The 60,948-nt window shown below is 41.2% G+C and overlaps 1 protein-coding gene across 1 annotated transcript; it reads right to left on the reverse strand.

Moving 5' to 3' along the window:
* Window positions 1–23,139: 23,139 nt before the first annotated feature.
* Window positions 23,140–51,678, reverse strand: CAPN11 (calpain 11). The gene is given in 22 exon segments (XM_078155670.1): window positions 23,140–24,901; window positions 24,904–24,966; window positions 25,116–25,218; window positions 25,845–25,913; window positions 26,899–26,963; window positions 27,111–27,168; window positions 27,250–27,315; window positions 28,274–28,411; window positions 28,723–28,734; window positions 30,071–30,240; window positions 34,358–34,514; window positions 34,686–34,779; window positions 37,734–37,819; window positions 38,211–38,276; window positions 43,887–43,973; window positions 43,975–44,065; window positions 44,389–44,522; window positions 48,520–48,562; window positions 48,564–48,627; window positions 51,055–51,093; window positions 51,096–51,120; window positions 51,398–51,678. Coding segments are annotated over 22 exon segments (2,130 nt in total). The 5' UTR covers window positions 51,644–51,678; the 3' UTR covers window positions 23,140–24,647.
* Window positions 51,679–60,948: the final 9,270 nt, after the last annotated feature.

A 60,948-nucleotide genomic window follows, 5' to 3' on the forward strand; every position in this document is an offset into this window, starting at 1 on the left:
TGCCAAAAATATTTTGATGTTTGTGGGGACTTTCTTTTTATCAACGGCCCCCTTGGGATATAAGCATACTAGTGAAATCTCTGGATCAAAAGATAGAGACATTTCAATAACTTTATTTGCACGATTCCAAATTGCTTTCCTAAATGGTTGTACTAATTCACAGCTTTACTAACAGTGTACCAATTTGCCTATCTTCCACTAACCCTTCCAACATTGACCATTCCCTCTTTTGTCTTTTTTGCTAATTTTCAAGGTATGAGGTAAAACCTATTGTTGTTTTGATTTCCATTTATCTTATTATTAGTGATTAGGGACATTTATCCATGTGGTTGTTAATAATACAAAAATATATAGATATGCATATGTGTGTGTGTGTATATATATATATATACATATATATATATACATATATATATAATCTTAATTGTTTATATATCTTGAACACCAAAACCCTTATCAGAGAAATTTGATATAAGGATTTTTTCCAATTTGACCACTTCCCTTCTTATCTGAGATATATTAATTTTATCTGTGCAGAAGCTACTCAGTTTTGTGTCATCAAAGTTATCTGTTTTGTCTTTTTTAATTGCTTCTATTTCTTGTTTGGTTAAAAATCTATCTCCTATCCACAGCTATAGGAGGTAATTTGTTTCTCTCCTAATTTTTTTAATAGTATAATCTTTAATATTAATGTCACATGTCCATTTTTAATTTATTGTGGAATATGGTATAAGATGATGGTCTATGCTTAATTTCTGCCAATCTGCTTTCCAGTTTTCTCAAAATTCTTATCAAATAGAGAATTCTTTTCTAGGTAATTTTGTTTGAGAGTTTATTAAACATTGGGTTATTGAGTTCCATTTTTTTCTGATTCTACCTATTTAGTCTGCTCCATTGATTTACTTTCACATTTTTTTAAACCAATACCACAAATCGTTTTGGTGAATGCTACTTTATAATATAGTTTGAGGTTGGGAAGTACCCTTCAACCCTACATTTTTTTTTCATTATTATTTACCTTGATAATCTAGATCTTTGTTCCTCCAAATGGATGTTATTATTTCTAATGAGTTTTATAATTACTTTTATCAAGTTCTATAAATTATGCCTTTGTTGGTTTAATTGGAATAGCACTAAAATAGTAAATTAAATAGGTTGGTATTGTCTTTTTTATCATATTATCATGGCACTGCTGTGAGCACTGAAGATTCATCCAGCTGCTGATGGTGTTTTTTATTTGAGGGGCACTTTGTAATTGAATACACACAAGCATTTGTTTGCTTTGGTAGATTGATCCCCAGATATTTTATATATTTTCTAATTATTTGCAATGAAATTTTCTAGAATTTCATTTCTATTATTGTCTCTTGGATTTTGTCATAAATATATAGAAATGTTATTGAGTTTTGAAGGCTTATTTTGTAGTCTCCACCTTTTAATCATCTCAATTCATAACTTTGCTGATTCCCTAGGATTTCTTTCTAAGCAGACCATAATATCATCAGCAAATGAGGATAATTTTATCTCCTTTTTGCCTATCTTTATTCTTTTAATTTCCTTATTTAGTAATATTGCTATGTTAGCATTTCCAGAACTATATCAAAGAATGGTGAGGAGATTGGACATATTTGCTACACTTTCATATTTATTGGGAAAGCTTCTAGAGTGTCTTCATTATATATGATGCCTGGTGTTCTCTTAGTTACCAAATGGAAAAGATTTTTTTTTCTCCTCAATTCTCCTCTTTCTCTATAGCATTTGGCACTGCTGATCATATCACCTTCTCCTCTTGGGCATGCTCTCCTCCTAGGTTTTTGTGACATTATTCTCTCCTGGATCTCTTCCTACCTGTCTGACTGATCTTTCTCAGTCTCCTTTGCTAGTTTTTCATCCATGTCACATCCAATAACCATGGATATCCTTCCAATCTCTTTCCTGGGCATGCTTCTCTTTTCTCTCTGTCTTATCTCACTTGGTGATCTTATCAGCCCTTATGGGTTCAATCATCATCTCTACCCAGATGATTTCTATATCTGCATATCCCATGCCAGTCTCTCCCCTGAGCTCCCATCCCACATCTCCAAGTGCCTTTTGGACATCTCAAACTGGATATCCCTTAGGCATCTCCAACTTAGCATGTCCAAAACTGAATTCATTATTATTTCTTTCAAACTCTCCCCTCTTCCAAACTTCCCTGTTACTGTCAAGGGCACCACCATCCTCTCAGTCACCCAGGATGGAAACCTCAGTGTCCTTGACTCTTCACTCTCATTCACTTCTTATGGTAAGAGTCATTTCCCAAATCCTTTGTCCCTGCAAATTAGACAAGATTTTCCTTGAAAGGTATTGAAATCATCTTAGAGACTCAATTGCCTTAGGGGACTAAAGGCTCAGGCTATCATATTACTTTCTGGTTGCCTGTGGACAAAAGAGCCAGAAGGGGCTCTAGATGCTTTCAGATGCTTGATTGGTGGAAAATGATGGACAACTCAGGCAAGAGATGTTCTCTTGGTCGAATCAATGAATGATATCCTCAATACATATCCTTTTTGAATATCTTTCTTCTGTTATGGCTAAGTCAATCTTTTTTTGAATGACCTAGGCATATTTTATTTCATCCTAGTATCTGAATCAATTCAAGTCCAGTCCAGAACATTCCCATATCCAATCCAGTGCCAAATCTTGTCATTTCTACTTTCACAAATATATGTCTCCTTCTCTCTACTCACACATGTTGTATCTTCCATTAGAATGTAAACTCCTTGAGGGCAGGGACTGTGTTTTTACCTTTCTTCATACCTTCAGCCCTTGGGTGCCTGGCATGTAATGAGTGCTCAGAGTTCAAGATGGCTGTCTAAACAGGAGGCTAACTGAGAAGCTCTCATCTACCTATTCCAGCATCTACCTGAATTCACATCTGATTGAATAATGATCAGGAAATCCAATGACACTGACGCAGAGTGAAGTGAGCAGGACAAGAACAGTTTGTACAAAATCAACAATAATGCAAAGTCAAACAACTTTACAAGACTTAGGAACTCTGATGACTGATAATGAAACAGGCATAATCCACCGCCTGATAGAGAGGCGAAGGACTCGGGGCATAGAATAAAACATTTATTTTTTTGGACATAGCCAATGTGGAAATTTCTTCTGCTTGACTATACATGTTTGTGATAGGAGTTTTGTTTTTCATTATTTCTCAGTGGAAAGATGGAAAGATGGCATATTTTTATGGATTGAAATTTTTTAAAAATTAAAAACAAATATGTAAAATGAAGAGAAGAAATCCAGCGAGAAAGTACAATGACTTCTTCCATGCCAGAATTGTATAAGAGGTCAGCCAGAATGGGAGGGCAATGGGAGACCAACCTACAGCCCAGGGTAGCTTCCCAGCACCATGAGAGATGGTGGGGATGGGGGGGGGAGGGGAATAATCATTTATTAAACACCTACTGCATGCCAGGCCCTGTGTGAAGCCCTTTATAATATTATCTCACTTGATCCTCACAACAATGTTAGGAGGTATCGCTATCAATTTTTTCGTGTTCCAGTTGAGGAAATTGAGGCAGGCATAGGTTAAGTGACTTGGCAAAGGTTACACAGCTTAGTAAGTATCTGAGTCTGGAGCTGAACACTGGTCTTCCTGACTCCAGACCCAGTGCTCAATCCATTGTGCCATGTAGCTACTATTATGTGTGCTTGGGCCACATCTAGCCTTCAAGGCTCTGTATCCTGAGGCAGCAAGAGGGAAAGGCTCCTCTGGGAAAGCCTCAAAGTGACCCGAGTGGGGACCTTGAAGGTGCTAGGGGATGACAGCTTGCATTAGGCATCAAGAATTGTGCAGGGTAGTACTTTATTTGTTTGTTTGTTTGTTTTTTGTGAGACAATCAAGGTCTGCCCAGGGTCACACAGTGTCAAATGTCTGAGGCTGGATTTGAACTCAGGTCCTCCTGACTCCAAGGCTGGAACTTTATCCACTGCGCCACCTAGCTGTGCCTGTGGGGTATTATTTAGAATGGGACACCCGGGGCCCAGGGGTTCTTGAGATGCCAAAGAAGGGCCCTGAAAAGATCCAGGGAGCTTAAACCCAGTAAGTGGAGGTAAGAACAGAAACTCAGATGCCCAGGCAGGGCCAACCACCCCACCCAAAAGAACAACAGAGGGCTGAGTCTGGCCCTGGTGCAAAGCCTGAATTCAGGAACTAAATTTGGAGAGATCAGTAAAGTGAAGGAAATAGCAAATAGTGTCAATTATTATTGCACATTTAAATACCTCCCAAAAGAAAGAGATGGTAATTCTGAAGCAAGTACAAGCAGGAACTCAAAAGGAAAAAACAGACTTTCTGCAAGAACTGCGTGAATACCTAGAAAAAAAGTTTAAAAAATTAAATAAAATCTCTTGAGGAAAGAATTGAAAGGAGGCCAAATAGCTTAGAAGAGAAAGTGGTAGACCTTAGCCTAACAACAGATTCACTGGGAAAAAAATGGACCAAACAGAAATAAGAGACTCCAAGAGACCAGAAATATTAGAACAAAATCAAAAGATTGAAAAATATAGAAGTAAATACAAGATTTATACATATACTTATATATAATACACATATATCTACATATGTATATCTATCTATCTATCTATAAATAAAAATTGACCTGGAAAATAGGTCAAGAAAAGATAACTTAAATCATTGATTCCCTGAAAACCAAATCATGATTTAAAAAGAAAAAAGTTGGGACATATTTCAAAAAACCATCCATGAAAATTGTCCATATTTATTAGAATCAGAAAACAAAGTAAAGATAGAAAGAATCCACTAGGTTTACCTCCAGAAAGAAAACCCAAATGGAAAAGTCCCAGGAATGTCAAAGACAAAATCCAGAAGTCCTATTTCAGAGAAAAAATTCTGTAAGCATCCAGAAACAAGCAGTTCAAATATCAAGGGGCCAAAGTCAAAATCACATGAGACTTGGAAGTTTCTACCACAAATGAGAGGGGAGCATGCAATACAGTATTCTAAAAGGCAAAACATATAAGCCTACAGCCTATAGAATAGAGGACTTTCTAGCATTTCTGATGAGGATAGAGTTGGGTAGGAACTTTGAAATACAAGCACAAGTGTCCAAAGAAGCCTAGAGAGGTTAAATTTATTTTAGCAACCAGAAGGAGCTATATGATGCTATAGTGCTCACATTCAATAGGTCAAAAAGAAACAACTGTCCCTTCAGAGCCTTAATGTCTTTTAAAATTATTGAGGGGATGAAATAAGAAAAATAAAGGTCACAGAAGTAGATTGATTAGATTCTGAGGGCTGACGAGGGAAAAGAGGAGAGAGCGTAAAAGGAATACAAGAATGTATAGAGGAAGAGCAAGGAATGGGGAGAGTGAACATTATATGAAGTCATTCTCATATGAAACACATAAAAGATTGAACACACACAAAACGTATGGTGTAGAAATACATCAAATAACAACAAAAAAAGCAGAGATAAGGAAGGGGAGGGGTTAAGAAAAAAGCATAATACTGAAGAGGAAATAGCTGCAAGTAAAGCAAACTTCCTGATCCAAAAAGGGTATTTAAAGGGAGAAAAAGAGAAGAACTAGAATCTAAGGGCTTATTCTGGATTGCCTCTTAGATGATTGAGAATGGCTGAATAAGTTGTGGTATCTGGATATAATAGAATGTTGTACCATAAGAAATGACAAAGGAGAATATTTTAGGGAATCCTGTATAGTATGAACTGGTGCAGACTAAGTGAGCAAAGCCCAAGACTTTCTTTAAGCGTAGTAACGTTTTAAAGAAAAATTATTTTGAAAGAATTCAGAACTCTAATCAATATACAATGACCAAGGGACAGCTAGGTGGTACAGTGGGTAAAGCACTGGCCCTGGATTCAGGAGAACCCGAGTTCAAATCCAGCCTCAGACACTTGACACTTACTAGCTGTAAGACCCTGGGCAAATCACTTAACCCTATTTCTTCAGAAAAGACAAACAAAAAAATATACAGTGTCTGATCACGTTTCCTGAGGAACTATGATGCAGTATATCATCTCCTGACAAAGAGGGGATAGACACAAGGTACAAAGACATACTATGTGTATTCATTTTAGTATAAGGACTTTTTTCTTTCTTTCCCTTGGTTATAAATTTGGGAGTGGGGAAGGAAAGTTAGAAATAATGATGCAAGAAAAAAAGAGAGAGTCATTGAAATGTTTTTTAAAATGTAAAAAAGAGAACAGAAGGAAATTCAGAAACAGACAAGTAGGACAGTTTTGAAAATGATGTGGGCAATTTATTAAATAATTTTAAAAAGCAAGTATTATGAAATGGAGATTCATTGTTTCGTAGAGAATCCTCTTTTTGTGCTCTACTGTGTGTATGAAAATCCTACATTTTTTTTGAAGTTTAGGTTCAGAATAAATTTTTTTTTTTGGCAAGGAAATGGGGTGAAGTGACTTGCCCAGGGTCACACAGCTAGTGTCAAGTGACTAAAACTTTTTTTTAAAAAGCATTGCTTGTTGTTCAGTTGTTTCAGACTCTTTGTGACCCCATTTGGGGTTTTCTTGGCAAAGATACTAGAGTAGTTTGCCATTTCCTTCTCCCAGCTCATTTTACAGATGAGGAAACTGAGGCAAACAGGGTGAAGTGACTTGCCCAGGGTTACACAGCTAGTAAGTGTCTGAGGCCTTATTTGAACTCGGGAAGATGAGTCTTCCTAACTCCAGGCTTGGTACTCTATCCACTGTGCCACTTAGCTGCCCTAAACCCCCCCTCAAAACAAACACATAAACAAAACCATAGTAAGTGCAATATTTGTTGATTGACTGACCATAGTCCCTAACCTCTCCAAAGAAAGAAAGGAGGCAGATGCAGTTCTTTGTTTCTTCTCAAGGATCAATAATTGTCATTATAGCAACGAATTGTTCAGCTTTGTCTTATGCTATTCTTTCATTTACATTGTTACAGTCATTATATATATTACTTTCCTGGTTCTGTTCACGTCACTATGCATCAGTTCATAAAGTCTTTCCATGTTTCTGTTTTTGATTAGACCTGTTATTTCACTGGTATAAGGAATGCTCAGGGAGGAAACTCTCTCTTCCAATTTAGATCTGAATTTGCTCTATAACTTAAGTCTTAGAGACAGGGCACTGAGAAATTAAGTGACTTGTTCAGGGTCACACTGCTAGCCTGTGTCAGAGGTGGAAATTTAACCTAGGTTTTTCCAATACTCAGTTGGTTCTCCTTTTTACTGCCAGGGATTGCCTCTAATTTCTTTGTTAATTAAAGGATCTGAAAGTAAGGATCTTCCTCATTTAGCCTGAGGTGTACTCTTTCTGACTAAAACTGACCCCATTCATCATATGCACGTTCTCCTTTCCCTGATCTGAATTTCAGATGCCATTTGAAGTAGAAGTTTGAAGGCTGATGCATTTAAGACAGATGATTGTCAAAACAAAGGCAGGGAGTTGGAGAATTCCAAAGGATTTTTTTTTTAATTAAAAAAAATTTTTTTTAGGCAAGCGGGGTTAAGTGACTTGCCCAAGGTCACACAGCTAGCAAGTGTCAAGTGTTTGGTCTGAGTTTAGATTTGAACTCAGGTCCATCCTGGTTTCAGGGCCGGTGCTCTATCCACTGCGCCACCTAACTGCCCCCAAAGGATTATTTTCCATTAGTGAAATGGCAAGTAATCCTTTTGGGCTGGGGAGAGAAGGGTCACAGGATTTTACCTTTCAGGATCTCATTCAATCCCCTCATTTTTACATCTAAAGAAACTGGCACTCAGAGAACCAAAGTGACCTGGGGCCAAATCCTGCAGGTGGTGGCGTGTGTCAGAGCTGGGATTTGAAGCCAGTCCCTCAGTTCCAAATCCACTACTGTTTTCATTATGCCTATCTTTGGGCATAATGGCTGATGAAGATAACAGAAGCACATGCACATATGAATCAAATCCTATTAGCACACACAAAGAAAAGGCACGTGGCATGCACACACTGGTATGGACAGAATGGACATATTTAGCTAGGTGGCACAGTGGATAGAGCTCTCACTCTGGAGGCAGGAAGAACTGGTTTCAAATCCAGCCTCAGACACTTACTAACTGTGCGATCCTGGACAAGTCACATAACCTCTGTTTACCTCGGTTTTCTCAACTGTAAAATGGCAGTAATAACAAGACCTACCTCCCAGGGTTGTTGTGAGGATGAAATGAGATAATATTTATAAAGCATTTTGCAAGCCTTAAAGCATTATATAAATGCTAGCTACTATTTATTTGTTTATTTGTTTTTTGCTAATGTATATGCAGAAATAATGCACATACACTCACATAATCTTAGAAATGAGGCAAAACTTAGTGAAAAGGCTAGGATAGAAGTAGACAGTGCCCCGTCCCCTATCTTCTCTTAGAATTCCTTCCTTCTCCAGTAAGCTCTGCCTTCTGCCAGGGCAGGAAAAACAGAGAGGATGCAGGATAGGAGGGGGCACTTGAAATTACATAGACAGCTAGCTGGGGCAATGGATAGAGTGCTAGAATTGGACTCAGGAAGACTTCAGTTCAAATTCCTCCTCAGACACTTACTAGCAGTGTGACCCTGAGTAAAATACCCAATACCTCTCAGACTCAGTTTCCTCATTTGTAAAATGTGGATAGTAATAGCACCCGCCTCTGACATGGTTATTTACAAGAACAAATGAGACAGCTTATGTAAAGTGTTTTGCAAACCTTACAATACTATATATATGTATATGTATATGTATGTATATGTGAGTGTGTATGTGGTGTATGTGTGTGTGTGTGTGTATGAGAGAGAGAGAGAGAGAGAGAGAGAGAGAGAGAGAGAGAGACAGACAGAGACAGACAGACAGACAGACAGACAGAGAGAGCGTGAGAGCTGTTTTTATTATTATTGTTCTGGGGCATCCACAACAGCTGGGGCTGAGTCCTCAGAATAGAAGCCCAGCTGTAGAGATGAAAGACTATCTCTACCAGTTGAGGCCAGAACTATGGAGATGGTATATTAATGATGCCCTGGACAGGCAGACTTTTATTCCCACTTATTCCTCAAGGAAGTATCCCAAGCCCTCCTCCCCTGTTAATTCTTCTGGGGTGAGGAGGCATGGTCACTTTTTTCGGGTCCTTAACCTAGATGTTGCTGAGTTGTATATTATGTCCTATGCAGAAAGAAGGAAGGAAGGAAGGAAGGAAGGAAGGAAGGAAGGAAGGAAGGAAGGAAGGAAGGAAGGAAGGAAGGAAGGAAGGAAAGAAGGAAGGAAGGAAGGGGGAGAGGAAGCAATGAAGAAAGATGGGAGGTAGGAATGGAGGGAGGGAGAGAGGGAGGAAAGGAGGGAGGGAGGAAGAAAAGAAAGAAAGAAGAAAGGGAGGGAAAGAGGAATGAGGGAATGAAGGGAGGGAAGGAGAGAAAGAGGGAAGGGGAAAGGTAAGGAGAGAAGAAGGAAGGGAGGGAGGGAGAAAGGGAGAGAAGGCAAGGAGGGAGGGAGGAAGGTAACAAACATTTATTAAGCACCTACTATGTTCAAGGCACATAGTCCCTGTGCTACTTTACAAACATCTCATTTGTTCCTGTGTATAAATGTGTACCTCATAGACCCTGTGCTACTTAGAAATATTATCTCTCTTGATCCTCACAACTCTAGGAGGTAGGTGCTATAATTATCCTCATTTCAGGAATAAGGAAACTTACGTAGGCAGCAGTTTAATGATTTGTCAAGGGTCACGCCTCTGTCAAGTGTCTAGGGCCCGATTTTTCGTTTTGATTGGACATGTGATTTCACTGGTAGAGGGATGCTCAGTGAGGAAACTCCCTCGACCAATTTAAATCTGAACTTGCTCTACTTCAAGAGTAGCCTGAGAAATTAAGCGGCTTGTCCAAGGTCTCGCAGCCAGCCTGCGTCAGAGGGGGAATCTGGGTCTTCCTGACACTGAGTTGGCTCTCCTATTTACTCAGAAGGACTGCTTCTAATGTCTCTGTCAATTAAAGGGCCTGAAAGTAACACTCTCCTTTGAGCCGCTTAGCCTGAGGCGTTCCCTCTCTGACTTAAAACCGACCTATTCATCAGGTGCATATTCTCTTCTTGTCCCCATTTAAACTCCAAACACAATTTAGAGTATGCATGTGGTCTTCCTGACCTGAGGCTCAGTCCTGGAATCCACAACAGGCCTCACTCTGCCACTGGTGAGGCAATCTGGTATAGTGGAAAACTGAATATGTGGGGCTGTGAATCAAGGGACCAGAGTTTGACTCCCTCCCTTGGACCCTTATCTAGGTCAGGAGACTAGGCAAATTAAGAACCTTCCAGAGCCTCAGTTTTCTTCTCCATAAGATGAGGACAATGATTTACCACCAACCTCATGAGCTATTATAAGGAAAATGTTTTCAGATTTTGAAATGCAATAGAAATATGAATTACTGCATCAAAGCAAAAGGCCTGGTATTGTGGGAGCAGGAAGTTGTGAGGACATAATTTTTTTTTGGGGGGGAGAGGGGTTTCTCTGTGACAAAGGCAATAAATACCAAAGGACCTTTAGTATTCCTGAGAAACAGGTTTCCCTACCCTATAGGGAAAATAAGAGAAAGGGCCAGAAATGGGGGCTGGGAACAAATGTAGAGGAGGCTGAAAATGGCCCCAGTAACCCAAGAGGAGCTGTAGAGAGCCCTGTGTCTGTAGGTCAGGGGCCACAGAAAAAAAAATAGCTATAGTCCTTACAGTACAGGCATTGTACTAAGTGCTTTATTATTTATTATTGTTATTATCTCATATGATCCTCATAACAACTCAGGGGGGTAGGGGCTATTATTACCCCTTTTTTACAGATGAAGAAAATGAGGCAAACAGAAGTTAAGTAACGAGCCCCAGGTCACACAGCTAGTAAGCATCTGAGGTGGAATTTGAACTCAGGTCCTCCCGACTCCAAGCCAGGTCCTCCATTCACTAATTCATTAGCTGCCCCTTTCATGTTTCTTGAGTCTACGCCACACTCCACACCCCAACCAGGAATCACCAGTCTCAGACCTAAGCATAGATACCTAGGGAACAAAATACCAGTTAGACAGATACTGAGAAAGTACGATGCTTGGCATGTAATAAGTGCTGTATTCTTGCTCACTCCTTTCCTTTGCCCTTGCCATGCAGTTGAGGGATGGTGTGGAGGCAGGGCTGACAGGTGGAGAGAGTTGCTGTAGGGGACAGATGCAGCATCCCCCACCCTCCGCGCCAACAGACACATATTTCAAAGTCCCCACCCTCAGTGAGAACACTTGTGGGGAGCTGAAGAGGCAGTTGGCTCCTGCGTAGAATTCTTGCCATTGTCTTTTCTGGGCAGCTGTCCCTTGGAGGAGGGAAACACGCATGAGAGCAAACTTTCAGCCCACCCAGCCTGCCTTTCTGTTTCAGCTAACAGAATGACAGTCTCTAGGACAGACAAAAGGGGATAAACGGGGCATGTGAAGAGTAAGGCCTTCGAGGTAGAGATAGGTAACTAAGGCTAGGTCAAGCCTGTGAGCTTGAGGTAGTGAGCCAAGTTGATCTGGGCTGCAAATAGACTTTCTCGGCTCCTCTGGCAACCCTTTGGGGAAGGGGCCTCGGTGAGGGCTAAACAACCAGGCCCTCGAAGCTAGAAAGGCTAGAGACAGGCTGACGATGTAAGAGGCTGATAAAAAAAAAAAAGAGCAATGGAATTTAATATCAGTATACACGTAATTTATTTTAAAATACTTTATTGATTTTTTTTACATTAGCACTCCCTCTAGATTGAACCCTCCCTCATCACAAAGAAAAACAATTAAGTAAAAATCTATAATACAGTGATCTCACTTACCAGTGTATGCAATAATCTTTCCCCTTAGTTCCCCAGCCTCTCTGCTGTAGGAAGGAAGGAGCCCTATTATCTATTTTTTGGAACATTAATTGTTTCCCCCCTCCCCAGTTACTTGGAAAGCTAGACTATTTTTGAGTGATCTTTTCATTTACATTATAATCTCAATAATTTATAGTATCATAGCATCTTGGATCTAAAGCTGGAAGGTGGCCAAGAGACCACCTAGTCCAACGTCCTCATTTTACAAGACAGGAAACTGAGGCCCATGGGAGTTAAGAGAGTTTCCCAAGATCATACAATCAGTAAGTGCCAGAGGCTGGATTTGAACCTGGGTCCAGGTGACTCCAGAGTCTGTGTTCTTCCTATCAGAATATACAAAGGCCTCCCTAGTTCTTGCCTCTCTCTCTCTTCTTAGCTCCTCTTCCCACTCTTGCAAGACTGCTCTAATTAAAGTGGGAAAGACTGAAGACCAAACTCATAGTGCTGGGCTGCTGGGCGGCAGGGCTCCTGGGTTCTGGTCTCTCTGGGCAGCTGCCTTCTTCATTCCCATTTCTGTTTTCTCCGTGGAGGGGGTGTGGTGGCTGCCCAAGTTGTCTAAGTTGCCTGTCTTCTCCCTGCCCATGCCTGCTCAGGGCTTGGGAGGGGGGACAGGTTTTGAGATCAGGAAGGTTTAGTATTAGGAAACCAATCGAGATAATGTTGGCGTCAGGGTGGGGTTGGTGAGGGAACCAGATAGGAGAGCTGGGGGTTCCTGTTTATTCAGGGTGTGGCTTAATGACCTCTCCACCATCGGTCCCACACAATGTCTCCTTCAGTCAGAGCCAAGAAGAACTGGGCAGTGCCCACTAAGGCTTCTCAAGCATCCACTGGCCTCTCAGCAGGGCCTTCGCTGCTCTGACCATGACAGACCCTTCACTCTCCCTTGCTTTTGTGGAAAAATCTAGGGCTGGTCATGGTGAAGATTCTAGAAACTGTGTCCCATGAGGAATAGGAGTGTCTCTTGCGCACGTACAGGCTCTGACTCATGGGTCCCGGACCAAGGCAACCTCCCTAATATTAAAAATTGCAGGAAATGTGGGGACCAGCATTGTTATAGGAGGAACAGTGGAGAGTCAGAAAGACCTGAGTTCAAATCCAGCCTCAGGTACTTTCTATGCGACCTTGGGCAAATCACTTAACCCCCTTCAGCCTCAGTTTCCCTCATGTGTAAAATGGGGATAATAATAGTACCTACCTCCTAGGGTTGTTGTGAGGATAGAATGAGATAATATATGTAAAGGATTTTAGAAAACTTTAAAGTGCTATATATAAACCCTTGCTATCATAAGAGAATTTTCTCACCTGGGAGTCCCCTATACCAGTTAAATCACAGATTCAATCCTTATCCACCTCCTACTGTGTGGAAGATATTGTGCTAGGGATTGAGGCTGGAATAAACATATGTCCCTCTGCCTGTTCTCAGGGAGCTTGTGATGTAGTTAGGAAGATAAAACAGGGACACTTGTAGAACACAGTAGGACATGAGAAGTGCATAAGAGAGGCAGCATAATATGGTGCCGGGCTGCAGGGCTTCTGGGTTCTGGTCTCTCTCGGCAGCGGGCAGGATAAGAAAGCTGACTTGAGGAGCCCTGGGTTCAAGTCCTGCTTCTGATGTATCCTGGCTATGTGACCCTGGGAAGGTTAGAAAACTCTCCAGGACCATAAAGCAGACGATCAGGGGCTGCTTTTCAATGGTGGAAAGCATTTCCTCATTAGCAGTGCCCTGTGAAAGGGCAACTAGGTGGCTCAGCGGACAGAGTGCTGGGCCTGGAGTCAGAACACCTGAGTTCAAGTCTGGCCTCAGACACTTACTAGCTGTGTGACTCTGGGTGAGTCCCTTAACCCTGTTTGCCTCAGTTGCCTTATCCATAAAATGAACTGGAGAAGGAAATGGCAAGCCACTCTAGTATCTTTGCCAACAAAATCCCAAATGGGGTTATGGAAAGTTGGACACAACTGAAATGACTGAACAGCAACGATGTCAATGAAAACGTTGGTCTTATAAGGAAAAAAAAACTGTGTAAAAAGGTCCAAAGAATAATAGCTAATGTTTATATAGGCACTGTGCTAAGTGCTTTACAATTATTAGTTAACCAAATGATATTATTATCCTCATTTTACAGGTGGGTAAACTAAGACAAACAGAAGTTAAGTGACTTGCCCAGGGTCACACAGCTAGTGAGTGTCAAGTGTCTGAGGCTGGATTTGAACTCAGGTCTTCCTGACTCCAGGGCCGGTGATCTGACACTCTGTATTTTCAATACTCCACGCTTCCCACCTTTCTCATTGTTGTTATAATCAGAGAAGACTTCCTGGAGGAGGTCAATAGAATGTAAACTACTGGAAAGTTGAAACAGTTTTATTTTTGTCTTTATACATCCTTCTCTCCCATCATTGCTTAGCACAGTGCTGACTAATAGTAGGAGCTTTAAAAATGTTTTTTTGACTGAGGTGGTATCATAAAGATTTTAGGACTTTTAAAAATTATTTTAAAAAATTATTCTGTACTTGACACTCTGCCCTTCCCCTTTATTAAAAATGAAAGCATATCCTTTCCTGTGTCCGATAAGAACACGTTACCTATATCTGAAAATGTATTATCTCATTCTGTGTAGGTGTTATATCCAATTCTTTTCTGTCAGGAGGTGAGTGAGCAGCTATGTGCTGCAGTGGATAGAGTACTGGACCTGGAGTCAGGAATACCTGTGTTCAAGTCTGGGCTCAGACACTAACTGCATGACCCTGGGCAAGGCACTTAACCTCTATTTGCCTCAGTTTCCTCATCTGTAAAAGGAAGATAATAATAACACTTACCTCCCAGGGTTGTTGTGAGGATCAATTGAGATAATAATTGTAAAGTGCTTAGCACATAGTTGGTACTTTAGAAATGCTAGTTATTATTATTACCAGTGGCTTGCTCCATTCCTGGTTCTCTGCAATGATCAGGGTCCTTAAGTGTCTCAGATTTCTTTATCTTTGGAATGTTGTATCATTCTCAACAACAACCAAAAGCATTTATTAAGCGCTTACTATATGCCAGGTGCTATACTAAGTGCTGGGGATACAAACATTTTCAAAGCTGCCTTGTTTTTCTGTGCTTCCTTCTAAAGGTTTTTTTTGTTGTTGTTGTTTTCTGCTGTGCACTTTTTATTTTTTTTCTCCCTCCCTCCCCGCTCTACCCTAGAGAAGGCTACCATTAGACACATATATATATACATGCACACACACACGCACACATACATGTACATACGTATTATACATACATACATTATATATATATGTATATATGTAAAACCATACAATATATACTTCTATTTAACAGTTCTTTCTCTGGATGGAGATAGCATCTTTCTTCACAGGTCCTTTGTAGTTGAATTGAGAATTTATAATACCCAAAATGACTTAGTCATTCAAAGTTGTTCTTAGAATGATCTTGGGTTATTGTGTACAACATTCTTTTGGTTCTGCTCGTTTCATTCTTCACTATTTCATACATGTCTTTCCATGTTTTTCTAAAATTAACCAGTTCATCATTTCTTACAGCACAGTACTATTCCATCATAATCATATACCACAGCCATTTCCCAACTGATGGGCATCCCTTCAATTTTCAGTTCTTTGCCATCACAAAGACAGCTGCTATAAGCATTTTAGAACATATAAATTCTTTCCCTTTTCCCCTAATCTCCTTGGGAAACAAATCTAATAGTGGTATTGCTAGGTCAAAGAGTATACGCAGTTTTATAACTCTTTGGGCATAATTCCAGATTGCTCTCAAATAAGACAATTCTGAACTGGGTCTTGGTGTCCTCATTTGTAAAAAAGACACGTTTGCACTAAGGGATCTCTAATGTCCCATCCAGCTCTGACGTTCTAAACTCCTGATATAGGGATTATTATTCCCATTTTACAGATGAGGAAACTGAAGCTGAGAGAGGTAGGGACTTCTCTGTGTTCACCCAGCTAGGGTCAGAAATGGGATTCTCACCCAGATCATTCTGGTTCCAGTTCCAGCCCCCTTCTTGATTAAGTTATGATCTTAAAATCTGAATTGTTATAAGTGTCCCTGCATTTTGCAAAAGGGAGCGGGGAAGGTAGGCAGGACTGTTTAGGCAAATGGCTTTTGGAGTTCACATTGGGAAATGAGAAAATGCCCTTGTGCTCAGTGGACCAGAACTGAGAGGTGGCAAACCTGAGACCAGAGAGTACAAAGGAGACCCTTCATTTCTGCCTATTTAACAGAAAAACGAAAGGCAACCTATGGTAGTAAATAGGGGAGCTAACTCACTGACAGGAAGACCTGGGATATACTGCCTTTGTGACCCTGGACTAGTCACTGAAGTTACCCCAGGTCACCCTTTTAAGAAGAAGTTCCAGAGCAGGTATATTAGTAAAGGGAGTTTTCTCCTGGAAGTTCCTTCTACCAAGGTAACCCCAGGTCCACTCAGAAAGGAACAGATGGGGGGCAGCTAGGTGGCACAGTGGATAGAGCACTGGCCCTGAAGTCAGGAGGACCTAAGTTCAAATCTGGCCTCAGACCAAACACTTGGCACTTACTAGTTGTGTGACCCTGGGCAAGTCACTTAACCCCAATTGCCTAAAAAAAAAAAAAAGTAAGAAAAAAAAGAAACAAATGGAGAAATATGGGAAGACTCACATAAACCGATGCAGACTAAAATAAGCAGATCCAGAGAAACAATAGGCACAATGATGACATAAATGTAAATGAAAGGAATGTAGAAGATGAAGACGAGCAGCAGGTCCTTATGATGACCATTGTACGTCCTAGGGTAGAAAGGAGAATATATATTTGCTTCCCTTTTGGGGGTCGGGGTAGGGTAAGGTGTCCTCATTTTTACAAATGAGGACACCAAGACCCAGTAAGACCCTGGGGAAATCACTTAACTTCTGTTTGCCTCAGTTTCCTCAACTGTAAAATGGGTATTATAATAATAGCACCCACCTCCCAGGGTTATTGTGAGGGTCAAATGAGGTAATATTTGTAAAAAAGTGCAGCCTGGCACATTTGTTGTTATTGCTGTTTAGTCATGTCCACTTTCTGTGACCCCATTTGGGGTTTTTTTGGGCAAAGATAATTGGAGTAGTTTGCCAGTTCCTTCTCCAGCTCATTTTACAGATGAGGAAATGGAGGCAAACAGGGTGAAGTGACTTGCCCAGGGTCACACAGCTAATAAGTGTCTTGATGAGTCTTCCTGAGTCCCAGCCCAGCACTCTATTCACTCTATCAGCCGCCCAGCCTGGCACATAGTAGGTGCTAAATAATTGCTAAGTCCTTCTCTCCCTCCTTCCCCATCATTTCCCACCTCTGTAAAGGAGGGAAGCACATCTTCTCACTTTTTCCTAATGGACAATATTGGTCATAAATACATAGAATCTAGGGTCACTTGTTGGTTCTGTTTTTCTATTCACGTCGTTGGAGTTATTGTGCGTGTTCTTTTTCTCATTCTACTGACTTCACTCTGAATCAGTTAATGAGGTTTCGAGGTATTATTCATATCAGCATTTCTTATAGCACAGTAATATTCCATCACATTCATGTAATAGGATTTGTTTAGTCATTTCCAATCAATAAATATCTACTTTGTGCCCTGTTCTTTGTTAAACACAGAAAGTCCTGCCTGCTGGGCTTGGGCTGGGCTCGGGCTGGCAAATTGCTTGAGACTGGGAATTCTGAATTTCAGTGGGCTAATCAGTGGAGACTGCATGAAGTTTGTCTCCAATATGGTGTGGTGAGGCCCATGTGTTGCGAGGGCTGCCCCCCATAGGGAGTATGGAAGATGTCATTGTGTTGCTCAAAGGGAAGCAGAATAGATATCTCTAACCTCTTCTCCCCCTTCTCCAAAGGACACTTTGATTCCTGCTGGGAGAGAAAAGTAGGAAGTTAGGGCAAGAGGCTGCCATTTTGCTCTCCTCAGAGAGAAGGGGTACCAGGCTAGAGTTATATCTATCTTCTTCCTTAAATCCTGTTGGTTTGGGGGATGTGATTTTGAGGTTCAAAATAACTTCTGATTGCAGTTCATTATTGGGGAAGAGGAGAACCCCAAGCTTTATGTCCTAGGCTTGGCTCCCTTACCAGCAAACACAGATTCCACAATGAACACACATAGCATTTAAAACAAGACACTTGTTCATCCAAATTAGTAGCAAAATAGAAGTCAGAGAAAGTATATATGTGGAATATCTACCAGATGCTGCAAAGTGAGGGAGCTCTTCTACTGGGGGCAAGGGATCTAAACCAGAAGAGAATCTTAGATCTTATCCAAAGTAAGTGCCCCCAAGTCTCTAGTGTAGCAAGCTGGGGATAGAGAGGGGCTAACAGGAACAGGTTGGAAACAGAGCAGGTCAGTAGGCCCAACAGTGGCCAGTGCATGTCCAGCCTGGATAAGATAGGGAGTTAAGGTTCAAAAAAGGATAGGGAGTAGTATAGCTCTAAGACTTTTGAGTATCTTTGGGACTTTTATTTTTGTGGGTTTTTTTTCTTTTAAATCTTAGTATCTAGATTCATCATGCCTGTCAGTGATACCTCTGAGCTTCAAGAATATGGATATTTTGGTCACTTTTCTAGCCTACTTACAAATTGTAATGGTTGAAGAAGTCCAAACATAACAACTTTCTTTATTTTATTTTATTTAATAATATTTTATTTTTTCCAACTACATGTGAAAGACCATTTTCAACATTCATTTTTTGAAAGATTTTAATTTTCAAATTTTTCTCCCTCCCTCCCCAAGATGGCAAGCAATCTAATATAGGTTATACATATACAATCATGTAAAACATTTCTACGTTAGTCCTGTTGTGAGAGAAGAAAGGGAACAAAAGGAAAAAAAACCACCAAAAAAAAATAAAGTGAAAATAGAATGCTTTGATCTGCATTCAGACTCCATCAGTTCTTTCTCTGAACGTGGAGAGCATTTTCCATCGTGAGTCTTTAAACATAGCCTCTTTCAGGGGCCATCCAACTAAACTAGAGAAGGGTGAACAATCTGGGTTCACAGGAGAGGATGCCCACACAAAGGATGAAATTTCAGATCCTTTCAGTACTGAAAGAACTTATAAATAACAATAATAGCTAACATTTATATAGTGCTAAGCACTTCACAGCTGTTATTTCATTTGATCCTCACAACAACCCTGGAGGTAGATGATATTATTATTCCCATTTTTATAGATGAGAAGACTGAGGCAAACAGGTGTATTGACTTGCCCAGGGTCACACAGCTAAGTAAACGTCTGAGGTTGGAGGCTTATGAACTCAGCTCTTCCTGACCTCAAGCCCAGTGCTCTATTCAATATGCCACCATACCATTATATGAGAAATAACTCAAACCAAGCCTGGTGATTTTTCTGCCACCAGTTTAGACACATCTGAGGCAGCCCATGGTACCAGATGACAGGCCCGACCTCACATCTGTTGGTAGAGATTTGAGGGAGGGAAGGATTTGCAAAGCCTTCCCCAGCAATTCCTTTTAAATCTCTGCAAATGAATACCACTGCTAGGTTTATATCCCAAAGAGATCATAAAAAAGGAAACAGGACCTACATGTACGAAAATATTTATAGCAGCTCTTTTTGTGGTGACAGAATTGGAAATTGAGAGGAAGGCTGAACAAGTTGTGGTATATGAATATAGTGGAATACTATTGTGCTATAAGAAATGATGAACTGGCAAATTTCAGAAAAACCTGGAAGACCTACCCAAATTGATACTAAGTTAAGTGAGCAGAATCAGGAGAACATTGTATACAGTAAGAACAACACTGTGTGATGATCAGCTATGATTGACCTAGCTCTTCTCTGCAATACCAAGATCCTAGACAATTCCAAAAGACTCGCGATAGAAAATGCTATCCACATTGAGAGAAAGAACTATGGAGTCTGAATGCAGATTGAAACATACTATTTTCACTTTCTTGTGTGTGTGGTTTTCACCCTTTGTTCTGTTTCTTTTTTCACAACATGACCAATGTGGAAAGATGTTAAACATGATTGCACATGTATAACTTACATCAGATTGCTTGCCATCTTGGGAAGGGATGAGGGGAGAGGGGAGGAAGGGAGAGAGAGAGAAAAATTTGGAACTGAAAATCTTATAAAAAATGAATGGTTGAAAACTATCTTTACATGTAATTGAAAAAAATAAAATACTATTTACAAAAAACACTCTGCAAATGTCCAAAGGAAGACTTTGAGGGGGGCACAATTTATAGGGGATTCTGCAAATTGAACTCTGGTCTTCAGTAGAATTTGGCTCCTAGTGACCTGCACAGATGACTGGAGAGAGGGAAAAAGAGGACTATACCAGCTTCAAGTGGAGGCAGAGGGCTACTCAGCCAGGTCCAAGAAAAGGCATAAGAGACAGGATGAGGAAGGGGGTGGGATCCGTGTCTTTGTCTGTTTTCCTCTTCCAGAGAGAGAACATGACCTTGACCAAAGACAACAGCACTTGGCTAACCCTAAGTATCTCATTCAATCGTTCAACAAATATTTATCGAATGACTGCCCTGTGTTTATTAGCTTCTGTGGCAGGAGGGAAGTAAACTGGAGGGAGGAAGGAAATTATTATTGGACTGAATGGGGGAAGAGGGACTGTTTTTATAGCCAAGGCTGAATTAAAATATGATCAAAATCTTTAAGGCATAAAGTGAATAGAGCTCCTGTCGCTAATCCCTAGAATCCTGAATTAGGAGAATTTAGAATCACAGGATTAGAGGATTTAGGGCTGGAACTGACTGCAGAAATCTATTTCCACCACCCCTCCCCTTTTACAGATGAGAAAACTAAGACCCAGAGGGAGAAGTGACCCGCCTACTTACTACATAGGTAGTAAGCCTCTGAGCTGGAATTTGAACCCAGATCCTTTGTCATTTCTACTACTTCTCCTACTCCATCCCCAAGTTTAAGGTGGGGGTGGTATTGGGGGAAACCACAACCTTATACAGCACAAAATAAATACTGCACATAATTTAATCAGCTCCAGAAGCTGAGTGCACAAATAAAAAAAAGGAAGGATCTTAATACATTCACAGATTGATGGGTTACGGAGGGAAGAGAGTGAGTTGGTAACATCAGTTTAATGTCAGAGAGGAATGCCTAGGAATGAGCCGGGGGGGTGGCAGTGGGGGTGATCCACATTCTTTTGGGTGATACTTTAAGCTGTGAATCATATATGCAGCTGTTCCTATCTCTGGTCCCATCCTCCAGTACTAGGAGGAGACAGGACAAGAACACTTAGGAAAAATGTCTTGCCCACTACTGCTCCATTCTCTCCCCCCCCTTCCCCCCAACAAAAGGAAGGTAGGTTAGGCTTGTCCTTGGTTACCTTGGGGGAACATGAGATCATAGATCTAGAGCAGGGGTCATCTAGTTCTACTCTCTTATTTTACAAAATGAGTAAACCGAAGCCCTTAGACAGCTAAATAGATAAAGCACTAGGGCTGGAATCAGGAAGACTCATCTTCCTGAGTTCAAATATGGCCTCAGATGCTTACTAGGTATGTGACCCTGGGCAAGTCACTTGACCCTGTTGGCCTCAGTTTCCTCAACTGTAAAATGAGCTGGAGAAGGCAATGGCGAACAACTCTAGGATCTTTGCCAAGAAATCTCTAAATCAGTTCAGGAAGAATTGCACATAATTGAAAAAGCTACTGAACAAACTGAATCCCTGGAACAGTAAGTATCGAGGTGAGATGTGAAACCCGTAGTAAGTATTAAAAAAAAAAAAGCTACAGTAGAAGACATTGGCAAGGAGGACCCCTAATTCAGAGGAGAGAGGACACAGGGCTGTCTGGGCTGGACACTATGAGAATAAGTAGACAATAGAACCTAGTGCCCTCGTGGGGTAAGAGGCTCCATTCTGTACCCAGGTCAGGTCTCTTATCCCTGTGGATAGCAATATCACCAAGAAGCCTTTTTTATTGTTCTCTTCCTCCTGTGCCCAGTTATGGCTTTGGGAGGACCTTCCAAGCCCAAAAGTATTCAAGTGCAGGCCTGCCTGCCGAGGCTATATCTGATAACCAAGGAAAGACCAGCCTAGTTAAATTGGGGGAAAAAACTCATTCTGAGATTGGCCACAAGATGATGGCTTTTTGGAGCTACTACAACTTTTGGAAATCATCTGTGTTGTGGCAAGGTTGTGATGATTGGGAGGAGTGCCCACCCACACCCTCATGAGCTTCTCCTTTTCTTTTCTTTTTTTTTTTTTTGCAGAGGTATGGGGCAGGGCACTATGAGGGCAGAACATTACATATACAATTATATTCTAATGGATAGGAGCTGAACTGTTCTTTCTCTTTGTTACAGGAAATGGCTCTTCGGGAGGAGGAAGATGGAAGAATAATGATGATGATCACGATGATGATAACCAGCATTTACTATAGTTTTTTAAGATTTGCAAAATAGTTTACAAATATAGTCTCATAGAAAAATGAGACTGATGGTGTCTTAATGCAAACTGAAGCATATTACCTTCCTCCCTCCCCTTTTCTTCCTCCCTCCCTCCATCCCTTCCTCCTTCCTTCCTTTTCCTTCTTTCTTTCTTTCTTTCTTTTTCTTTCTTTCTTTCTTTCTTTCTTTCTTTCTTTCTTTCTTTCTTTCTTTCTTTCTTTCCTTCTTTCCTTCCTTCCTTCCTTCTTTCCTTCCTTCCTTCCTTTCTTTTCTTTCTTTCTTTCTTTCTTTCTTTCTTTCTTTCTTTCTTTCTTTCTTTCTTTCTTTCTTTCTTTCTTTCTTTCTTTCTCTTGTTTTCTCCCACAAAATGACTAATATGGAAATATGTTTTACAAGATTGCACACGTATAACTTATATTAGATTGCTTACTATTTCAGGAATGGGGAAGAGATAGAATTTGGAACTCAAAACTTCAAAAAAAATGTTAAAATCATTTTAAGTGTAATTGGGGGAAAACGAAATATTATTAAAAATATAGTCTAATTTTATCCTTACAGCCCTGGGAGGTAGGTGCTATTATGATCCTCATTTTGCAGATGAGAAAATTAAAATAGGCAGAGATTAAGCAATAACTGATGAGTGTTTGAGGTCAGACTGAAATTAGGGTCTTCTAACTGCTGGTGTGCCACCCAGATGCCTATTTGGAAATGAAGGTGATAAAAAAGGTATCAATTAAAAATTTATCACAAAAGGCTCAAGTAATCAATTAAAGTAAATACATTACCAGATAGAACCCTCCCTTCTCCTCAAGTTCAGAAACAAGAGTCCAGTTTTTCTGGTTATGTAAGAAATATTTATTTTAACAAGAAGATAAGGCAGTTAGAGGGATAGATTGTGTATAAAGGAGTGTTTAGTGGTCCTATCAGAGTCAGGAAGGCTGGACTGCATATGTATTGGGGGAGGGGAATATGCAACATCCCCCATCTCCCTGGCCTTTTCTAACTACTATTGGGAAGAATCTTCTGAGTCTTCAGAAAGTTGCCCAGAAGTTGTGATGATCATAGGAAGATCATCTCCTGTCTTTTCCCAAATGGTGCCCCCAAGACTCACCCTCCCTTACTCCCTCCCTGCACCCTTCCCCCCTATACAGTTGTCTATCTCAGGGACCAGCTAGGAAGGAAGAGAAGGAGAAAAGAGATAAGACCAAGAAGAAAAAGACAATCCAGAGATTCTTCCTCCAGACCCTGACAGTTTGACCTTAACATTGGTATTGGGACAATGTGGCAAGATAGTGGTGGATCCCTGAAAGGCACAAGCCCTACCTACCCTCATCACTAATGACTGTGAGAATAGAGGTTAGGCTGAAAGATGGGAAGGAAAGTCCTCTCTTTCCCATTAGTGGCCTTGTGTAAGGTGCTTGACAGAGAAGGGGATGGGGGCCAGTTTCAGAAATGATCATGTCTTCTAGGTGTGAAGATTGGGAAGCCTGAGCTGCCCCTTATAATCTATAGTATCCCTCCTTCCCAGGCATGGAAAGGAGTGGGGACCCTCACCATCAAGAGCAGAATCTACTGGAGTAAAGGGATAGGGGAAAGTGAGTGTGTGAGAGAGGGAGGCTATAGAGGGGTCATTAGGACCACACTTTTATTTCCTAAAATAATCTTATCTAGAATATAGAGATAGAGAAGAAAACCAACTGACCCTTGGGGAAATGGGAGAATCTATGGAGTTTGTGTCCAAAATTGTTCAAGTCAGGGATATAGGAGGCTAAAGCAGGAATGTAGGAGAACAGAATAAAGCTAGAGGTCCAGACCTCTATCTCAGGAAACCCCCAACTCTTGGATGATCCAGACATCTATCTGACTTCCTTCCTCAAACCCAGCTCCATGTCCAACTTGTACATGTAGAAGGAATGATGGTAGCAAGATGACATTTCTTTCCAGTTCCAGCTGGGCCCCCACCTTTGCCACTGTAGGGGACAGGAGGCAGCTCCTGGGGTTCCTCTATCCACACATGGTCAATACCATCCACCCTATGAAGAAAGGTGGCCAATCAGGGGACGAAACCCTGAAGTTGCAATTGGCCGCCGTCTAGAAGGAAGGAGTTTCCCCCCACCTGCTCCCCAACCCAATGCCCGTACCTGGAGTAGGTGCATGACAACTTGACCAATATTCTCAACATCCATGTTAGTGAAAAATCTTGGAGGGAGGAAAAGGAAGATTGAACATAGTGTAGGGTATAGGAGGTAACTGGGAGCCTGTAAGAGGTTAAGATGCATGTCTGGAAGCTAGCAGGAATCCTGGTTCCTTCCTCCTTTCCATTCAACCCGCACTAGGCTGGGTCAAGTTTAAGGGAGCCTCCTTAGATGTTCTGTGTGATGGAAAGAAAGAAAGGGAGCAGCCTCTGGGCCTGGGGGTAGGGTAGGCATAGATGGTAGAGAATGGGCTGAGAAAGGTCATGTTTTGAGGATGAGGGTGCCAGGCCAGGGATGGAAACTGTACTGTGGCAGACTGAAGGATTCTGGAATGGGAGAATATGAAAGTGGGGATGTGAATTCAGCGACTCACAGTACATGGCCTCCAGCTTGACAAGGCAGCAGTTAAATTTGTTAAACTGATGCTCGTGTTCTCATCTGAATAGTGGGATACTAGCACCTGGAGCAACTTCTTTAGTTCGATGCCTAGTGAAGGAGGTGGGAGAGTAGGGGAAATTAAACTGCTCCCTCACTCCGATCGGTCACGAAGAAGTCTCCCCTCCCAACCTTCCCTCTGCATAGAAACAACCCTGCAGCACCCTCCTCCAACCAAAGCAGAGTTGCCCCCCCCCCACCCCAACACCAGTCGCCCTCTTCATTGGCTGCTTCCACGGCCAGGCGCATCTCGTAGGAGTTCATGGTGCCAGACTTGTCTGGATCATATTTGCAGAAGGTGGCCTGATGGGAAAGAGAGATGGATGGTAACAGGGCACCGGGGATGTGCTGGGATGGATTGAGAGTGAAGAGAGTATGGCCAGTAGCACTGAGGAGGGGACAGAAAACAAGACAATGAAAGAGAAGGGGCAGGGGTGTGTAGTCTGGGTGGACGGTAAGGACCACAGAGGAAGTCTCCTCTCTCCTGAAGGCATAGTGGAATGGGTCTTGTGTGGAAGGCACTCTATAAAATGCTATCAAAATAAAAGCTTTTGCTTTTGTGTGTGTGTGTGTGTGTGTGTGTGTGTGTGTGTGTGTGTGTGTGTAATCAGGGTATGGGCAGGACGAATATTGAAGAGTAGCAGGAAAAGCAAGTTTCCATCCCAGGTCTTCCATCCCAATATGTATATTTCTTCACACCAACAGCCCTTTCCCCTTGTCTTTGGAACGGAGATAGTCCACTCATTCCTCTTCTTCCTCAGTGGCTTCCTGTCACTTCTTCAGTGAGGTAGGGGGGGATGAGAGGGGATTCTAACCCTATATCTTGCCTCTGCCCGTTCCACTTACCTTACTAAACTCTCTAGATACCTATTTCCCCGACGCCCTCCCACATATACTTAGCTTGTCCTTGTCCATCACCCCCTTCCCACCAGCCACTTCTGAATCTTGATCCACAGGACCCGAAACTCCACCATGCTCAGGTGACCACTGCCATCAGTCTGGAGGGAGGGGGCAGAGGTCAAGGAGAACAGAGAGAAAAGGGGGCCCCTAGGAGAAGGACAACTCCATAAAGAATTGCTTGAATCTCCTACTCTCCTACTCCGGAGGTGGGGAGAGTAGAGGGCGGTAGGGAAGGCCAATGATGATCCTGGGTGATGCAGTCTCCACCAGAAGTGAGGGCTTTTGTGGGTTGGGGATGGAGCAGAGGAATCAGAGGACTGAAGAACTAGCAAGAACTTTAGACACCACCCCCCTTCCCCACACTCATTTCACAGCCGAAACTGAAACCCAGAGAGGGAAAATGACTTCACCCAGGTCTCCTAAGAAGTAAATACGAGAGCCAGAATTCAATCCTGACTCCTCTGATTCCAAACCTAGTACACTTTTCAGTTCCCTGCTGTCCCTTCTGACAGAATGTAATCTTTTTTTACCCTTTATATCTTCAAAATCTTACACAGGACCTGGTGTATAGTAGTAGCTTAATAAATACCTATTGATTTATCGATTGCATTCCCTGCACGTTCCCTGCCTACCCCCAAGGAGAAGAAAGACTGGGATTTTCTTGACATTTTTCCTTTCTGGAAGAGCCCAATCCTGCCTGGGAAGCTTATAGTAAGGAATACAAACCATCAAGGAGCAGAATGTATTTGATGGGAACGTTGTAGGAAAGCTAATAGAGAACTGTAGATTTAGACCTCAGGCCAGGTCACCTGATTGAGGTCACCTTGTCCAGTTCCTCCATTTTACAGATGAAGATGAGGCCCTGAGAATTCCCTTACTGGGCCAGATTGGCTTGAACTGGAGTCTAGGTATGGAGTAGTTCATGTGCATAAGATATAGTGTTTAGGTGCTTTGAGGAGACAGGCAGAGCAAAGAGCCAGGGGACTCTCTTTCCCCAAGACCACAGGGGCTAGGGACTGGAGAGGATGAGGAGGGACAGGAGGACTTATGTCATTTATGGGAACCAGTGCAGAAGGTGGGTACATCCATGAGGTTCATCATGTTCTGACAGAACATGAGGCAGAAATCATCAATATTCAGGTCTTTGTCTGGGGAAGGAGAAGATAAGTTGGTGATGGGAAGAAGGGGGATGAATAGATAAGACAAGGAAGTTTACAGGGAGGGAATGATAGAGGAAGGGAAGAAGTGGGACACAAGGAGGTGCGATGGGGGCCAGAAGGGAAGGGGAAACTCACCTTTGGAGATCATCTTGTTGAGTATTTTTCCAAACCCGTGGATGTCAACCTCCTTGTCCTACAGGAGAGACAGAAAGTAAGTTCACTTGTCCCTGACACATACACCTCTCCCCACCTCCCATCTTTGAGCCCTTCTCACCTCTCCTTCTAGTTGCTCAAATATTTTCTTAAGGGATCCTTCCACATCACCCTCATTAATTTTCTCCTAGGAGTAGAGAGGCAATGAAGGAGTGGCAAGCTTTCCAGGGCTCTAGGTCACAGCCCCACCCCACAATTCTTCAATCTCCCCCCCTTCTCCCATTTCCCCTCTTACCAGATCAGGCAGTGCTGCAGTGAGAACATAATCTAACTCCCTGGAGAAAGTTGAGGAGAAGTTGATTTAGGGATAAGGGGGGTAGGTCAAGGATCATATAGTAGTCTTTTAGAGGAGGGGAAAAGAGTCTAGGAGAGCCAACATATAGGGGGAGACGTACTAGGTTGGGAGTCAATAGACCCAGGATCTAATCTCAGCTTCCCCATTAACTAGCTGTGTGACCTCAAGTAAAGCACTTCTCCCTGGGCCTTAGTATACACACACACACACACACACACACACACACACACACACACACACACACACACATATAATATGTATGTATGTATGTATGTATAATCTATAAAACAAGCTAGTATGAAACATTCTTTCTGATCCTGAAAGTCTGTGATCTGTTATACAGAATCTTGGAGTTAGATGGGGCCTCAGGGTCATCTAGTCTAATCCTTATTTCCAACAGAAACCCCTTCTACAACGTAATCAATAAATGGTCACCTAGCCTTCAAAGCAAGACCTCTGCTGATGGGGACATGGAGGCATGAGATGCCTCTCTCAGGGCAGCCATTTTCACTTCTGGACTGCCCTTATCATCAGGGAGTTTCTCCTTATATCAAAGCCAAATGTGCCTGTCCGTGACTTTGGAGCAATGGTGGACACATACACACAAGCACTTGGAATTCTGGGACGAGGAGGAGGGGAAGAGGGAGAGCAGGGGGTCAGACTTGGACTCACTGAAGTTTGCTACATTTCATAGTGAAGTCTTGAATCACAAAGTCAGCCTCCTGGTGGGGTTGGAAGGTAGAAGGCACAATGATGGACTCCCCAGAGGTAGTTGAACATGGACACAAACATCCCTCAGGTTGATGAAGTTTTCAGACTGGGCTACGCACTGATTCTTCAGGAAGAAATTCATCTTCAAGTGTATATTGCTGATGCCCTGCAACTGCATGGGCGCAGGATGGGGTGGGGGAGTAAGCATAGCAGTGCACTAGGCAACAGGGATAGCATGGGTATAGCATAGGCAATGAGGATGGGCCCCTCTGGGGAGAGTAAAGGGGGAACTCAGCTTTCAGCTTAAGTGGGTTCAAGGCCATGTTTCAGTAGAAACCCACAAGGAAGAAGATAAGGTGAAACCAGGGGTTGGTGAGGTCTCCTTGTCCAACTTAAAACAGTAATAGGTCCCCTATCTCTCTAAGACAAGCCATTTGTCCCCCAAATCTCTACTGTAGCTGAAAGGCAGGGATATATGTCTCCACTTGGTGACAGCCTGTATAAAGCCCACTGCTGTGTCTTCCATACCTCCTGTGAAATCTGGGGAAAGAGGAAAGAGGGAGAGTCAGGCCTCAGAGATGGGGGCTGGAACAGATGACTTAAATATCTTTTCCTATTCTTCTTCTCTTTCCCTCCCTTTCTTTTCCTCTCTTTCCTTCCTCCTCCACCTCCTCCTTCATCATCATCATCTCATCATCATCATCATCATCATCATCATCATCATCATCTTCTTCTTCTTCCTTTCTCTCTCTCTCTCTCTCTCTCTCTCTCTCTCTCTCTCTCTCTCTCTCTCTCTCTCTCTCTCTCTCTCTCTCTCTCTTCTCCCCTCCTGCCCGCTATGGCTCTGAATCTGGGAGATCCCTGCTGGGAGTCCTCTAAGCCATATCTTCAAAAGGTGTGAAAAGTCCAGAGTTGGGAAATGGGAAAGGTTTACCTTGGGGTGAGTGCCACTTCAGAAAGTTAAGGACAATGAGGTATCCACCTATACGTGTATCTATTATGTGTATTCTGACACACGCACAGCCTATGTGGAGCAGGGATTTAATTGTGGTACAATGGAAAAGATGAGTATATAACCATGTGTGGCCACAATGATGCATGCATTCATCCAAATAATAAATGTCTAATATATGAAAAGCACCATGCTCGTTAGTAAAAGTGAGAGGGCTTGCAAACCTTCCCCACACTCCATGTATTTAGAGCAAGAGTTTTTAACACGGAGACCACAGATTAGATTTCAGGAGGTCTATAAATTTGGATGGGGAAAAATTTACATCTTCATTTTCACTAACCTCTAATTGAAATTTAACAATCCTTTATTATTAAAAAAAAATTATAGACATTATTCTGAGAAGACTTCAGTTCGCCCAACACACACAAAAAGTTAATACCCTGGTTTAGAGGATGAAGATCAGAGAGGGGTGGAATGAACTGGGAGTCAGAACCCTTGAGTTCTAGCCCTGGCTCTGTCACTAACTAGCTCTGTGATCTTGGGCAAGGTGTTTCCTTTTTCTGAGCCATAATTTCCTCATCTATGAAATAAGGATAAAAACACCTCATGAGGTTGTTATGAGAAGCAAATGGTAAAATAGGTAAAAAAAATTATGTGAAATCTCATAATTTGGAGGGGGGAAGAACATATGTTGGAAAGTATGCAGCTGTGATGTAGAATTATTATTTGGAGGTGGGTGCATGAACTACACTACTATGTCACAGGAGTTTTATACGGAAAACACTTTGCAAATCTTAAAATGCTGTTGAAATGAGTAATATTTATATTAGTTTCTGGACAGGAACAATACTGAAAAGTACAAGGAAGAGGAAGTTATTGGGCGTAAGGTGAAAAAGGGGAGAGGAAAGTCCAGGCTCAGGTCACCTCATAAACAACAAAGCCTATGCTGTGAATGTCCCCACCCCTACTCTGCTGAGCACGGCTGTTCTTTTGCATCCAGGCAATCAGACAGCTACAGGCAATCTCATCATCATCTGGGTCATCATCAACCTCTAGCAGCTGAATCTTAAACTGGGGGTTGATCCAAAATGTAGCTGCGGAATGAAAGGAGCTGGTGGTTAGTGTGTGTGTGTGTGTGTGTGTGTGTGTGTGTGTGTGTGTGTGTGTGTGTGTATGTGTGTGTGTGTAGAAGTTAGAGATTTAGACAAAGAGATGTGTTCTATTAAAAAACAAACTAGATTACAACAATATATTACAAAGATTATACATTATGACTATATGGGATTGATACCAGGAATGCATGGGTGGTTTGACACAAGAACAACTATTAACATAATTGATTACATCAGTAATAAAAGTAACAAAAATTATATGGTTATATCAACACATAGAGAAAAAGCATTTGATATAGTACAATACTCATTTTTCCTAAAAACACTTGAAAGTTTGGATATAAATGGACTTTTCTTTAAACTGATAAGAACTATTTACCTAAAACCATCAGCAAGCATTATTTGTAGTGGGGATAAGCTAGAAGCCTTCCCAGTAAGATCAGATGTGAAATAAGGATGCCTACTGTCACCAATATTATTCAATATTATATTGGAAATCCTGACAATGATAATAAGAGAAGAAAAATAAATAGAAGGAATCAGAATATGGAATGAGGTAATAAAACTATGAGATTTTGCAGATGATATGATGATATACTTGGAAAATCCTAAAGGATCAACTAAAAAGTTAATTGAAATAACAATTTCAACAAAGTAGCAGGATATAAAGTAAGTCCACATAATTCATCAGCATTCCTTTTTATCCTTTTCTTTTTAAAAATTAATTAATTTTTAGTTTTCAACATTCACTTTCACAAGATTTTGAATTCCAAATTTTCTCTCCATCTCATCCCTCCCCCCACCCCAAGACAGCATGCATTCTGAATACCCTTTCTCCTAATCTGCCCTCTCTTCTATCTCTCCCCCCCTTCTCTTATCTCCTTCCCTTTCAATTTTCCTGTAGGACAGGATAGATCTCTATACTCAGCATTCCTATATATCGCTACAGAATCCTGCAGGAAGAGATACCTGGTGATACTCCATTTAAAATAACTCTAGAAAGTATAATATACCTGGGGTATACCTGCCAAACAACCCAAGAACTAGATGGACAAGATCATAAAAAACTTGTATACAAACAAAATCAGATTTGAATAAATGGAGAAATATTAATTCTTCATGGGTAGGCAGGGCCAACATAATAACAATGACAATTTTGCCAAATTTAATCTACATATTCAATGCCATCCCAATTAAATTAACAAAAATTATTTTACTGAGCTAGAAAAAATAATAACAAAATTCCATTTGGAAGAACAAAAGGTCAAGAATATCAAAGGAACTAAAGGGGAAAAAAGGTAAAGGAAAGAAGTTTAGCAGTACCAGATCTTAAACTGTATCATAAGGCAGTAATTATCAAAACTATCTGGTACTTGCTGAGAAATAGAAAGGTAGACCAGTGGAACAGAGTAAACACACAATTTACAACAGCAAATGAATATAGTAACGTAGTGTTTGACAAGTGTAAAGACTTAAGTTTTCAGGACAAGAATTCATTATTTGGTAAAAATTGTTGGGAAGGCTGGAAAGCAGTTTGGCACAAATTGGGCATAGTCCAATCTCTTATACCATTTACCAAGATAAGGTCAAAATGACCTAGACATAAAGGGAGATATTACAAGAAAATTTAAGAATATGGAACATATTTCCTGTCAGACTTATGGACAGGTGAACAATTTATGAACAAACAAAAGATAGCATTGTGAGATATAAAATGGATAATTTTGATTACATTAAATTTAAAAAGGTTTTATCTAAATTAAACTAATATAGCCAAGATCAGAAGAAAAGCAGAAAACTGGGAAAAATTATTATAGACAGTTCCTCAGATAAAGGTGTCACATCTCAAATATATTAACAACTTCATCAAATCTATAAGAATGAGTCATTTCCCAATTGATATATAGTCAAAGGATATGAACAGACAATTTTCTGATGAAGAAATCAAAATAATTTATAGTCATGTGAAAAAATTCTCTAAATCGTTATTGTTCAGAGAAATGCAAATTAAAACAATTTTGAGATAGCATTTTATATCTATCAGATTGGATAAAACCATAGGAGGGGAAAGTGACAAATGTTGGAGGGGATGTGGAAAAACTGGGGCCTTAATGTATTGTTGGTGGATCTGTGAGCTGATCCAACCATTTTGGAGAGTGATCTGAAATTATGCCCAGAGTTATTAAACTGCTTATACCCTTTGACCCAGCAATACCACAATTAGGTCTGTTTCCCAAGAGGACTGGGGAAAAAGGAAAAGAACCTATATGTTCTAAAATACTTATAGCAGTTCTTTTTGTGGTGGCAAAGAACTGGAAATTATGGGCATGCCTGTCAATTAGGGAGTGTCTAAACAAATTGTTGTATATGTTCATGATAGAATAGCACTCCGCTATAAGATATGACAAGCTCGATGATTTTACAAAAACACGGAAAGACGTGCACAAAATAATGAAGAGTGAAGTAAGCAGAACCAAGAGAACATTGTATACAGCACCAGCAATATTGTTTTCAGAACAACTTTGAGCAACCAAGTCATTCTGACTTTTATAAAAATCCAAATTAACTGCAAAGGTCCTATGAAGGAAGATGTTGTTTGCAACCAGAAAAAGAACCGACATACACACATATGTATGTATGCATACATACATATACATATATATATATATGTTTGTGTATGTATATACACATATACATATATATGTTTAATGGTAACCATCTCTAGGGTGGGGGCAGGGGAGAGAAAAAGTTACATGATAACTGTTGTTTATTTAAAAGGAATGGAAGGTTGTATATGAGAGATCTGCAGTTTCAGGTGCAATCCTCTTTTTTTTTGTATTCCACTTTGTTATAGAAATGCTGGTTTTATTTCTTAAGTTTAAAATTTTTAAAAATGGAATTAAAACAAAAACAAGCTAACAAACAAAAAGCTTTCCCAGAGTGGTTTAACAAAATGTGATAGATGAATGTTATGGTGCTGTAAGGAACAAAGAATGTGATGACTACAGAGAAGCATGGAAAGACTTCCATGAACTGACACAGAGTGAAGTAAGCAGAGCCAAGAAAAACAGTATGTACAGCAACTGCAACAATGTAAATGGAAAGAACAACTACCACAAAACAACAGGAAATGAATGTTACAAAATTGCAAGGAACAAACTTGGCCCCAAAGAAGAGGTATGAGAAGATATCTTCCTTAATTTCTTTGCACAGGTTGGTTAAAAGCTGTGGAAAATTACATACAGTCAGGTTTTTTTTATGTATTGATAGGTTTTGCTGATTTACCTCTCCCCCCACCCATCTTTCTCTCTCTCTCTCTCTCTCTCTCTCTCTCTCTCTCTCTCTCTCTCTCTTTTTTAATGGAGTAGTTCTCTGGGAAGAGGAGAGTGAGAGATACGCGCAATAGTGCTTGCCTGAGAAAGCAGATACTAAAATTTTCGGTGTGAGCATTTACATCTTGGAAATCAGCAAATGAAACAAATTAGGCCTCAATTTCTTGTTTTATTGATTGTCTAGACTTAAGAAAAGGATGGAGAAAATGATAATGATGTAAATCAAACTTAAAAGTGTGCCACACTGATATTTCTTTCCTTGAAGAGCCGGTTAAATATTTATCAGCATGGATACATGAGGAAATTTAGACAATGTAAAAACAAGAGATGTCAATAAAAAAAATTATTTAAGGGAAAAAACTCCTGGGGTTGGACTAGATAATCTCTGAGCTGTCTTCCAGTTTTAAATCTTATGAATTCTGAGTGAAGTTTGCCTTACTATTTAAGAGTCCTGAATCCCGTATCCATAGGTGGATTGGGTGTTCAACCGCATTATTGTCAGAGAAAAAGAACATAAATCCCCCAACAGAGAAATGGGAAGTAAAACAGAGATAGTGATAGCAGAAGGAAAGCTTTATGGGAGCTCTGAATCAGTCCAGTGGGTTTCTTTTCCTCCCTAGGGAACAATTTTTATTCTTCTGCCTTTCAATCCTTATGACCGCAGCCACCCCATCCCACGGCCCTTGATTCTCTGTAGTCTATTCACCAGAACACCCTCAGACAGGCCTGGGCTCCCCCGCCCTCTCCTCCCAGTCTCTCCCACTCACAAGGATAATTACTGCAACCTCCTGCCATGCTGCCTTTGCGCCAACTGCCCTCAGAGAGTGTTCTGTGCCATTGGCTCACATTGTCTTGGCTGAAGGCATCAGGGGTCAAGTTACAGATTTCCAGGTATGAGAACTGTTGAAATCTGAGAAAGATATTCTGGGCTTGGTGAGAGAAGAAAGAATAAAAGCAGAGAATCCAGTCACTGCCAGCTCCATGGCCTTCCTCCCTTCCTGTGAAAACCGGGGGAAAAAGAAAAAAGGAAGATTGTGAAAGGAAGTATAAAGAATGGGAGAGAAGGTTTAGAGGAAAGGAAAAGGCAACAGATACCCCATCTAGGTATACTGACCAGAATTCCCCATCTTCCAGCCTGAGCAGCAATTGTTCACGGACTTGTTGGTCCACTTCAAGCCACTCCTTGGCACTAAGAATAGAAAAGTGAATGGTCAGACCAACACCGGGAACCTGGCAAAGGACAGGAATCTCTGACTAGGTTCAAACGCTGCCTCTTTCAGTTACTACCTGCGGAATGAGGGGATTGGACTAAACGGTTTTAAAAGTCTCTTCCAGCTCTAAAGCTATGATCCTGTGACACGTAGGGAGCCATGCAATTGGATGTCCTGAAGTTGGGGATGGATCCTGACAGACTACTAGTTTGGCACTCTATACACAAATAAAGCAGATCTAAATAATTGGAGGAATATTAATTGTTCATGGGTAGGCCAAGCCAATGTCAAAAAAATGACAATATTACCTAATTTACTTATTCAGTGCCATACCAATCAAACTAAGAAAGGGTTACTTTATAGAGCTAGTAAAAATAATGAAATTATTTATATGGGGGAACAAAAGGTCAAGAATTTCAAAGAAATGAATGGGAAAAAAATGGAAAGGAAGGGAGCCCTAGCAGTACAATATTTCATACTACAAAGCTGTAATCATCAAAAACAATTTGGTATTGAGTAAGAAAAAAAGAAGTTTATCAGTATAACAGATTAGGTACATGATATACAGAAGCAAATGAGTGCAGTAGTCTAGTGTTTGATAAACCCAGACATCCCAGCTATTGGGGCAGGAACTCACTATTCAACAATAACCATTGGGAAAACTGGAAAGTAGTCTAACAGAAACTAGGTATGGACAACATCTCACACCATATTCCAAGACAAGTTCCAAATGGATACAGGATTTAGACATAAAAGGTGATACCATATTAGAGGAACATGGAAGAAATTACTTGTCAGATCAATGGGTAGGGAGGAGTTCATGATCAAACATGTGCTAGAGAATTTCACAAGAGATAAAATGGACAATTTTGATTACATGGAATTTAAAAAATTTTGTACAAACAAAACAAATGCAATTTAAAAAGAAAAGAAGCAGGAAATTGAGGGGGGGAAATCTTTTCAAGTTCCTCTGATAAAGGTTGCATTTCTAAGATATATAGGGAACTGACTCAAATTTATAAGAATAAGAGTCATTCCCCAACTGTCAAATGACCAAGAGATGTGAAGAGGCTGTTTTCAGAGGAAGAAATTCAAATTATCAATAGCCATATGAAAAAAATGCTCTGTCACTAATAGAAAAATGCAAATTAAAGCAACTCTGAGGTACCACCTCACACCTATAAGATTAGCAAAATTGACAAAAAAAGAGAAATGACAAATGCTAAAGGGGCTGTGGGAAAATGAGTACTTTACTGTTGGTGGAATTTTCTGGACAGCAATTTTGGAACTATGCCCAAGAAGCTGTTAAATTGTGCATACCTTTTGACCAATGGAAGAAATTACTTGTCAATATTACTACTAGGTCTATTCCTTCAAAGAGATCAAAAAAAGAGGAAAAGGACCCATCCATCCAAAAACGTTTATGGCAACTCTTCATGGCATCAAAGAATTAGAAATTGAGCAGATGCCTATCATTTGGAAAATGGCAGAAGACTCATTTTGCAGATTGAGGCATGTCTATATATCTCTATCTCTATCCATATCTATCTATCTATCTATCTATCTATCTATCTATCTATCTATCTATCAGACATGGTTAATGAAGGGAATTTGTTTTGCTTGACTATAACATGTTCTTAACAGGGGTTTTGTTTTTCTTGCTTTCTCTATGGACAGTAGAGAGGGAGATGGGAGGCAAAGAATTCAGAACTGAAAATAAAATAAATTGAATTTTTAAAAAGACTACTAGCTTGGTTTTACCGTCCCAAGTAGACTTTTTTAAAAAATTCCATTTTATTTTATTTTTAGTTTTGAATTCTCTCCCTCCCCCTCTCCTACCCATTGAGAAAAGAAAAGCAAAACCCATTACAAATATGTATAGTCATACAAAATAAATTTCCATATTAGCCATGTTCAGACAGAAAAAGAAAGAATGAAAAGAAGATATGCTTCAATGTGCCTTCTGAGTCTATCCACTCTCTTTGAGGAGGTGGGAAACATGTTTCCTCATGGACCTTTGGAATTGTGGTTGGTCATTGTGTTGACCAGAGTTCCTAAGTCTTTGAAAGCTGATTATTTTTTAGCTATTATTGCTATTATTGTATAAACTGTTGTCCTGGCTCTGCTCACTTCACTTTGCATCAGTTTATACAAAGGGTTATTTTTAAGCCATTTCCCTCATCATCATTTCTTATAGCACAATAATATTCTATCACATTTATATGCCATATCTTGCTCATCCATTCCCCAATTGATGGGTCCCACCTCTGTTCCCAATTCTTTGCCACCACGGAATGAGCTGCTATAAATATTTTTGTACATATGGATCATTTTATCTTTCTCTGATCTCTCTCTCTTTCTCTCTCCCCACCTCCCCTTCTCCTGTTCCTCTTTCTGTCTCTCTCTGTCTCTCTTTCCTCCTTCCTCCCTGTCCCTCTCTCTTTTTCTGTCTCTGTCTCTGTCTTTCTCTAGTTCTTGGAAGACAAGAGAAAATTTCAGAAACCCTGGCTCCTCCACATCCTCCTCTTCTCCCTTCTCATCCCAGTGGCTGAGCTCAAGTCAGGTATAAGTGCAGCCCTGTCTAGCAGCACCAGGGATGGACAAGAGGATCCATCCATCATCCTGATCCCAACATCCTAATCCATACTCAACTTTCCCTATCTCTTGGTCTAGCCCATGGTGAGGTTCATAGATCCTAGGGCCTTCTGCCAGGACTCCTGTATGCTACATCTTCCAGAGGAACATGGGGGGAAATGTAAAGGAGGAAGGGTTTGCCCCTCAACAGGAGGCTTGGTGCATGGCCTCATCAATGACATTGCCCAGAGAACTCTACACCTCAACACAGACTTTAGTGCTGGGTAGGCCCTCTGGTCCCTCATCCCTAGCTATGAAGCATGTGTGGGAGGCAGGGAAAGGGGTGGGAGGGACTTACTTGTCACTCCAGGATCCTTTCCATTCCACCTGGCCTCAAGGATTTTGAATACAGATTAGGTTCTCTGTTCTGCCCTGGTAGCTGATCTGCTGGTAGAGGATTTTTAGTATCAGGAAGGGCCCCTTCCAGGAGTCAGAGGAAACAATGGAATATCTTCCCTCCTCATCTCTGCCCCATGGTCTCTCTGTTCCTTTAAGATGTAGCTCAGACACCATCTTCTACATGAAAGCTTTCCCAATCCTTTCAACCTCTCATGCCCTCTCTCCCAAACTATTTTGAATTTAACTGCTTTGTATATATTCTCTTTATACTTAATTTGAACATAATTATTTGTATACTTATTTTCTCCATCAGAATAGGAGCTTCTTGAGAGTAGGGGCTATTTGAGTTTTTCTGACTATATCACTCGCACCTAGTTCAGTGCCTAGCACTCTTAAGCAACACTTAATAAATGCTTAGGGAATGATTGATCATGGGGTCCTTAAGCTCAGTTGCTGAATAAGCATGGCCCCTCATCAGCTTCATGTAAGTCACAGCCTCTGTCTGGTTCCTTGCAGACTAGAGGATGGGAAGAGTGCTAAGCTCAGCTCAGGGCTTTCAGAGTAGGATTTCTTGAGGTAAGGCTGAGGGAGTTGGGATTGGGGAGAGAATGTGCCAGGATCACAGATTTCCTCACATTCTCTTCTTCTCCCATCTCCTCCTAAGTACAGCATCCAGGTACAAGTGAGATCCTGCCTAGTGGCATCAAGAATGGATGAGAGGATGGTCATGACCCCAAATGTGGGCAGTGATTTCCTTCCCGCATAGGAAAGTCCAGGGCACCTGTGTCCTATGGGGTGGAGAGTCCCTTCTATGTCTTATACAAAGGAGAGTGAGGGAAGAGAGTCCACTTTGTGGAGATGCCTGGGCCCTGATACTCTCCCCAGGACCATGACTTTAGGGTTTAAGGGGTGGGATTTGTACCACTCTTGCAAATCAGGAACCAAAAAGAGCCTTCTTCACCCCAGGAGGTAATGATCTTCACCCTTGGCCCTCTCCTAGTGCTCCATTCTATACCTAATATACTTATCATGTAATAATGGTTCAGAGGATCACAGGATAACAGAGCTTAGAAGGACCTCAGAAATCATCTATTCCAAACTGTCTCCCCAGTTTCACAAATAAGGTAACGAAGACCCCAAGATGTTAAGTGATTTGCCCGAAGTCACACAGATGGCTTCACAGGTAGGATTTGAACATAGGTCCTTTGACTCCATAGCCAGTATTGTTTCCACTGCACATACTGTATTATGGTTGTTTCCACAAAAGAGGAAGTTATGTGAAAGTAGCAACATGTATTATCTAAATACTCTTCTTCTTCCTTTCCTGTTTCCCCTATCCCTTCGAAATTTAGCACAGTACTTTATACAGTAAGCTCCCAGAGGGCAGGAATTGTTTCATTTTTATAGTTGTAAACCCAGTGCCTAGTCTAGTGCCTAGCACACAAGGGGCACAATCAATACTTATTGAGTATTGACTGAATACATATTTGCTGTTGTCATTGCATGTAAGCAGGAACTTAATAAACATTTGTTGTTTTATTATTATAGTCTATTTTGGAAAACACTGTATTGAAGGAAAGAGTAGGCTGTCCTGTCTTAGTACCAAGGCCATGGTCAGACAACTTCATATGTATATATACATATATATATATATATATATATATATATATATATATATATATATATATATATGTACACACACATACACATATATACATATGTATACACAGACACATACACACACATATGCACTGGGCTTGGAATCAGGAAGACTCATCTTCAGAAGTTCAAATATAGCCTCAGAAACTTACTAGCTGTGTGACCCTGGGCAAGTCACTTCATCCTGCTTGCCTCAGTTTCCTCACCTGTAAAATGAGCTGGAGGAGGAAATGGTAAATCACTCCAGTATCTTTGCCAAGAAAACCCCAAATGGGGTCATGAAGAGTCTTACATGACTGAATCTACTGAACAACATCAAAGTGTATGTGTGTGTATATACATATATAAAAAGTTATCATATATGCATACACATTCATATGTATTATATATATATATTTCTAAGTGTATGTGTTGTTATATGTTATACATAGTATATATGTGTGTTTTTTTTCTATCAGGAAAAATCTACATTCTTACCCTCCCATCCCCCTCCCATCCCCCAAAAACTGAGAACAAAAGAAAAACAAAACCCATTATAAACATGTATCATCAATCAAAATAAATTTCCATACTGTCTTTGTCCAAAAAACCCCATCTTTCTCTGGTTAGTAGTTAGTCTAATAAGACTTCCTAATTCTTTCAAAGTTGTTTGCCTTTATCATATTGTTTTTACTGTACACATTTTCCTCCTGCTTCTGTTCACCTTACTCTGCACCAGTTCATACAAATCTTCCCAGGTTTCTCTGTAACCCTCTTCATCATTTCTTTTAGCACAACAGTATTCTACCACATTCTAACTCTTATCATCCATTCCTTATTTTATAGGCACCCCTCAGATTCTCATTCTCTGCCACCTTAAAAAAACTAAATATGTTTTTCTACGTCCTTGGAATTTGTTTTGCTTAGGATTTAATCTTCCTTAAGCTACCCTTCTTCTAATTGCCCCTCCCTCCTTCTCTCCTTTCCCTCCCATTTTCTCATTGAGTGAAATGTATTTCTGTATTAAACTCTGTGTGTGTGTGTGTGTGTGTGTGTGTGCGCGCGCACATGCGTGCATGCATATATTCTTCCTTCCTTTGACCAGTTCAGAAGAGAGGGAAGCTGACGTATCAGCTGCTAACCTCATCTTCCTTCCTTTTCGTTTGTATAGATGTCTATTTGCACTCTGATTATGTGAGATAATTTTCCTAACCTTCCTTTTCTTCTCTCTCCCCCACCCTAGTGCGTTCCTCTTCCCCTCTTTCCATTCTTCTTTTAACATCATCAAGACATAACACAACCACTCCCAGGCCTTGTTTAACTGTGCTTCCTCTATGACCCTGGAGGATGATAGGGTTCAGACACATGTATCATCTTCACATATTCAAATGTAAGAAGCTTTCTCCTTGTTTAGTCTTTATTACTGCTCCTTCATATTTACCTTTCAAGGTTTCTCTGCCCTCCTGTGTTTGAACTTCAAAGTTTCTATGCAGCTTTGTTCTTTTCATCTGGAATGCTTCAAAATTTTTTATTTCATTGAAGTTCTGGTTTTTCCCTGTAAAATTATACTCAGTTTTGCTGGGTAAGTTATTCTTGGTTGCAAGCCCATATTCTTTGCTTTCTGGAATACTGTATTCCAAGTTCTCCACTGCTTTGTAGTGGTGGCTGCTAAATCATAGGTGATCCTATGTAGTTGAATTCTAGCTTTCTGGCTGCTGCAGCATATTTTTTTTCTATGACCTAGAAGCTCTAGATTTTGGTTACGATGTTCCTGAGAGCTTTCATTTTGGGGTTTCTTTCAGTTGGTGACCAATGGATTCTTCCTATTTTCCCTTTACTCTCTGGTTCTAAGTGATCTGGGCAGCTTTCTTTTAAGATTTCTTGAAATAATAATAAAAACAAAACCCACACAAAGATTTCTTGAAATAGAATGTCTAGGCTCTTTTTTGGTCATGATGTTTAGATAGTCCAATGATTTTTAAATTTTTTCTCCTCAATGTGTTTTTCAGATCAGTTTTTGGTATGTGATACTTCCCATTTTTCCATATTTTTTAGTCTTTTGACTTTATTTAATATTTCTTGCTGATTCGTGGAGTTATTGGCCTCTGTTTCTAATTTTTCAGAGGGTTTGCTGCTTGGTTAAGATTTTGTACCTTTTGTGCCAAGCTGATAACTCCCTCTCCAATTCTTTCTTCCATAGGTCTTATATCTTTTCAATTTTTCTGCAAGCACTCTTATTCCACTTATATTTTTTTTTAAAAACTCTTGCTTCATCTCTTCCAATAATTCTAGTTGCATTTATGCACAAGCTGTGTTTTTCTCTGAGGCTTTCCTTGAAGATAGTTTGGAATCATTCTTTTCTTCTGTATTTGTGTCTTGAGCATCCTGCCACCATGACTTTTTATGGTGGGGTTCTTTGTTGTTTGTTTGTTTGCTCATTCTTCCAGCTTGCTTCCTAACTTCAGGCTGGGATCTGTGGCACTTCCGAAGAGAAGATCTGGATTGGTCTTGAGGCTGCTTTCTTGGTGTTATTAAATTCTCTGTTATTTCAGCTGGGGTCTTGCAAGCTTTCAGTGCTACCGAAGTGGACTAATCCAGGAAATAGTCTGTTTGCTGCCCTCCTGGTCTAAGCTCTGCAGATTTCTGACCTGGATTTTGGTATGAGCAGTAGTAGACTGCTACTGGACCTCAGCCGTGTCACTCAGCTGGAAAGCTCTGTTGGTTCATAGCAATGGAATTGTAGGCTCCCCTTTGCTCTGGGATTCCTGCCCTGGTTTTTCCTTTGCAGACTGGGCTAGATGCTAGAAGTGAGACCTGGCTCTGCTCCTAGGGTCTGAACCCTATGGCTACTATTTTCTTTGGAGCCTCATTTTTTTTTTCAGTACATTCATTACATGGGCCAGGGCCTGCCTACCCAGGAATATCTTCCCCTTGCTCAATTCTCTTTCTTAGTCCACCCTGGATTCTTGACCCAGAACTGCATGGTGCCAGTTGGCATTTGTCCCCATTGAGGTGTCCTGGTATGGTGTCTGGGACTTCTTCTTGCCCTGGTGTACAGTTTTTCTGTGGGTGCTGGAGCGGTCTGTGAAAAATGTGCTCCTCCACTCTTTCCTGTTGCTGCTGAAGTGAATCAAGATTAGAGCTCTTAGGATGGTCCAGAAAACGAAACCACGCTGTTGTCCAGGACACTGTGGGCTTATACTGATGTAACTAGTTGATTTGGAACACTGGAATTCCATTTTTTTCCTGTCTTGTTCCCCCCACCCCACCCCCCATTTGCTTGTAAGGACAGTTATACCCCAGAAAGGTTCCTTCAGTTACATAAAATTCTGTTTGTGAAATGACTTCATTGCCCCGTTCATAATTCTTGTCTTGTTAGGGTTCTTCCAGTTGGTAGAACTTTCAGAGCTCTTGCCTTTGAAAAGTGGAAGGATCTCAATTTTGGATATTGTCATGTTTTCACCATTTTATTTTATTTTGTTTTCTTTTTTTGTTGGTCTTTTTTTGGTCTTTTTTGTTTGTTTTTTTTTAAATGAAGCTATATAAAGCTTGTGGATTAAACAGAATAAACTTCTAAATTAAAAAAAAAAAAGAAAAATGTGCTCCTGGCCCAACCTTGTTCCCGTTGTCTGCAGACCTCTTTGTCTTTCTCTCTATGCTGAATGAGGCTAGATAAATGAGCCACTATGACTTTTTCTATATTTCCCCTTCAGGATTTGGTCTGGTGCATTTTCTAGATCTGTTTGGAGGAGTTTTCTGGAAAGGAGCTCAGGTTTCTACTTCCCCCTACTCTGCCATCTTGGCTCTGCCTGGTCAAATGCCTTCTCAAAGGGAAGGCTAAAAAGGAAAAACAACCTATCCCCTATCTCTCCTCTCCACCTACATTCCAGGGGTCAACAAGAAGGGCATGGTCCTCTGGGACCTAGGCCAGCACAGTATCCTGCACCTATAAGGTATTTAGCAACTATTTGTTTAACTTTGAAAGACTTAAAAACTTTGATCAGTGCAATGACCAGCTATGATTCCAGAGGAAAGGACTCCTAGTGAAGCATGTTATCCACCTCCTTCCTGACAAAAAGGTGATGGACTCGGGCTACAGAATGAGACATTTATTTTTTGGACATAGCCAATGCAGGAATATATTTTGCTTGACTATGTATGTTTGTTACAAGGGTTGTATTTTTTTTTCAATGGATGAGGAAAGTAAAATGGAGAGAAGGTAAGTTTTCATTAATTGAAGAAAATCTTAAATGTTTAGTCAAGTGAAGCAGTGTTGGGGACGGTTAGGTAGCGCCTGTGGTGGAAAAAGTGATAAGAGGGGGCAGTTAGGTGGCTTAGTGGATAGAGCACCGGCCCTGAATTCAGGAGTACCTGAGTTCAAATATGGCCTCAGACACATAACACTTACTGGCTGTGTGACCCTGGGCAAGTCACTTAACCCCATTGCCTAGCCAAAAAAAAAAGTGTTAAGAACATCTCTTACTTCAATACTACAGTCCATTAAGGACCCTCGTTGTAAGGTCCTCTGGATGAGGGTAAGCAGGTTTTTTGGGGGGTATTTGGAGGTTGTATGTTTCAGCCACACCCCCTATAAAGTCCTCAGAGCCTTTAGTTGAAGTGCCCCCAGTAAATGCTTCATATGAACCATTCAGCCTGTAGATGTGGAGAGGACAAGTACTCAGTCAACAACCATTTATTAAGATTTCTCAGAATAATATGCTTAGGTGCACAGGATTGGGGCAACTAAGTGGCACAGTGGATATTAAGCATCACTGTATGCCAGGCATTGTATTAAGCACTGGGCATACAAAGTATGGTCCCTAACTGCAAGGACAGTGAAGAACCAGAGAGACACTCCATTGGAAGGTTTGGTACCTGAGTACCGGAAGAGCAATAGAGGAAGGTGAGTAACTGGTGGGAGTGAGAGGACCAGGGGAGCAATGCATGGTTGAGGGTTTCCCAAACTGGGGACTCATTTAGCATAGGCCTTCTCCAGCAGGGCAGTCCAGAATTCATTCATCTCAGCCCACTGCACAAACACTAGACAGTTATCTTCTGTGGGCAGCAGATCATCCACCACCACGTCTAACTACTCCCCAAACTGCCAGATCTGTGGGCACAGAAATAGGTACCGGTCACAGGACCTAGGGCTCTGCCTGCCCAAGAGTCTGCAGCCAGAGCTCCTCCTGGTGGTTGATTTCCAGGCAGGCACCTTTACCATCACCTTTGTTGACCGCCCCATCAGCCCCCTGAATAACGGAGAATCAGGACACCCCAGGACTACTCTTAGCTCTGTCACTAATTCAATGTGAGTCCTTAGGCAAATCATTTTTCCTTTTCAGTTTCCTCATCTATAAAGTGAGAGGGTCAGATTAGATCATGAATTGTTAAAGCTTTTTGTGTGTCATGGACTCCTTTTACAATCTGGTGAAGCCTGTGGACACTTTCTCAGAATAATATGCTTAGATACAGAGGATTGGGGCAGCTAGGTGGCACAGTGGATAGAGCACTGGTCCTGGAGTCAGAAGGGCCTGAGTTCAAGTCCAGCCTCAAACACACTTACTAGCTGTGTGATCTTGGGCAAGTCATTTAACCCCAGTTGCCTCCAAGAAGAAGAAGAAATGCATAAGCTTACAAAAGAAATCAATTATATTTAAATGCGGTTATGAAAACATCAATAAAACAAATTTATGGACCCCGGGTTAAGAACTCCTGGAATAGATGATCTTTAAGCTTTCAGGTCCTTTCCTCTGCTTCAAGGACCTGTAAGTTTCGCCAATGGAGTATCTATCAGGGCTGGCCAGACCTTGGGCTCTTTGGGGCCATCGCAGCTCCCCAGGACTCTTGGGGACTGCCTGTTCCAGCCCACAGGCCATTGTGTTTCCCTGACCACCCCTCCCTTCACCCCCCATGCCTGTCCCCTATCCACCTACATCTGGTCAGAATAGTAAGTTCGTAAGTACCTAGCACAAAGAGGAAATAGCAGGAAGTAAGCAAAAGGACACCTGGGAGTCATGGACAGACTGTCCCAAAGATCAAAGGGGCATAATTTATAAACTGTATTATATATTAACCAAAAATCACATTGTGGAGCTACGTGCTGAATCAGGAGAAGCCATGTAGGTGCTGCTGTCTGGGCCTTTTCATTCTATGATACATAAATCTCAGATAAATTCCAGACCTCCACAGTTAAGATGACCAGATCACCAATTGGCGCTAATAATTTTGAAATGGTGCGGACATGTAAACTTTAAAGTTTTACTGATGAGGTCCTGAGTTCAAATCTAGCTTCAGACACTTAACACTTACTAGCTGCGTGACCCTGGGCAAGTTACTTAACCCCAGTCGCCTCACTAAAAAAAAAAAATGGACATTTGGGGCAGCTAGATAGATATCAGTAGATAGAGCACCAACTCTGGAGTCAGGAGGACCTGAGTTCAAATCTGGTCTCAGACCAGAGACTTGACACTTACTAGCTGTATGACCCTTGGCAAGTCACTTAACCCCAATTGACTTGCCAAAAAATAAAATAAAATAAAATGAAAATGAAAAAAAAAGTTGGGTTTTTTTTTTTGCTTTTAGGCAATTGGGGTTAAGTGACTTGCCCAGGGTCACACAGCTAGTAAGTGTCAAGTGTTTGGTCTGAGGCCTCATTTGAATTCAGGTCCTCCCAACTTCGGGGCCGGTGCTGTATCCACTGCGCCACCTAGCTGCCCCAAAAATAAAGTTTTACTGACAACTTTGCAATTATTTGGACATGTTAATGAACTGGTGGCACAGTTCCCTCTGCTCCAAACTCTGTAAAAAACTCCATTTCCTGTCCCCATGCTGTCTGCCTCTGTACCCCTTCTTACCACTTGTCTCTGTATAGTCTGTGCCATTCGCCCCACCCACACACCCACCCTCTGTGCCTTATTAAGTGTGATTACAGCCCCACTCCCTGCTACCATCATGGTCTTTGCCCTTGGGTACTCAAAGTTCCAGATGTACTCGCCTCATTTCATAATTTCATAAATTAATGATCAACTCACCTTTGTATCTGCCCTTTGTCCATAACACCTTTGATGTACCACTGACAACCCAGACTTGGGTGGTTTGGTCTAGCCCTGATTTCTCAGGCCCTTCCCACCTCCATCCATCCATCCATCCATCCATGGGTCCCATATCTCAGTAGAACTGGCAGAAAGCTGAGGAGGTGGCTTTGAGGTTGTCTCTGCTATAGTGTTTTCTAGGAAAGTCATTGACCTTGTGTCATTTTCTCTGGCAGTCTGTCAGGTTCAAGGCATCCAGACCTTTAAACTGCTCAGAGAAAGACCAGAACAAGGGAAGCTTTCTCTCTCTCCCCTGCTTGAAGCAGGCCTCTCTGATCTTTCTGAAATCCTAGAGAGTTTTCATCAATTTACATAGCACATATGTCTTTGGGCACTTACTGTCTTATTTATTTTCCCCATGTTAGGTTTTCCTCCCCAGCTACACTCAAGGCTGGGGTTATGGCAGGGATTCCATCTTCTCTGGGTAACCCCAGGCCCCCCCAACTTTCTGCAGACCAAAATTACTGACAGTCAGAGGAACCCCTAGAGTTGTGGATGTCAACCTCTTCATCCCAGAAACCTACCCCAGGTTTCTCCCCACAGGACCAGACTGAATAATGATTCTGGAAGAAGCTTCTGTCACCTAATCTGCTTAATTTGTTATACTTTCTTTTGTTGTTGTTGTTTTTGGTTAGGCAATGGGGTTAAGTGACTTGCCCAGGGTCGCACAGCTAGTAAGGTCAAGTGTCTAAGGCCAGATTTGAACTCAGGTCCTCCTGACTCCAGGGCTGGTGCTGTATCCACTGCACCATATAACTGTCCCTTCAGGCTCTGCTTTTTCCAGCTCTCCTGCTTAATTCAAGCTCAGCTAGGATAGAGAGCTTTCAGAAGCCAGAGTCCTATCCATAACATGGTGAGATGTCTAAGAAGTCAAGTGGAGGAGGCTCTGGGTGTGTAAAAATTTCATATACATATATATATATATACACACACACACATATACATATATACACACATACACACATACATATATGTGTGTATATGCATATATGCATGTCATGTGTGCATACGTATATACACAGATGAAATTATATATAATACATGCATATAAATAAAGTATATACTTATGTACATATATGCATATATGTGTGTGTACATATATAATATATATATATATATATATATATATATTTTCCCCCCCCCCCAATCTAGACTGTTAATTTTGTTAGAGTAGAGAATTTCCCACATGGAAACTCTTAACCAATGCAGAGTTGCCTGGGAGGGACACTACTCAGTGATTTGTTCACAGCCTAACTCACAGAACCCCTTTCCCCCCCAAGTCTCAGCTTGGGCACCAACAACATGAAACCTTTTCCTGATGCTCCCCACTGTGAGTGCCCTCTCTTCCAAACTACCTTGGATTTAACTACTTTGTATATATTCTCTCTATATATACATGTATGCATGTATGTATGTATGTGTGTGTATGTGCATATATGTATGTGTGTCTATATGTATGTGTGTCTATACATATACATACATACCTACATATACACACATATATATATATATATATACATGCATGCATGCATGCATACACACACATGTATGCCTACGAACACAAACTTGTCTTCCATTAGAATATAAACTCTTTGTGAGTAGGGATTGTTTCATTCTCTGTATTTGTATCCCTGAGCTCCCGCACAGTCCCTGAAACATATTAATAAATGTTTGTTATTTGACTAATTGATGTCATGGTATGTCAAGGGCAAGACTTAAACTGAAGTCTTCTTGGCATCAAGGCTAAGCCATAGTCCTCTCTTCTCTGTCCCTCCCTTCTACATATACACATTTTGTTTTAGGTCAAGTTGTGATTTTATTGTCATAGAGAGCTCTTAGTGTGGAAATATCCTCCACTAATGCAAATCAGCAACTGACAGGATTAAGAGAGTTGCCTGAGGCACATGACTTAACCAAGGTCACCCAGCTTGGCAGGACTTTAACCAGGACTTTAGCCCAGGTCTGCCTGACTTGAAGAGCAGCCTTTTATCCATCATGACATACAATTGACATTACCTGAAAGTAGAAAATGCCTGCGTAGTACTCCTGGAAGCTTTGTCACCTGGTAGAGCAGTTTTTCCTGGAGGGTAAGGGAACTCATGGCAGCAAGGAGCCAGCAGTCCCCTGGAGAGAGAGAAAAATAGGCCAGCATAGGTATTATTCCCCTACCTCTGTGCCCTTTGACCTCAGCCTTCATGGTAGCAGAATCCACATTCTTTCGCACCTGACCAAGGTACCCACACTGCAGAATGCCAGTAAAAATCCACATCATCCCCACAAATGGATTCTTGGGTCAGGTTTACTGGAGGCCCAGGTAGGCATGAAAGAGAAATATTGAGGAAGATAAAAGCTGGCAAGGTAGATTTCCATACACTTTTTTTTACTGAGTCTCACCTAAGGTCTAGCTCCTCATGGAATGGCCCAACTCCTTGGAAAACCACCCTTCCTTGCACCAAGACTTTTTTTTTTTGGCAATTGGGGTTAAGTGGCTTGCCCAGGGTCACACAGCTAGTAAGTGTCTGAGGCCAGATTTGAACTCAGGTTCTCCTGACTCCAAGGCCAGTGCTCTATCCATTGTGCCGCCTAGCTGCTCCCCTTCCTTGCTAAGGGACAGAAATCCTTTTTCTGATTCTAGATCAATAATCCTAAATCAAAGCCAGATTGTTTATCTTGAGAATCCGGAGTTCAAACACTTAGCTTTGGGAGTTCACTTTGGTTCATAGGTTTTAAATATAGTAAATAGTGGCCCGAAGGCCTGCGTCTCTTTCTGGCTGAGTCCTTAGGAGATAAAGCTAGGAAGAGAATAGTGAATCTGGTCTAAGAGCTCTGTGGTAAGGAGAAGGTGTGGGCAAAGCCCTCTCTTCTGCCTTTTAGTCTTTTCTGTACCTTGGCAGGGAGTAAGGGTTTGCCAAAGATCTGGACAGAGGCATCTACTGCTAAGTAGATACCAACAGAGATACTATATGCTTTCCACCACGATGTACAATTGACTTATTACTATTATCATTTTTATTACCATTTATCATTACCATTATTACAATTCTATTACCATTAATTACCATTTATATTATTACTATTTATTAGCATTAATAATTAGATTAGCCTCATAACCAGCTATGGTACACTTGGAAGGAAGAGGAAAGGAAGGAACGAGAAGCTGAGAGGAATGAAGCAGCAGGTGGAGGAGAGCAGAGACCTGCTTTTTTCCTCCTCCCAATGCTCAAAGGATGGAGGAGTAGGAATGGATGGAGCATATGGGGTCAGAGACTTTCAGGGCTCGGGTATAGATTCTCTGTGGTTCCCTCTGCATCCCTTAACTTTCACTTTCTGGTATCACTAGTCAGAGTAATTCAGAGGCAGAGAAACCCTCAGGCAGATCAAGTGTAAAAGGAAAATAATCCCTGGCGCTTCCTCAGGAGCCCTTCAGGGGCAATGAATGGAAACTCAACTGAGGTTTGGAGGGTTTTGTTGGGGGGAGGGAAGAGCCGCAATCCCACATCTCTGTTTTAATGAACCTTGTCAGGTTGTAAGAAACTGTCTCACCCACCCACCCAAATGCATTCTTCCCACTTCCTTACCAAAAGACACCACAGTTTATTCATTTCTTGAAGCACGCCCACTGAAGGGAAGGAGAATCTGGGATTGAGGGGCCCAGAGGGGCAGCAGGTAGAAGGAAGGAAGGCTGAGAAGCTAACGGGATTAAGGGCTGGGAAATACGAGTTTAACCTCCTCTCCTAGTTTATACTGCAGGTTGGATAAGGGAAATTTATGGATTGGGGCCACTCCTGGCCACCAGAGGTGGAGGGGAAGGAATGGCTCTTGCCCATAGTCATATACCTAGTATATGTCAAAAGGCAGGATTTGAACAGAATTCTTACTGATTTCAAGGTCACTGAACTTGTCACACATGCATAAATACATTTTTTTTTAATTTTTAGGTTGAAACTGTGACTTCACTGGTATAGGTATCTCCCAGTACAGAAACTTCACCCACCAATATAGACCAGCATCTCTTCTATAACTTCTATCCAATTTAGAACACGGCTCTAAAGGGTCCTTATGGAGGTGGGAGTGGGAAGAAGAATATGAAATACTTCTCTTACTCTTACTTCCTGCCCTACCTTGACACTCAACCCCAACGCCCAGAGGCAGTTAGGTGGAAGGTGATTCAGTCAAAGCCTTCCCTACTTCCTGTTCTGAGACACCCTACGCTCACCCCCACTCCCTGTTACATAAACATCCCAGGACTCCTTCCCTCAGATTTTCCTCTTTGTGCCTGATGGATACAAACTGAAGACAAAGGGTAGGGCAAGGTGGTGGGCTGCCTTCTGGGAGAGGCTCTGAGACAATCATTCAAAGCTTCTGGGAAGTCATGGGACTCCTCTATGCCTCATAGGAAGGGAGAGGGCAAAATGGGAGAGAGGAGGCAATTTGGGATTGGGTAATGCGGTTTCCCTAGCTTTAGGGAAATGTTGAAATTCTCCTTCCCTGTAAGGCCATCTATTTCCAAATCTGCCCCCTTCCCAATTATTTTCACCTCCTATAACTCACCCGGAGACCCCTGGCAAACATCAGTCCTAGTGGCTCCAAGGTGAATTGAGGGCCATCTGCAATGTCCTGTGGAATAAAGGAGGTCAGGGTCCCAAAATAAGCCTCCAGACCTCTCCTCCATTCAGGGAGCTATTCCCTTGTTGGGACCTGGAAAGTAGAGGATGTTCTAAGGAAGTCCTGGAGGTTTGGCTGCAATGGGGATACCAAAGTAAGATCATACTGAGGGCATGGCTGGTCTGGCCAAAGGGAAGAGTCAAGGAGGGGAACTGAGCTGATAGGACTGGAGGCTTTCACAAGTGTTGGGATCAGAAGGAGAAGCGTCGAGGCTAGGAGCGCTGCTCACCTGAGGCCTCTTCCATTTGATGTCTTGAGTTTGAATTGAGGAGGGCCCCTATTCCTTATAGCCAAGAACTTCTGGACCGGCAGGGAAGTATGGATCTCTGAACAGCTGCCCATCCTGCAGGCGTTGTGCCTTAATCTCTTCACAGTCCTGGTTTACATATGGACCAGCTTTATCATATCTCCCCAAACCTTCAGACCGAAGCTTGTCCCTCCAGAGATGCGCTGCCATCCCACCGAAGGACATCATGGTCTTGCCACCAGAGACTCTGCCTGTTGGGGGAAAGGAGGTCAGTATGCACAGGAAAGGGGTCCTGTGTAGAAAAGAAAGTCAGGGGGAGAAAAGCGGGGAGCTTGCAATATTGAGAAGCAAGGGGAAGGGAAGGGGAAAGAGCATTATTAAACGCCTATTATGTACTGGGCACGGTGCTAAGAACTTTTACAAACATTATCTCATTTGATCCTCCAACAACCCTGGGAGGCAAGTACTTTTATTAGCCCCATTTTACAGATGAGGAAACTGATGTAAACAACTTACCCAAGTTCACACAGCTAGTGTATGAGGCTGTATTTGTTTTGTTTTGTTTTCGGTGAGGCAAAGGGGTTAAGTGACTTGCCCAAGGTCACACAGCTAGTGAATATCCACCTAGCTGCCCCCTCCCCTTATTTTTGTATGAGGCTGTATTTGAACTGAGGTCTCCCAGACTTCAGTCCCTAGATACCCTGAGAATAAAGAAGATGACAGGGATCACAAGGTGAGGAAATACAAAGAAATCGGGGTCAACTTTATAGTCACCATGCAGCTCCAATAATCACTTTCCATATCAGCATCTGGCTCCACAAAGGGCAAGGTGGGAAGAACTAACTGACCGCTATTTGTAACATCCTAGATGCTGTGGATTTTAAGCACCTAAATCAAGCCAAGCCCAGCTGGTCATATCACAGACTCATGGGAGGTAGAGCTGAAAAGGACCGTATAGTTTATTTAGTTTAAAACCCCTTCCTGCTCTATCCCCTTTTTATAGATGTGAAAAATGAGGTCTCTAGAGACTATTGTTCAGTCATGTTGGACTCTTTGTGACCCATCTGTGGTTTTCTTGGCAAAGATACTGGGGCAGTTTGCCATTGCCTTCTTCAGCTCATTTTACAGATGAGGAAACTGAGGCAAATAGGATTAAGTGACTTGCTCAGGGTCACACAGCTAGTAAAGTAAACATCTGGGGCTGGATTTGAACTCAGGTCTTCCTGATTCCAAGCCCAGGGCTCTCTCCACTGTGCCACCTAGCTGCTCTCTAGAAAGACTGAAGTCATACAAATCTAGTAAGTAACATAGCTGGGATTTGAACTTAAATCTAGTAGTCTTCATCTTCCAGGCAGAAAAGGATGAAGTCTACATTAGAAGTTGGATTTTTTACAAATCTGACTGAGTCTAAGTATGAGTTTTTAAAATAAGCTTTTATTGATGTCTTCTGTTTTTTACATCATCGTAGTTATCTTCAGTATTCCCTTCTTCTCCCCCTTTCAGAGAGCCATTCTATATGGGAAAAAAGCATTTTTTTAAAGTAGAAAGAAAAAGGGAAGGAAAAAAATCAGCAAAAGTGATCAATACATTGAAAAGATATAAAGATATGTACAATGTGTTACATCTGTGAACCTCCTTCCTCCTCAAAGGGATGGGTTGGGGGTGTCCTCTCAGATCTCTTCATTTGAGTCATGCTTGACTTTTAAAATTTTGTTCCCTTTACTCTTGATTTTTTGGTGTGTAGCTGTTCTTTCCATTTACGTTTTTGTATATTGTTTTCTAGTCTCTGCTTTCATTATTCTACGCTAGCTCCTGTAGATCTTTCCATGCTTCTCTGTATCCCTCATCTGTGATATTTGCTCTCTATTGACCCCAGGTAATAATAATAATAATAATAATAATAATAATAATAATAATAATAATAATAACTAACATTTATAAAGAACGTCAAGGTTTGAAAAGCACTTTACAAATATTATCTCATTTTATTCTTGCAACCCTGCTTTGTTATCCTCATAGTTAGTAGATTCGTAGGGATGATATTTGAATCCATGGGAGATGATCAGATCACCAAGTGAAAAAGAACAGAGAGAGAGAGAGAGGGCCCAAGATGGTGCTATGGTATGTGCTTGATAAATGTGTATTTAACCTTAAAGTGCTCTAGGTCAGAGGAATCAAACGTGCTTCATGGTAGCTGAGGACATTCCTGCTTGCTGCCTCAACTAGACTCAAATATAATTGGAAAATATTTAACAAAAGAAGCAAAAACACAAGATAGAACATGGGTGGTGTTGATAATGTGGTTTTCTACCCCAATATGTGGCCTGAAGGAATCAAGCTTAGTGGCTTCCACTTCTATTTGGCAACTTTCTTTTTTTAAATTTATTAATTTTTACTTTTCAACAATTACTTCCATAAGATTTTTGAGTTCCAAATTTTCTCCCCATCTTTCCCCTCCTCCCACCCCAAGACAGTTTGCAATATGGTATAGGCTCTACATATACATTCATATTGAACCTATTTTCACATGAGTCATGTTGTAAAGGAGAATTAGAACCAATGGGAGAAACCATGAGAAAGAAGAAACAAACAAAAAATTTTTAAAGAGAGAGAGCGAGCAAATAGTATGCTTCCATCTGCATTCAGACTCCATAGTTCTTTTTCTGGATGCAGACAGCATTTTCCATCATGAGTCCTTTGGAGTTGTCTTGGATCCTTGCATTGCTAAGAAGAGATGAGTCTATTAAAGTTAGTCGTCGCACATTGTGGCTATTACTGTGTACAATGTTCTGGTTCTGCTCACTTCACCCAGCATCAGTTCATGTAAGTCTTTCCATGTTTTTCTAAAGTACATCTAGGCAACTTTCTTAAGACTAGAGTTGGTAGGGGAAGTTTCCTCAGCCAGGGGAAGCTCCCCTAGACCAGGGGTGGGGACCTGCGGCCTTAAAGCCACATGTGGCCTTCTAGGTCCTTAAGCTCGGTATTTTGACTGAATCCAAATTTTACAGAACAAATCCTAACCTCATCACTGTCCTAAATAAGAAATCATAGGCCCAATTCCTATATTCATTCTACAGTTGAAGCAACTGAACCTGAGAGAAATTTGCCCATAATTAGAGAACTAGTAAGTGTTAGGGGCAGAATTTGAGCTCAGGTCCTCTCGACTCCAACTCTATATTGCTGTGGCTATTATGTCAAGCTGACTCGCTTATCTGTGTACTTGTCATATCACCGTCATCAGACACTGAGCTAAATGGGCATAATACTCACCCTGCCTCCCTCACAGGCTTCTTGTAAGGAGTGATTTGCAAGCTTGAAAGTACTATATTAATGAATTACTTGTATAATTAATTGTTTTGAGCTTTTTCCTGTTATTCATCTCTGTAAACCCAATCATTGCTCATAACAGCAAAGGCTCTCGGCTAAAATTGGCAGCCTCTGGTGTAAGTGCTTCCTCCCTTGGGGAAGAATAGCAAACTCTTTGACATTTAGTAGATAAATTCCAGGAAGTTGTCTGGAGCCCTGACAGGTTCATTGATTTTTGCTACAAATAATAAACCTCAGAAAGAGAATTTGAACTCAGGTTCACTCTGTCACCATTTCATATTACTTTCTGCATCACTGGAGTTGATGCCTATTATCTGTTGGATAATTCAAGGAATGCAGCTCTTTCCTCTGATTGGACAGTTTTCCCTGTACCCACCATTTTAAGGAAAGTGTCAGCTAGGTTCATGGCTTCAATCCTCAATGGATTCTGCTCCTGGCTGTACTCTGGATTTCTCCTCCCTTTCCTCTCCCCAGCTTTCTTTTACATGCTGTTTTCTAGTGAGTTCAAATGTGGCCTCAGATGCTTACTGGGCAAGTCACTTAACTCTGTTGGCCTCATCTGTAAAATGAGCTGGAGAAGGAAATGCAAACCAGTCTGGTATCTCGGCCAAGAACATCCCACATGGGGTAATGGAGAGTCAGACACAACAGAAAAACGACTTAACAACAATATAGTGCCTACCATATGCCAGGTACTGAATTAAGTACTTTACAAATATCTCATTTTATCCTTACCCTGGATAGGTAGGTGCTAATTTCATCCTCATTTTACAGATGAGGAAACTGAGGCAAATCGAGGTTAAGTGAAGCTGCCTGGAGGTGGGGGCTGCTTTCTTTTTGCAATTATTTGTATTCTCTTTGCTTAAAGCACACAATGTGTGACTTGTAGTAAGCTGTTAATAAATGCCTATCAACTTGACTTGAATGAATGGTACACAGAGAGGCGCACATGCTCGTTACAGACTGCAGACATATACCGTAGACACCAACACACACAAGAGTGAAACAGACCAGAGTTCCTTGCTATCTTCCGTTTGCCTGGCACCATAATCCCTTCCCAATAATTACATTACTTTATTTTGACCATTCTTCTTCCCCATGTTAAGCCCTTCTTCTCTTCCCCTCTTCCTTGGCTCATAACAATCAAGTTGATTAAATTTAGCTTAGTGAACTTCATTCTGTGGGTCTACCTAATGTGAATTGATAATTGAGCGCAAGGAGGTGGGATGGAAAATGTATAGTGATAGGTACCATTTATATAGCACCTACTAGGTGCCAGGCACTAAGCATTTTACAAACATCTCATTTGAGTCTCACGACAATCCTGGGACACAGGTGCTATTATGATCCCCATTTTACAGCCAGGTAGACAGAGATTAAGTGACTTGCCCAAGGTCACACAGCTAGTAAGTGTCTGAGGCTAAATATGAGCTGTCTTCCTGACTCCAAGTTCAGCACTCTATCCACAGTCACCAAATTCCAGCTCCTTAACTCTTTGTACAAGTTGGGGTATCAAATGAGGGAGTTGGACCAGAAACCAGGAGTAGAGAACCTGTGGCCTCGAGGCTACATGTGGTCCTGTAGGTCCTCAAGTGTGGCCCTTTGACTGAATCCAAACTTGAGGACCTAGTGGGCCACATGTGGCCTCAAGGCCTCAGGTTCCCCACCCCTGGACCAGATGATCCCTGAGGTCTCTTCTAGATCTAAACCCTGTAGTTCCATGAAAGACCATTGTACCAGGAGGTAAGAGATATGAGCTTCCTTCTGGCTGTGCCCACTGGCTCTGTAGCCAGCCCATCTCTAGGCTCTGTCTGCCCTACCTTTCACATGAAAGGTTGAAAGTGGATAATGTCCAAAGTCTGTTTCCCCTGTTGGAGTTATTTGTCTTTGCACAAATGTTCCTCCATTTTAGAATGCACTTTTGATTAGACTGTGAACTTCTTGGGAACAAGGACCATCTTTTACCTCTTAGTACAATGCCTGGCATGTATAGGTGCTTAATACATGTCTATTGACTGGCTCATAATCTTCTTCCAGAATCTACCTGGGGCTTTTCTTGATACACAGTACCTGAAACATTGTCAGATTCTTTGTGTTTGTTTCTTGTTCTTATTCTTTTTTTTTTTGGCAAACATACTGCAGTGGTTTGCCATTTCCTTCTCTAGCTCATTTTAAAGATGAGGAAACTGAAGCAAACTGGGTTAAGTGACTTGCCTAAGGTCTCACAACTAGTAAGTGTCTGAGGTTGGATTTGAACTTAGGGAGGTGAGTCTTCTTGACTCCAGGCCAGCACTCTATCCACTTCACCACCTGGCACATAGTAGGTGTTTAACCAATTTTAGATTAATTGCTTGGTCTCATTCATTAACACACTCTGTCTCTTAAAATGACTTTGCATTAGAAAAGTCAGCAGAACCAGGAAAACAATGCTCATAATGACAACTGTATAAATGGAAACAAGAAACTCAGCTGAAAACTCTGGAATTTTAAAAAAATGGTCTAATGGCCCTGAAGAAGAGAGGGACTGTGTATGAGTGTGAAACATTGCATATACTGTCAGACTAAGTTGATGTATTGTTTAGTTTTATAAAATTGTTTCTCTCTATTCTCTCCCCACTTTTACTCCTGGTTATAAGAGATGGCTCACTAAGGAAGAAAGAGATAGGCAAAGGGGAGGAGGGGATATATTTTGAAAAGGTAACATAAAACAAAAAAAAATTATTTTAAAAAATTATATTGTAGGTGCAGCTAGGTGGTGCAGTGGATAGAGCACCGGCCTTGGAGTCAGGAGGATGTGAATTCAGATCTGGTCTTAGACCAGACACTTGACATTTACTAGCTGTGTGACCCTGGGCAAGTCACTTAACCCCAATTACCTTGCCAAAAAAAAAATTACATTGTTTTACTTTGTATTTATTTACATATACACATGTGCACACACCTGCCACAGGATCATATGAACATATGATTTACAGCTGGAAGGTACTTAATAGGCCATTTAATCCAATCCTTTCATTTTACAGAGAAGGAAATTGAGGTCCCAGGAGGTTAAGGTATTCTTCTAGAGGGCAGGGAGTGTTTAATTTTTGCCTTTGTGTCTCCATAGCCTAGGAAGCTGCCTGGACATAATAGGCCCTTAATAAATGATTTGCAGAGTTTAATTCTTTGGGCAAACTGAGTTAAAGCTCCCAAGCATCTGGGCAGAGGTTGGTAGAGGGGAGATCAGATTTTTGGAGGATGGGGAGTTACTATGTGAGGCTTTAGAAGTCAAGGTTCATTTTCCCTCTCTCAGATTGGGGTGTGGGGGAGCACAAATTAGGAACTAAACCTGTTGTAAAGTCTTTCATATTCTCTTTCATCTACTGATATTTATTAATGAAGGGATCACAGTTGGGAGAAGGAGAGTAGTTGGAGGTGCCGGGGGTGGAGAAGAATTCAGAGAAAGGAGAAACATAGGTTGACACAAGGGAGACAACCCTTGTTCTCATGTAACTTCCAATTCAAGGGGCTGGACCAGATTGAGACATAAAGCAAAGAAACCCTCAGAGGAGTGCCAGGGAAACTCAGTGTGTAGACTGGGTCTACAAATGCTGAGAGAACTCAGGGCCTGGCTGTCAGCATGAGTGTCAATCATAATCACTTAGTTAACAATCACAATCACTTAGTATTGTATCATTCTTACCCACTAACACATTGCCCTTTGTTATAAACTCTCCAAAGCTCCCTTCCACTGGTCCTGTATTCTTTTTCCTCTGTCTTCCTTTAAGTGCCAACTAAAATCCTACCTTCTACAAGAAGACCTTACCAACCCCTCTTAATTCTAATGCCTTCCTATTTATCCTGTATACAGCTTGCTTTGTTTATATCTGTTGCATGTTGTTTCCCCATTAGATTGTAAGCTCCTTGAGGGCAGAGACAGTCTTTTGCCTCTTTTTGTATCCCCAGCTCTTAGCACAGTGCCAGGCAAATAATAGGTGTTTAATAAATGTTTATTGATGGATTGATTGAATTACTATAGCCTCTTCTTAACTGTTCTCTTCCCCTCCAGTCCATTTTATGCCAGATTAAACTTTCTAAAACCCTGCTTTGATCACGACTCTTCCTTATACAATGACTACCTTCCATAGCTCCATATTGTCTAAAGCCTGTCATAATCTGGCTCCAGTCCACTTCAGAGATTTGTCCCACTATTCATTCCCTTACATAAACCTCCAATCCAGGCAAATGAGACGACTCCATTCCTTCCCCAAACAAACCTAACACTATATATATACCTTTGCTAATGACATTACTTTTTCTTAGAATAACTGTCCTAACTCTAACTCCATCCATGTTCAGGCCAACTTTCAGGCCCTGTTCAAGTGTCAAGTCCTCACCAAGAAGACTTTTTTTTTTTTTACCAAGAAGACTTTCCTGAAGATCTCAGCTCATGGGGATCAATGGATCCAGTCTAATCCCATTATTTTATGGAGCAGGAAACTAAGATCCAGGGAGTTTAAGAGCAGGAGAGAGTGGCCAGGTACGTGTCACTTACATAAGAGAAACTCATGTATCTCATATATCAGAACAATGACAACGGGTACATCCTTCCCAAAAGAGACAAGGCTGGGCCAGCTAAGGGAATGGAGTAACTGTAGGCTGGGGGGGAGACTAAGGGGGGGGTGGAAGAAGAGGAGGGTTACATTGGCCTCTGAAGGACTCTTGTAGAATCTCAGACAGGCGCCAGTGCTCCTTGGATATTCTCAAAGACGCAGTACAGAATTGTAGAAATTACACTTAGAATTGAGGGTCCGGGTTTGACTCATGCCTTTGTGTGTCTTTGTCCAAGAATCTTTCTTCTTTGTTTGGGCTTCATTCTCATTTGTAAAAACAATGGTCTCCAACTTCCCCCATCCCGCACTAAATCATAGTGATGCCAGAAAATCTCTCTTTATTTTTCCCACAAAGAATGTCTATTCTACTTTAAGCTCCTTGAAGGCTGAATCTGAGAATTTTTTTCATCTTCCTGACCCCCATTGCAGAGGTCAGTGCCTTATACACAATAGATATGCAATAAATGTTTGTTGTATTTAAAAAAAAATAATACCAATTAACATGAACATTTCTGTAGCCAAAGGAAAACAGAGAAACAAATGTTTGTTGTTGGATGGGTGTGGGGCTTGTAAAGAGGCCTTGTGTGGGTTCTTTTCCTTTTTCCCTGATCATCTTGGGAAACAGAACTAATAGTAGTATTGCTGGGTCAAAGGGTGTATGTACGTACACAGCTTGATAACTCTTTGGGCATAATTCCAGATTGCTCTCCAAAATGGTTGAATCAGTTCACAGTTCCACCAACAGTATATTAATGTCCCACTTATTCCATATCCCCTCCAACACTTGTCATTTTCCCCTTCTATCATGGTAGACAACCTTATAGGTGTGAGATGATATCTCAAAGTTGTTTTAATTTGCATGTCTGTAATCAATAATGATTTAGAGCATTTTCACATAACTATATCTATCTATATCTATATCTATCTATCTATCTAGTTTTGATTTCTATATTAAAAAAAACTGCCTGTTAATTTATAGCAGCTCTCTTTATGGTGGCAAAGAACTGGAAATTGAGGGGATGCCTATAGATTGGGGAATGGTTGAACAAGTTGTGGTATCTAATTGTGATGAAATACTACTGTGCTATAAGAAATAGATGAACTGGATGATTTTATTTGTTTTGTTTTTTGGCGAGGCAATCGGGGTTAAGTAACTTGCCCCAGGTCACACAGCTAGCGTCAAGTGTCTGAGGTCAGATTCGAACTCAGGTCCTCCTGACTCTAAGGCTGGAGCTGTATTCACTGCACCACCTAGCTGCCCTGAGCTGGTTGATTTTAGAAAAACGTGGAAAGATGAAGAGTGAGATAATGAAGAGTGAAATAAACAGAACCAAGAGAACATTGAATATAGTAATAGCAATACTGTTCGAAAAATAATTGTGAATGACCAAGTTATTCTGAGTATTATAAAAACTCGAATCAACCACAAAGGATCCATGAAGGAAGATGCTATCTGCCTCCAGAGAAAGAATTGATAAATAGAAGTATGCACAGTATGGTTTTACATATATTTATAAATCTGTGTCAAATGGCGGCCTTCTTTGGTACTGAGTGGGAAGGGAGGGTGGCAGACAGTTTGGAACTTAAAATGTCAAATAAACAAATTTAATTTAA

Source organism: Phascolarctos cinereus, unplaced genomic scaffold (genome assembly GCF_003287225.1).
Source record: "Phascolarctos cinereus isolate Bilbo 61053 unplaced genomic scaffold, phaCin_HiC Scaffold_5;HRSCAF=322, whole genome shotgun sequence".
Lineage (NCBI taxonomy): Eukaryota > Metazoa > Chordata > Mammalia > Diprotodontia > Phascolarctidae > Phascolarctos > Phascolarctos cinereus.